Genomic DNA, 59325 nt, shown 5'->3' on the forward strand with positions numbered 1-59325 from the left:
TTGATAAAGGTGTTAAAAAACATGAGGGGGCTGGACAGAGTAGCTAGGGAGAAACTGTTCCCACTCATAAAAAGATCAAGAACGAGAGAGCATAGATTTAAAGTGATTTGCAAAAGAAGCAAATGTGATGTGAGAAAAAACTTTTTCACACAGGGAGTGGTTTGGGTCTGGAATGCACTGCCCGGAAGTGTGGTGGAGGCAGGTTCAATCAAGGCATTCAAGAGGGCATTTGATGATTATTTGAAAAGAAACAATATGCAGGGATACAGGGAAAATGCAGGAGAATGGCACTAGGTCATAATGCTCATTCGGAGGGCAAGTGCAGATATGATGGGCCGAATGGCCTCCTTCTGCACTGTAACAATTCTGTGATAGTGTGATTCTGGAATCTAGAATATGGGGTCATAGTCTCAGAATAAGGGTTCAGCCATTTAGGACTGAAATGAGAGATTACTCCACTCAGAGGGATGTGAATCTTTGGAATCCTTTACTCTAGTGGGCTGTGTACGTTCAGCCATTGAGTATATCCAAGAAAGAGATTGATCTATTTTTGGGTACTAAGGGAGTTGAGGGATATGAGGATAGAAGATGGAGTTGAGATAGAAGATTGGCCATGATCGTATTAAATGGCAGAGCAGACTTGGAGGGCCAACTCCTATTTCTTATGTTCCTAGTACTTGGGGTAAGTTCTGGGGTTCAGCTTAGGATTTGTGAGTTAGGTTTTGGGGTTAGATTTAATGTTTGGGATTTGCATTTGGATTCAAGTTAGGGTTGCAATTGGTGAGAGAAGTTTAGGGCTAGTTAGGTTTTAGGGTTAGTATTAGTGTTCAGGGTTAGGATTGGGTTATCACAACTCCTACTCTCGCAGTTTTATTACAGCTCCCACTCTGTTAATTGTATTTAATTGTATGCAGGTGGTGGAAATTAACTGGACATTCACTCGACCCCCTACAGATGGAACAGGAAGTCTGTGTTACACATCTTTCAAATTAAGTGGTTGCAGCTCTGATAATCTGAAGAGAGATACTCCTCAATTTCTGGCTGAACTTCAATCACACACTCCTCCTTACCCAATGCAGAGGGGAGCAGACAGATTGGAGGATTTTCTCGTGGAACTGCTCCTGGGCCTAGCCAAGGTGGCCTTAACAAGTCCATGCAGTGAGAGTTGAAAAGGTCATTCAGCCCTACTTCCTGACTCATCTGTCCACACCCATGTGCCCCTGGTTAGGGTGCAAGCGGTGTCTGCCAGTACTATTGACCATAGTGGCACCCCAGAAATCTCACCTTAATTTGATTGGCTAAGTCTCCTTTACAGTTTCTGGCTTTTTTGTAACAGTATATTAGTGGTGCCCCTTTCAAAGGGCACTTAGTTCCTCTTTATTGGCAACCCTCTGGTTGGATCAAAAGAGGTATAAATAGGCTCAGACTAAAACTGTAGTTGTTGGGTTCGGAGATGTGTGCTTGTAATGCATTCCTCCTGGAACAAATGGGACATTTCATGGTGACACAAATTATAGAGGATTCAATGATTGTCAGATTTCAAAATGGTCCAGTTACTGGATGCATGCATCAGTACATTGGAAATGTTAAAGACAAGCAAAATGAGGATGAAAGCACCTCTAGCAGATCTGGCTATTACGGCAGAAGGCAGAATTGGAGCTGCAAAAATAGGGAAATGAATCCCAGGAATACCCAAGGAACAGTTAATAGGTGCCTCAGATGTAATTCAAAGTATAATTGTGTAATGAACTGCCCAAAGCGGAGAGACAGGGTCTTCAAAATGACGCATGACACAGAGAATTCTGAGGAATAAGATGAAGATAGTGATGAATCCAAACAGGTTATACTGGTCACAAAGAGTTTTAGTTCTGTGATGAATGTGTTAGTCATGAACTTGCTTAGCTGTGCAGTTCTAGACAGTACTTGCACTTCAATAGTATGCGGAACAGATTGGTTAAAATTTTACCTTGATTTGCTAAATAGTGAGGACAGACACATTCACCTGAGCTTCCTATAAATAGACATAGAGTAACACTGTGGCATTTGGGATTAATAAATGTGTGCTTTTAATGTGTAAATGTATAAATAAACATAAAGTGTGTAAAGATTGGCTCCAGTTCTATCCTTCACCAGCTGGCTTATTGGAATTCAAAGAGCCCCTGTTGCTTCATCCCATCCCGATCTTGTTACTTCAGAATCCAAAGTGCCCAATGCGTTTTAGTGTTGTCAACTGAGGGGTTAATATTAGCCAGAAGACAGCAGCCTCAGTTTTTCTGTATATTTACCAAAGACTTAGCTGAATGAATAGAGAATCGTATATCACAGTTTTCTGGTAACACTAGATTTGAAATCAAGGATGTTTTAAAAATCGAGGCATTGCTTAAACAAAGCAGGTTAGTAAGGTCAGGGTGATGGTGATGGGGACTTGGTGAGAGTTAGGACACAAGCAGCAGAGCTTTGGATGTGCTTGAGTTTAAGGCAGCCAGACCATGGGAGGCCAGCCAGGAGTGTATGCAATAGTCATCTGGAGGTAACTAAAGTATGGATAAGGGTTTCAATAGCAGATGAGGAGTTAGGTGACACTATGGCAATAGAATGAGATGGTTTTAGTAATGACACAAATACGTAGTTGAAAACTCATCTGGTGGGAAATATAACACCAAAGTTGTGAACCCAGATTACCTTTTCAGTGAAGGTAATGACCCTTTAAATATTACAATACTACAGATCTGAGCCATAACCGAGTTTTCATTCATTCTATTTGTAGGATTATTAGTGATTAATGGGAGTCAGCTGGACTGGATGTGATCTGCCCATTTTTCATTCGATCAGAAGCTTTGTCAATTAAGAGGAACTAAGTTCCCCTTTTGAAAAGGGCGTTACAGACTGAAGAGAATTTAGGTCTCAAATTAAAATGACATTCTTGGAGGGAAGCTTGATGATCATTTACAGCCTTGCTTCCACCCTCCCAATTGCCTTGCAAGGTGTAAGTCGAGCTGCTAAAGTGAAATGATGGTTAATGAGTTCTACTTATTGCTCGAGGCCCGGTGTGGGAAGAGTCGCTGAGCAGAATGCTGTACACCAGTGGTGTGACCCTGGCGCTGTTTTTCTCTGCAGTCGCGTTAAAAGGAGTCCAGGAACCTAGAGGTAAATAGTTACCGTCTGGATACTGCCAACGACTCCGGTCAAACTCATTGATTCAATGGCTACTTTCTCCGAACTGTGGATTGGTTTCTTGTGCAACGTTAGAATTCCTGTAAAAGCAGAGATTTTAGTGTGAAATGGCCCTGAGAGGTCCTACCTGTTTTTTTGTCTCTTCCCATTCTGGACAAATTGCCAGTACAATCACACAATGTGTATGGCAGACACTGTGTTAGCCCCCCAAGCGGTGCCTCTTGAACGGTCACGGAGTTCAGTGTGCGCCTGCAGCCTCAATTAAATTAACTACTTTCGGTTTCGGGTTTTCACCTTCTGGATTTTGTGGTTATACTTAAACGCGACTGAGGGCAGCAATTTCCCAGAAATGAAGCTGAGATTTCAGATCGGCAAACGGAATCGGTTTAAACAGGAGAATTTACATTTGCATCGTCCGAGGGCCGAACTTGTGACTTTTTTCCCCCCTTTCGTTGCCTCTGAAATATTTTTAAATCCTAAATTTACCCCGAATCTTCTATTGGTTACACAACCAAGTAATACCAACAAGTTATCTCACACCTTTTGTATGGCTAACTCAACAAGGAATGATCACCTATCAGAATCCAATGAATGAGTCAAAACAACACACATGAATTGAATGAATGTTCACACCTTTGCAAGTATATTCTTGTCGGAATGGGAGGAACTCCCTCTGACGGAGTATTGTGAAACTGCTGAATTTTATGTTGGAAGCTCTTTAAATGACTTAAGTTTATTTAAAAATGACTCTCCCAGGTTTCACTGCTGTCCCGTTTTTAAGGTAAACACCACCATTTCGGACCAGTATCTTTATTTCCCAGTTTTCCCCCTTCTCTCTTTCTCACCACCCACCCCCCCCGGCCCCATGAGAACACTCTCCGATTCAACAACCCCCTGTGTAAAGAAAGAAATTTTCCTAATATATCCTTGCTCCTATTACTGATGATTTGAAATTGATAACTGTTGTTGAGCCCAGAATAAAAGTAGGAAACTGGGGGGAAAACTATGAAAATCTTTCATGGTTTAAAATAATCTATTAAATCTCATCATAGAAAATTACAGCATAACAGGAGGCCGTTCAGCCCATCGAGCCTGCACCTGCTATTTTGAAGTGCAACCCAGTTAGTCTCCGCTTTTTTTTTGCATAACACTGCAATTATTTTTTTCTTAAGTATTTATCTGATTCCTTTTTGAAAGCTACTATTGAATATGTATCCTTCACCCTGCCAGGCAGTGCAGTTAAAATCCTAACCATGCCTTAATTATATAAAAAAAATGTTGTTCCTGGTAGAATAGTCCCTGTGCCTTGATGGTCTCCTCATACCCTGTTTTTTCATCTCATAGTCACTGGATTTATGCTACATATTCTGGATGGCCTCTGCACTCTTGGGATGCCATACACTGGACATAGGTTCTCTCTAGTTATGGCAAAACTATCGCCTTCTACAAGTTTATCATAATTTCTATGCTCCTGTTTATAGAACCCCAAAATACTATTGGCTGTATATATACCTACACATATGCACTTCCAAGTAAATATGCTGGCACCCTGGGATTCTCTGTACTCCACACTACTTGCTATCTTTCCATTAAGTTTATACTCCCAAATCCTTGCTTTCTGCCCAACATATATTTCCCCCCTCCATCTCTACCCTCTACCACCACCACCCCTCAATGCTTGTTCAATTTTAAAAATGCAATTTAATATTATTGAGGTGTGGATGTCATTGGCAAGGCCAGCATTTATTGCCTGTCCTTAATTACCCTTGAACCGAGTAGCTTGTTCGGCCATTCCAGAGGGTAGTTAAGAGTCAACCACATTGCTGTGTCTGGAGTCACATGTAGGCCAGACCAGGTAAGGATGGCAGATTTCCTTTCCTAATTATTAATGAACTAGATAGGTTTGTAACACCAATTGATGATAGTTGTCATGGTTACCATAACTAGCTTTCAATTCCAGATTTTATTAACTGAATTTACATTCCACTTGCTGCCATTGGTGGGATTTGTACCCATGTCCCCAGGGCAATTGTACTGGGCCTCTAGATTATTAGTCCAGTGACATTACCACTACACCATCTTCCCCCTCTGCCACCTGTTTGCCCATTCCACCAACTCATCTCTTTCTGAAGTATTTTACAGCCCTCCCTCTGTTCGCCAAGCCTCCTACTTTTATGGCTACTTTTTTGGTATTGTGCTCTCCTTACTCAACTTCAAATGTCGTATCTGTGTACAGAACAAATAGATCCAGCAGTGACTCCTGGAGTGTACCACTTCCAATCCTTCTGCAATTTGTGTGCCACCTATTTCCCCTAACCCTTTGGGATGCAGTCTTCAGCTTGAGTGTGGGTGTAAAATGGGTGGTAGTGGATCTGTTACATGCCCTGTGATTTTTGTTGCTGACATGGGTTGAGAGTGTATGCCAGATGCCTGACATGCTCTCCCCTGTTTTGCATCTCCCTGAAGTTGAAAGCTCTAGTATTTGTTTCTTATCCAATCTGTTACATTTCCTCTTGGACCATGTGCCTGCCTTGCATTCGTGTAGGTGCCTTTTATCAAGAAGAAATCTGGCGGAGCTTCACAGATAAGAAAATAAGCCTCCTTTCAGGAACTTTATCAAATGTCTTGCATTCTAGAGCTGAGAATGGTAACTGTTGTAATGATGATGGTTACAGAACATGTCTTAAGGAAGTCTTCATAATCTTCTATATGTTAACAGCAAGTCTTTATTACTTGTACTACTTGCAACTATGTACACATACACAGTAAAGGATACAGGTAAGGAGCTATCTCCATGTCTCAGCCTTAACATGTCTCTGCTCAACACAACACTGACCCTAGGTCTGGGTCATGTGCCGCCTTATATTGATGTGTGGGCAGTACTGTACCCAGTCCCACATTAACCCTGTGTATACCAGACCCGATACTACAGTAATTGTTACTGTAGTAACTTTTTGAAGTAACTGCCTTTTCAAACACACAAACTGAGAAAACCTATCTTCAATGTTTTATTTGTTGGATGCTGCAAAATAAATGCCCTTTTATAAAAGTACTTTTTTTGTCTTTTTTAAAGGGACCGAATCAGAAACCTGTGGTGTTATCTCACTTTGCTGGGAAATTACATCAAATGTAACGTCTGAGAGGTAAATATATCAGAGGATGATCTACATCAGTAGATTGAAACAGATGGAGACCTCCAGGAATCAAGTGTCCATGAAACTGCATGGCAGCAACAATTAGGTTATCAAGTCATCAGATGATTCAGAAGATGTAATGTGCCAATTTATTCTAAAGATCTTTACTAAAAGAATGATTGTAATGTGTATTAGACCTAATTTAATTACCATGCGAACTCTGGCTAGCCCAATGAGGTTCAAACTTTATTCCTATTTCTGACTTGGTACTATTTCACCATTTATCACTGTTTCTCCACTGTCGTGGGTCAAACTCCTGGAACTCCCCTCCTAACAGCACTGTGGGAGCAACTTCAGGGGACGTCAGCGGTTCATGGAGGGTCACCACCACCTTCTCAGGGGGTGGGGGGGGCAATAAATGCTGGCTTTGCTGATATCCCAACTTTTCCCCAGAAATTCAGTAATTGTTTTGACCAACTGGTGTTGCTCTTGTTGTTTGGTAAAAATGTTTCTTTGCTTTGTGGTTCCAGTAGAAAGCTTTATTTAAACAGCAACAACGTTCTTGAGGCTGAAAGAGTAAGAAAATCTGGCTCTTGGTTTCTGGAGCCGAGGACACAGCACACCCTCCGGTATTCACAAGGGAACAAGTCGTCTACTTGGAGGATCTACACCATGTGTATGTGAATATTGATAATGCTGCTTTCTTCAAAGTTTTCCCTGCTCTGAACAGCCTGTGCTTTGCTAATAAATAATGGCTTGCTTTGCCTGTGCCTTGGGGTCACTTGCGTATGGGTGCATAGAGGAAAATCATGCAAAGCGTATTGTGGTCCAGTAACCGTGCCTGTCGAATCTTCCATCCATTTACAATGAATGGATGGGACATTGGATAGCTGCCATCACTGGGCTGCAATCCTCCCTGCCCAGTTTTCTTCCAGACGGCCAACAGCACCCAAGACCATAAACAGGAAATTTTTCCCCATGATTTTGGTTGACAACAACAACTTGCATTTGTATAGCACTATACTGTAGTAGCACATCCCAAGGTTCTTCACAGGAGTGTTATCAAGCCTCCTGAGCTATTGGGATGGGTGATCAAAATGTTGGAGAAAGAGGTAGGTTTAAAGAAGCACCTTAAAGGAAGAGACGGAGGGAGGAGAGAGAGACGAAGTTTAGGGTGAGAGCTCCAAGCTTGCATGGGGCCTTGATAACTGGAGGCACGGCTGCCAATGGTGGGGTAATGATGCACAGGAGGCCAGAATTAGAGGAGTGCAGAGATTTCTTAAGTGTTTAAGGGCTGGGGGAAATTAGAGGTGAAAGCCAGAGATCATGGGAGGGATTTGAAAGCCAAGGTGAGAAGTTTAAGTGGAGCATTGCTGGACCTGGAAGCAATGTAGATCAGCAGATGCATGGATGATAGGTGATTGGGACTTGGTGTGAGTTAGGAGTTGGACAGCAACATTTTTTGAGCCCAAGTTTACAGCAGCCAATTGCATGTACAGTGCCACCTTTCTATCATTGAGATTTGTACAGTCCTGAGGTCCTTCATCTGATTTGCTGTTTTGTGGAACTTTTTCTGGGCATTGGCTGCTGTGTTTGACAATGTTGGTAAAGTCCCACCACTGACGAGCTGTGGGTATCACAGGTAATTACCTACATTGGACAAACTGAGCTAACCATTTATCATAGGAGTCACTTTTTAGCAAAGCATCGCTTCTAAGTATTTGGTGCATTGACTGTTTCAAGCAGTTCACTAAGTATTTCGCCCATAATTTTTAAAATGTTCTACTGATTTCGAGCAAAGATCAGACCTTTGAGCAGTTTCAACCAGCTCGTTAAAGTGTAATTACCTCAGTGACAAGATTCTGGGTGTCACCGTCAACAATTAGGCAGTTGCTAAGCGGAGCTTTCCTGTTTTTAATTAAAGATGTCGGCTATTTTGCTCTTTTGGGTTTACTACCCACAGCAGTGTCATGGGAAAATTGTGTTAACCCCATCATTCCTGCTTTAAATGGCTGGGGTGTACTTTAAAACTGGCTGTGAATCCTTCTGGGACATCCTGAAGTTGGGATGAGGCAATCTCTAAATGATTAGAAGACACTTTCTTGAGCCTGTATCCATTTCCTGGCATGAACTGAAGGAAAATAATTTGGTTCTTTCCTGAAACATGGTGGATAATTTTAAGGAATGGGATTGTATAGAATCTACAGCACAGAAATGGGCCATTCAGCCCAACTGCTCTATGCTGGTCTTTATGATCCACATGAGCCTTCCTTGTATCACGCTCTCACAACCACTTCATCCAATTCAGGGTTGCGGGGAGTCGGAGCCTAGCCTAACAGGCAATGGGTGCTAGGCAGGGTGCACCCAGGATTGGACCCCAATCAATCACAGGGTGCACACAGTGGGACACTTTACTGTAGCTAATCCACCTAACGTGTACATCTTTGAATGGTGGGAGGAAACCGAAGCACCTGGTGGAAACTCTCTCAGACACTGGGAGGACATGCAAACTCCACAAAGACAGACCACCAGAGGTCAGGATTGAACCTGGGTCCCTGGAGCTGTGAGGCGGCAGCGCTAACCACTGCGCCACCGTGCTGCTGCCTTGTATCACTCTATCAACATAATCTAAGTGCAAAAATGATTAGACATAGCCATGTCAAAGCTGCAGTTTCTTTTAATAAAAATTTTGCAAATAAATGTATTTTTTTCCTTTTTTGTAATGACATTGAGGTCCTCCACACCTACAAGTGGCGTCCTTAAATGGAAGTGGTGCAGAAATGGCCCTCATGCATACAGCTAACTTGGTAAGTGGTAAGCTTTTGAATGTATTGGGAGTTGGATCGTATGAGATGGGTTTCTCACTTTAATCCAGGCTTTAATGACTTGCGATCAATGCTGCCTTTCTTTTCTTTCTAGAAAATGGAAGACACTAAACTAAGTTTCCAGTTCCAAAAGAACGTTAGACTGGGCTGTCAGGGAGAACTGCTTTACTTCTCCGAGGCAGATGGTGTAGCTCTGGCATTAGGTGCGGTATATACTTTTCCTTAAAATCTTTAAAAGCTGAAAAGAGAGACATGTTGTCAAAGTTTTTCATCTTGCACTCATCAGGACAAATGCAAGAATGCCAAATTTCAAAAGATCACAACTTATACTACAGGGGAAGAGGCTGCTGATTGGTTGGCAATTTGACTCTGATTGGCAAGGTGTTTCCATAGAGAAAGTGACGGGGGCTCTATAGGCTCCCCAAGCTCCCAATTCAAAAAAGGTGCAGGGCTTGAACATATTCCTCCTGTTTGCAGAGAAGGGATCCCTGGGTATGGATGTATGTCACTTCTAGCAAGCCTAAATGAGCCACATTACGAGCTTGACTGATCGTTTGAAACTTGGCATTCTTGCATTTGTCCGGATGAGTGCACAAGATTAAAAGCTTCAGCAACATGTCTCTCTTCTCAGCAAGATTCACATTCTGTACTACCCAAGCGACTCTTTTTAAAAGAAAAACATTGTGGATGCTGGAAATGTAAAATAAGTACAGAAAATACTTGAAAGCCTTCAGGTCAGCAGCATGTGTGGAGAGAGAAACAGTTAATGTTTTAGCTTAATGAACTTTTTATCAAAACCTTTTTGAAATATATAAATATGTTTGCGATTTAAATCTGACGTTCCAGCATCTGTCAAATTTGTTTATGGCTGTTTCAAGGAGAAAATGTCCTGTAGTTTGTTTTTTTGCTGACCATTAAAACTAACCATTAAAATTGATTCAATCTTAACAGTTCTTGCCAATCAATTCCCCTTGAAGATCAGTACAGTTAACACTTCTCTGAGTCTCTCCTGGGATTTCAGAGACTGTTTCCTGAAGGATTCTCTTTGCACCCTTCTATTGTCTGATGAGGATGGCAACAACTTATCTCAGGTGATTGTTCAAGACCAGAACCATGAAACCACAGGCCTAATGCCATGTAAACGCTACATGGCATGTTTGAATATTGCAGGACAACATGATATCTGTGCTGCGACCAAAACAGGTAGTGTACTCGTTCTTGATGAACTTTCCAGTTATCTACATGTTTAAAAAATCTTGCACTTCTTGCCCACAAACCTGTTGTGTCACTACGGTACCATTTTAAAGTTAGGTCAACAATTTTACCATGTCAACTGTCACACTTTGTTTCAGGCTCTAGCCACTGGGTGGTCCTGTGGAGCAAAGTTTCTGAAACTTCCCTCCCAACTTTGCCACCATCCATAAACATGCATTCAGACAAACCATGGGCAACATCATGCACAATTTTAGAGTTTAGTCTAATAACTTGGCAAACAAAGTTTACTTAATTGCATGAGTGACGTTTGTACCAAACTAGATAGAAGAGAATTAGACTGAGTGATTAAACCTTCAGAATATAATATTTCAGACAGATTGATAGATGGTAATATTTGTCATACTTTATTAGGATTTATTCAGATTAAGGGTGTGAAGTGACTAAGTTCTCTAGCGATTTTATCAGAAATGAGAATCTCCAGAGACCTGTGTATCTGTGAACCCTAGATGTCCACCCTAGTGTTGTGAGACCCAGTTTCCCTCTGCGTGGCCCACATGGCTTGTAGAATTCCAAAATCCACTGCCTTGTTTTGTCTGCAGCTCCCAAATTGGCCAGTTACTCATGGTAGACTATGCTAACCCTGAACTCAGGATTTCCATGTTGTCTGATCATGGTATTGGAATCACAGCTGGGACAGATGTCTTCTCCCATCTAGACAGAAACATCCCTCCATTTAATTGTTCTGCACAAACAGACAAAGATTTTTAATCCATTCCTGGTATATGGTATCTACATTCTAAGCATCAGTGAAGCGATCCTTCAGTACCGATTATCTTCCAGACTTCCTCCTTTTCGGTGAAATTGAATATTATTCCAGTCAAATCAGTAACTTTTTAAGCAGGCTCATTAATGTATTTTCTAATATTGATTTCAACTGAAAATAAGTAGATGACTAGCTGCAACACTGGTGGTGAACAAAAGGTCATCGCTCTACCAGACACAAATTTCTGAAAAATTATCTCTACAAATTGACAGATTCTCAGTGGCACAGGATTAGAAACTAGCAGCTGGACATCAAGAAGCAAAGTATCTATTTTGTGGTCTTTCCCAACAATGTACCATCCAGAGGCATGGGGGAAGAGAATGGGATTAGTGTCTGCTCTAGAAAAGGGTTGACAGACTGTAATTGTGGTGTTCAATTGCTTTGTGTTTAATTATGAGAGTCTGTTTACTATTAATGCTCACTGCGCTTGATTGGTTAAGCATGGGTGTGGACCCAGAGAAAAGTAAACGAAGCATGGAGCAGACATTTTAAAAGCACTGTGAACAAAACCTGTTGCACACTTGAAACTGTGCAACGATGACACTAGTTTCTGAGAGATAAAATATGCAATAGCAATGGGCTGAATGGCCTATTTTGTGCCATGAACATCCACGGTTTGATTTATACCAAAGCTCAGAATCTTCCACTGTACTAGTATAAATTTTTTTATATCTCACCAATGACCTGAGCACATTTTTTTCACCTCTGGCCAATTTGCAGCTACTTCCATGCCGTGATATTGTGATAACCAGGCATTGAATTTCAACTGGTTACATGTTATTTACATAGGAGTTACAGCCGATTCAGAGAAGATGTGATCCTAACATGCCAATCAGAACCCAAATTTCAGATGTCATGAACACTTTAATTATAGAAAATGTTAATCTTCAAGGACTAAGAACATTCTGGAAGAGTTTGTTTTTAACACTCTGTTCTTTAAAGGGTTAATGCAAGAACTCTATCTTCCAAGAAATGCATCCATTTACAAGAAAAGGTAATTAAGCAGTTTTAAAGAAGCTGGGAACCTCTTGACCCTGGTGGACTGTGTACAAAAGGGATCTCATGGTAGCTTATGGCTCTGAATGCCTGGAACTGTGTTTCAAAAGTGGGTTTTTGTTGCTCTTTGAGAAGGAGGACAAACTGCTTGAGAAGGAAGATGGCAGCCTTTTTGCAGTCCAGAGTCAGTCCACAGCCAGAAGTGAATATAAGCTTCTTCTAAGTTGCTCTATGTGCTGGAATTTGAGTACCTGAGGTGATCCTTGAGTCTGCCTGAAAAGCAATGTAGCAGTCATTGATTGTTTCGCAGATCAGCACTGGGAGACCAACCACGTAACCCAGATGTTATTTCAAGGAACGCACGCCTGATCAAAGCAAAGAATCGACCCAGATTCGCCACAAATGTTTTGGCAAAATGTTGCATTTTTTGAATTTGGCATGCAAGGTTTCCAGTCCAATAAAAGTCCCTCTCATCTTCCATGTTTTGTTGGAGTTTGCTTTCCATTGGAGTGTAATTGTTGCCTGAAGAGTTGAATGAAACAAGATTTAAATGCTGACCTTATGACCACATTAACTCCCTCAGCAGCAGCAGTGTGTCCACCATCTACAAGATGCACTGCAGAAATACACACAGTAGCAGCAGTGTGTGTACCATCTACAAGATGCACTGCAGAAATACACACAGTAGCAGCAGTGTGTGTATCATCTACAAGATGCATTGCAGAAATTCACCAAGGCTCCTTCGACAGCACCTTCCAAATCCACAACCACTACCACCTAGAAGGACAAGGGCAGCAGATAGATGGGAACACCACCACCTGCAAGTTCCCCTCCACGTCACTCACCATTCTGACTTGGAAATATATCGCCGTTCCTTCACTGTCGCTGGGTCAAAATCCTGGAACTTCCTAACAGCACTGTGGGTGTACCTACACCACATGGACTGCAGCAGTTCAAGAAGGCAGCTCAGGATGGACAATAAATACTGGCCCAGCCAGCAAAGCCCACATCCCGTGAATGAATAAAAAAAAAAAAAAAATTCTGATCTAAACCTAATGCAACTCCAAATGCAATATTGAATGCCCCAAATCGATGCTTTGCATTAATGTTTTAATGAAATTTCTTTCTCGTGTAGATCCCATGCCGCCTAGCAACCTGACCATAATAACTTCGAGTGCTAATAGTGTTACTGTTTACTGGGACAAGCCAGCCTTGGGAAGCTTAGACTGGTTCCAACTAGATGTCCACTTGCTTGGGCAGAAGGGAGAAGTCATCAATCCATTACTTCAGTCTTACAGTTTGATACAAAGTAGGACGTCATTTCTTATTGATGGGTTGCCATCTTGCCAGAAGGTGAATATTTCTCTCGTGACTGTGTGTGAAGCAGCTGAGGTGAAGAAAAGTGCGGAGATCTTTGTGGTGGCCAATACAGGTAAGCTGATCAGTGGTGTACCTTGAAAATGTGGGTCGAGTCAAAAGCTATAGATCTCGACCTCTGTCTCTCCTCTTTTGCCTCATTTTAGCCTGCGTATGTCCACCTGTACCAACACAACTAACAACCACGCATTTGCAACGGTTGACTAATGGGAAGAGTGTTCCTGGTTCCACCACAACAAATTGAGCCAATCAGCTTTGCACCCTAGGCACGCCTTCTAACTGCTAACTATGACTTGTAACTTTTTGACGGAAGGTCCTGGAACACCTGATGCTCTGACCACCTTCCCCTTCCTGTCCATAACTTAAGTTTACATCTCACAATTCGGCATTTAAGAGATGTCAATTTAAGAACATTTCCCAAAATTCATGAATCATCCCAATAATACATTCAAATTATGACTGTTCATCTACAGTACAATTTGATAATTCAAGCCTTCCTGATTACACAAATGTTGCCAACAAGGTGAGGTGTAACAAAGTTAATGGGTAAAGATTAAATGTAACATGCTTGCGTCTTCATTTGAACAAATAACTTTGGGGATTTTTTTTTAATATAATGTTGGCCACTATATATAATTTGCCTAATTCCTGTCATTTTATTCAGAACCCCCCTCAATAATTCTCATTAATTCAGCTCATTTTTTATAATGAGAATTATTGAGGGGGGGTTCTGAATAAAATGACAGGAATTAGGCAAATTATATATAGTGACCAACATAATAAACAACAGCTGAATTAATGATAATTATTGAAAGGAGTTCTGAATAAAATGACAGGAATTAGGCAAATTATATATAAAGGCCAACATTATAAAAAACAGTTGAATTAATGAGAATTATTATGTTGGCCACTATATATAATTTGCCTAATTCCTGTCATTTTATTCAGAACTCCCCTCAATAATTCTCATTAATCCAGCTGTTTTGATTTTATGTCCAATATGTGTAAATGAGATTGAACTAACCAACACTGAGGTGCGGTTCAAAACAAACAATGGGATGTTTTGATGCAAAGTTTCACTTGTCACACTTGGAATAATTTCCTCGTGGAATTAACGGCTTCCTGGTGCATTAAATACTGATCATGGAGCATTCACAGGATAATCGCACCAATTCCTCTTTAGGCAAGGAAAAGAGATGAATTGAGGAAAAGCATTTATAATTTTTTAAAAACCTATAGATTGGCTTTGAAGCAGGACATGGATAGACTGAACAACCTTTATTATATTTTTGTGCTCTAGAAACCTGTAGCTCAGTGGGTATCACTTGCAAAATTTTGGGTTCAAACTCCACTCGGAGATTTGAGCACAAAAATCTTGGTCGACGCACCTGCTGCAGCACTGAGGGAGTGCTGCGCTGTTGAAGATGCTATCTTTTAGATGAGGCATTTACCCGAGGCCCATTTGGCCTTTCGGGTGAATATAAAAGATTCCACAAAACTGTTTGCGGATGAGGAGGGCCATTTGGCCTTGGGTCCTGACCAATATTTATTCCTCAACCAACAGCAGTTAAAGGGATTATCTATTACCACATTGCTCATCATTGGATCTTGCTGTGCACAATTTCCCTGCACTGTTTCCCTATGTTACAGTAAGGACTACACTTTGAGAATGCTTCATTGACTGTAAATCACTTTGGGGAAAAGTGAGATTGTGAAAGGCATTCCATAATTACAAGTTTCTCTCTCCTTTTCAACACAAGTGCTTGGTGCTGAGTTTTAATCTCACACAACTCCTGCATCAATACTTTAACTTTTTTTTCTTTTAATAATTCCATCACTCACTGCACGCAGCTCCAGTGAAGTTTGTCAAAGTTACTCAGACAGCTGGTTCCACTGATGGCTACACTGTGTCCTGGTCAGTGACGGGCGATCCAGCAAAAATCCTCTTCTACATCTACAAAAATGGAACCCTGCATCGTGCCCAGAAACAGACAGAGTACGTTTCAACTGGCCTCAAACCTTGTACCCTGGAGACATTAACACTGAAGGCGGTTTGTGGGACTGGTGCAGTGGCAGACATGAGAACAATCACCGTGGCAACAGGTGGGTGCCTTGTTTTTTTATATTTGTTCAAGAACACACCAGTTCATCACTTCTGCTGTGTTTTTCATGTTGGACTCTTGTCATTAGCACTACAGTAAAGTAAACGTGCATTGACATAGTGCCTTTTATGACCTCAGGATGTCCTGAAGCACACTCTACAGTCAGTGAAGTACCTTTTTCAAAGTGTGAGACTCTCAAAAGCGTGTAGGAAAACTTGGGGTGCAGCCCAGGCTAATCTCATCCTTTGCTGCACCCTGACAGAAATGGTCCTGGTGCTGGCAGTTGTCAGCCCTACATTTACGTACAACTTATTGAGGGCAGCAGTTTGTTTTGGGTTGATACGTGACTGGCTGGAATACGCAGCCATACTGAGTGCAGTGGAACTGAACGTTGGAAACAGTGCGCAACAGGCCGGCAATCTAATGACATCTTATTTATGCAACACCGCCTGAGACGATTTGTGTCTGTGAACCTGCAGCATAGACGAGTCCAGGATTTGTGCTTGTTCTCTCAGCCACAGAGACACTGGACACCATAGGTTGGATTTTGTGGGGGAACAGATTATCTAACTTCATACCACACCCCCACCCCAAGCCAAAAGATAAGTCCATTGGCACTGTGCTGTCTAGAAACCCGGCTGTCCTGCAGTGATGATACGCTAGAAGCAGCCTTAATTATTTGAGTGAATTGTTTCCACACTCATCTGGGAGGAAGTCTGACTTTAGAGAGCTGCCGGCCAATCTGATTGGCTGACAGCTCTGTCATCCCAGCAACACCAGATGGCCACGGCTGGGCCTCCAGCCAGACCCCGAGGAAATGTCATGGATCTTGAACTTCAGGTAAGTCTGGGGATTTTGGATGGGCCTGCCTGGCACACCCCAGTGAGGGGAGTGGGGGGGTCTGTGTTTTAGTTGCCGAGGGGAGGGTTAAAGGTGGGGTATGATCTCGTCGAGGTTGGGGTGTGCCTCTGGGCACAGAGGACCCCAAAATGAGGTATACTCCCTTCCTGCCCATCGGCAGCCCTTGCAGTGGACGCTGCCGGACTGCCCCATCCTGCCTCCGCCTTTTCCCCACTTTGGATAGAATAGGGCAGAGGCAGAATGAGTCCCTTAAGTAGCGGTTTATTGGCCACCTGAGGGCCTCAATAGGCCCAAGGGTATGTGAGGGTGGATTCCTGGTCACTGGGGAATTGCGTTGGACCCTCCGTCCAATGAGTGAGTTGGGTTCAACCCAGATAATGCTGGTGAATGTTAATTCTTGGGATGGAAACAGTTGTATGTTCAGCTAGATGCATTTGGAATTAGAATTGCACGAGCAATTATTAAACATGGATCCTTTATTCACTCTCTTCCTAACCGACTCCCTCTGCTGGTAAATGTGTGTATGGCAGCCTCAAATGGACAAAAATGCACAATGCAATTTTCAATACACTATAGTAGAGGAATAGTGTTACTTCTGTCAAGTAGAGAGAATTAATTCAGGATAAATGGGTTATTGGTCTTCTAGAACTTGACTATATTATGGGACTTTGATTGATTTAATTGTTTCTGCCTTGCCAGCGCCAGAGGTAATCACTAACCTGTCCTACCAGCACACTGTTGACGGAGGCTTTTTCTCCTGGAATTCCCCACCAGTATTTCATGGGATTCATATCCGTATCGACAACAGAGTAATGGCTTTCACCAGGAAGAATTATTACCGAGCGTTGGGTTTGAACACCTGCACTAAATATCGATACGTGTTTGAAGCAGCCTGTGGACGCTGGAGGAGTAAAGCTGTCACCAGGGCGGAGTTCACAGGTATTCTAACACAACTGCAAAACTTCAAATCCATGGTGTGGAAATCACTTTAACTGGTATCTGGAAGGAAAAAATGCACTCCTAGAATTATGGAATCAAAGAATAGTGCAGCACTGAATGAGGCCATTCAACCCATCCGTTCTGTACCAGCTCTCTCAAGGACAATCCAGTTAGTGCCCCTCCTTCTCTCCTTATCCCTGAAATGTTCTTTCCAAGTATTTTATCCAATTTCCTTCAGGGAGGACTATTTAATCTGCTTCCACAATCCTCTTGAGCAGAGTATTCCAAAACATAACCACTTGCTACATAAATAAATTTCTCCACATCATCCTCTGCCAATCACCACCTTTAAATCTCCGCCTTCTGGTGATCGACCCTTCAGCCAATGATAACGAGCTTCTCTTCATTTACCCTGTCTAAACCCTTCACTATTTTAAACGCCTCTATCAAAACTCCTCCTCTGGCCTTCTCCTACTCCTTGAGAACAACCCCAGCTTCTCCAGTCTATCCAAATAACTGCAAATCCCTCATCCCCGGAACCATTTATATTACCTCAGGACATCCCAACGTGCTTTACAGCCAATGAATTACTTTTTTTTTGAAGTGCTATCCCTGTTGTTATGTAAGAAAAAGCAGCCAATTTGAGCACAGCAAGATCCCACAAATGGCTCTTTCCTACCCACCTAACAGACTTCTTGACATGTATAGCTTTGCCGCAAGAGGATGCCACAAGGACAGCACTGGTTTGGTCTGTGATGGTTCCTATAATTCAATAGCCTACTAATACATTGGGGGAGGCGATAGCACAGTGGTATTGTCGCTGGACTAGACCCAGGGTAATCCTCTGGGGAAGCTGAGTTCGAATCCCACCACAGCAGATAGTGGAATTTGAATTCAATAAAAATCTGGAATTAAAAGTATAATGATCATGAAACCATTGCTGTGAAAACCCATCTGGTTCACTAATGTTCTTTAGGGAAGGGAATCTGCTATCCTTATCTAGTCAGGCCTAAATGTGACTCCTGACTCTTAAATGCCCTCTGAACTATGGGGCAACTAGGGATGGGTAATAAATGCTGGCCAGCAAATCCCACATCCCATGAACGAATTAAAGAAAACAGCTTTTTTTCTGTGCAAATATTTCCCAGACTAAGAGACACAGATTTAAAGTTTTGGGCAAGAGATGCAAGGGGTGAGGAGGTAATGATCGGGAACTCGCTGCCCATGAGGGGGTGTGGAAGTGGACACCATGAATGATTTCAAGAGGAAACTGGATGGACATATGAAAGAAATATACTTGCATGGCTACAGGGATAGAGCAGGGCGAATGGGACTGACTGGATTGCTCTACAGAGAGCCGGCATGGACTCAAATGGGCTGATTGACCTCTTTCTGTGCTATAATGATTCTGTTATCACCTGACATAGGGTCAGGAGATGGAAAGAAATTAAAATTCTTGAGCAAACTAGCACAAATGTGCTGGGTTGGATTGTCTGCATTTTAACAAATTAGTAAGTTTTGGCTCCTTTTTGAATTCTTTAGGTTGTCCTATAGAACGTCCACCCCCTGATCATAGGCACGTTATAGCGCTGCCAGAAAAATTACACATACCCATTTACCTTCCGTGGAAGTTTTCCGATTATATGAGTGATCCAACTTCAAGAGCATATATAAAACTGGCATCCATCGCCAAATCCAAGGTAAGATTTAAATGAGCACTAAACATGGCGAGACCTTGGAGCGGGAGCAAAATAGATTTACTAGGATGAATGAGGGGCTTTAGTTATGTGGTGAGATGAGATTGAAGAAATTGGGTATGGTCCCCTTGGAGCAGAGAAGGGAGGATTCAATAGACCCTCAAAATTATATGAAGGGTTGTGATAGTCAATATGGAGAATCTGCTCCCAGTGGCAGAAAGGTCAGAGGGCACAGATTTAAGGTGATTGACAAAAGAACCAGAAGGGTGGAGATGAAGGAAAACTTTTTTTTGAAAGGGCGGTGGAAGCAGATTCAATAGTAACTTTCAAAAGGGAATTGAATAAATACTTGAAAAATAAAAACTTGCTGGGAGAAGAAGAGTGGGGCGATGAGGGGAATGGGTCCATAATTTGAATAGTTCTTTTAAAAAGCTGGCACAGTTACAATGGATTGTATGGCTTCCCTTTTTTTATTGTGTTGTTCTATAACCAGTCTTTTGAAGAGAGTTATTTGTATCTGGAGAATGAATTAGAACCTGACCATTCCCTTCTATGTTTCAAGGAGCTTGGAAAGATTTTATTGAGATATATATACATTATACAAATTTTAAATTTAGGGCGAGGGTGTAGAAAATGAACGGAGACATTGAAAGGTACAGATTGCTGCTTTAAGTGTGAGGTACACGTGAAGCACTCTGACCCATCCATCTCCTCCCATTGAAGGGTTCTCAAAATTCCCACATTTTTCATATCATCAACAAGGATATGATTTTTGGACTTTTAGAACTGCTGAGTTAAGTGTAAAACCCTGCAGACAGGAGGCTAGGCTCATGAAGGCCTGGAACTGGACATGCCCGGGCTTGTTGAGTGCAGTGTTTTTTTTTTGCCTGAAACCAGACGAGAGGAGACAATACGCATTCTTCCCTTTAAAACAATCAACACGAAACTAAAGCCCATCAAAATCTTGCATAAATAATTGCTACTAACTTCTAAGGCAGGAAGTCACAATCAATGCAATTATGCGAACCCATCAATACTCCACACATACAATGGCTTTCAGTTCAAACCTAGTTACGGGGGCAGGAAGACAATGATGAACATCATGCGAGCCCATTAAAAACGAGCAACAATCACCGGGCGAAGCCCACCAAAATCAAACCAAGAACTAACCTTGATTTGGATTCCGATAAGAAATTTGAAAGACAGTATAACCGGCCAGTCAGTTACGAAGGAGAGAGAGCTAAACCAGCTAGCAGGAGGGTGGCCAGTTTTGAAACGGTTGAAACAGAGTTTAAGCAAGGAGATCTGGAGGTTTGCAGGCGCGCAGGCAACATCACGGCAAGGGGCACGGGGTGGCAGGCTCAACTGAAGACGACAAGGCCGCAACCATAGCCCTCCACGAAGATCGACCACCCACAACCGCGTCCTCCACTCAACTGAAGAACCTTCGTAGATTCCACAGACCAGGACCGCGTGGGGACGGCAGGCCCCAGAGGACACAAAGAGCGTACCCCAAAACTGCAACCGGCTCACCTGGCTGGATTTCAAACTGTTAAAGAACCCTGGGTTGGTGAGCATGATCCCTGACCTCTCCTAGTTCAATTTAGTTAGGTTTTGGGGGTGGGACAAGGGTAAGGGGATTAGTAGCGTGATTTTCCCTCGTTATGCCGTGTGATCCCCATTCTTAACTAAGGGTACCTTGTAAGTCTGTATAATCTGTGTAATCCTAATGTTATAAGTTCACTTGTGACTTCAATAAACTCAGTTTTTTTTTCTTGCACCAAAACCAGTTGTCTGCTGCACTTTGTCACAACCCCCAAATAAGTCCAAGGTCTAGAACCCAGGGAGTGGGAGCGATTTGAACCGCTCAGAAGTCAGAGGTGAAACTGACACACACACCCTACACCATGTACAATTTGAATTTGTAATACACACGTTTGTGTGTTAACCTTGCAGATTCTACAGTTCCTGCATTCTGGACAATTCTCTGGTGCGGAAGTAGAGATGTTGTATCTGATGAAAAGCAACAACATGGTTGAGATGAATGTAGCAGTAGATGCCCAACTCAGTAATAAAACTTTCTCAAGTCTCATACACCTTCAGACTGACTTGAATGATTCTAACGTGTCAACCATGGGCAATGCATTCTTCTGGAATGGTGAGGAGACAATTCCTTCTCATTTTTAAAAACCTCTAACTCTTTAACCAGGCTTTTAATCACCCATCCAAATAACAGTATCTCCTCCTTTGGCTTGGTGTCTGATTTTACATTTTAGAATATCTTCCTACGTTAAAGATGTCAATTCAAATTTATCGTAAACACATTTGGCTGCATTCTTGATCTGTGATGGATTGTCCCAGCCCTGTTTGGATTCCTCTGTCACATTCACATTATAATCATTAACTGGATCTTAAATTTTAAAACCACAGTATCAATGTGTTGCAGATGAGGATGAATGTGCAAATGTTACTATTAATGACTGCCCAGTGGAATCAGACTGCATCAATACTTTTGATTCATTCACGTGCATCTGTCACCAAGGATACTTTGAAACCAGTGATCCAGGGAGAGCTTGTAGAGGTATGTTCCCTCATTTTGTCAATGTGAAATTGAAACCCTAAAGTAGATGACTTTCCATTTTAGTTTGAACACTATAGAATTCACTAAAATCTCAAATCAGAAGTTACATTCGTGCCAGGCAATGACTATCTCCAACAAGAGAGAATCTAACCTTTGCCCTTTGATGTTCAATAGCATTACCATCACTGAATCTCCCACGATCAACATCCTGGGGGTTACCATTGACCAGAAACTGAACTAGCCATATAAATACTGTGGCTACAAGAGCAGGTCAGAGGCTAGGAATCCTGTGGCAAATAACTCACTTCCTGACTCCCCAACGTCTGTCCACCATCCACAAGGCACAAGTCAGGAGTGTATTGGAAGATTCCCCACTTGCCTGGATGAGTGCAGCTCCAACAACACTCAAAGCTTGACACCATCAGGACAAAGCAGTCCATTTGGCATCCCATCCACCACCTTCAACATTCACTCTCTCCACCACCAACGCACAGTAGCAGTGTGTACCATCTGCATTGCAGCAACTCACCAAGGCTCATTAGACAGCACCTTCCAAACCCATGACCACTACCACCTAGAAGGACAAGGGCAGCAGATAGATAGGAACACCACCACCTGGAAGTTACCCTCCAAGCCACTCACCATCCTGAATTGGAAATATATCGGCCGTTTCTTCACTGTCACTGGGACAAAATCCTGTAACTTCCTTCCTAACAGCACTGTGGGTGTACCTACACCACATGGATTGCAGTGGTTCAAAAAGGCGGCTCACACCACCTACTTGAGAGCAATTAGGGATGGGTAATAAATGCTGGCCTAACCAATAACACCCACATCCCATGAATGAATAAAAATTAATAGAAAGTCATGTACAGCTTTGGACAACCTGCCATTAATAATTGATGCATTGGAGAAGAGATGGTGATTTTTTTTTTTGCTCTTTGGGGTGGGGTGGTGGAGGGGCCTGGTGGTTAAGTTGAGATAGTCAACTTTTTACCCCCATCTGTTTTGTTTTCTTCAAGATGTCAACTTGTTCTGGTGTATAATTTTGTGTGGAAAGTCTCTGGATATCTTACCCAAATGGTCACTCCTCATATGCAAAACCAGAGAATGCGATAAAAACAGAAAATGCTGGAAATATTCAGCAGGTCAGGCAATGTCAGCTCTAACCTTCTATCAAAACTGAGGAAAGTTAGAAATGCAAGTGGGAGGGGGAAGGAGAACAGAAAGGTGGAGGGCAAAGAGACTAAATGATGCAAAGGCCAAAGAGTGCTAATGGGACAAGTAAGATGTGTCTAGAGGACTTGTGAATGGCAGGATAATAACCACCTCAAAATAAAGGAATAAAGAAAGAAACCAGAAAAAAAAACTGATCCCACAAAAATACCAGAAAACAAAATTGGGTATGGACCAGATGGGCTGAATGGCCACCTTTGCTGTCGATTCAGTAAAATGTAACCCAGTGAAGTAACCAAAACTACTGGACGTTCTCGATGGTGCTGCAGCTGGATATGAAAATTGTAGGAAGGACAGTTTTCTTAGTCCATATGTGCAGTTTTGTAATGGGTGATGAGGGTGTGGCTGTGCGTGTTTTCTGCTCCAGGGGTTGGAATGTATTTTTTTTTTTGCCTTAGTAGATCATGGAGTGTTTGCCAGTTGTGAAACGGATTTAATGGAAATTAGCGTGTCAAAAGAATTTTTGGCACATCAGATGAAGTCACGACTGAATCTCGTCTTGAACGATGGCAGCTGTGCAGTCAGAGAAGGGCCAAAATACTACATGTTCACAATCGCTGAACGGCAGGCTTACTGTGGAGGGGAGCTCCTGGTAAGAAAGAAAGATCTTTATACCCTGTTCAAAAACTTCCAAGGCCATTTTGAGAGATACGTGATATGATTATCAAGACTGATTTGGTCAAGACTAATTGAATTTTGTAATAGCTTGAGCTGGTTTTTATTTGTTTATGGGATTTATTGCCCATCCTTAATTGCTCTTGTTCAGAGGGTATTTAAGAATGCTGGTGGACATGTAGACAGATTCCCTTCCCTAAGGGGCATTAGTTTTTGTGACAATCAGCAATGGTTTTGTGGGCATCATCAGACCTTTAATGAATTTAAATTTCACTATCTGCTGTGGTGGGATTCGAACCCTGGTACCCAGAGCAATACCCAGGTCTCTGGAACACTAGTCCAGTGACGATACCACTCTGCCACCGCCTGCCCCTGTGCAAAAAAAACCCAATTTTTTTTTTACTTCTATAAAAACTCTAGTAGAATTAAAATAGTAAAGTTTGAGTAAATATAAGTAAAATTAAAACTGGTAACAGTGAAGTCTCAACTTTATTTAAAACACCAACAGATTAAAATACTATTTTGTCACTTTCTCTAGATAAATGAGACACACAAAATATTTAAGCACGTCATCACTAATGAGTTCCGTTCTGATTCTTCCATAATCAGAGAAGAGCCACTAATATTTGAAGTGAACTGTGCCTATTTACGTAGCTCCTTAGTGAAAATGCCCCTGGAAGTACCCCCACTCATCAGGTAAATGTCATCTTTACTCTTTAAACTTGTAAGTCTGGTAAATGTAATGACAATCACCTATTGGTCGCCAAGAGTGCAGAGAGAAGAGAGAATGATGAGGTGGATGAAAACTATAAAGATAATTTTGTTTCTGTATTGTCTTATGTGGAGCAGACCACTCAATTGGTCTAGCAATCGATAAGCTTTTTTACCAAGGGAAGAGACTTTGGGAACTTTTATAACATGTATGTTTTAGCTATCATACAGAATGTAAAGTTAGTTTTAAATAGATTGGGGTTGCATTGCCTGCATGAGTTAGCTCTTCAACTACTTTTGTCTGGACTGATTTGGAGAACAGGAAGTCCAAGTTCGAATCATAGAATGATATAATACAGAAGAGGCCATTTGGCCCATTGTGCCAGTGCTGGCTGTTTCAGTGTTGGCCATAGATCAGTTGGTAGCACTCTCACCTGCTGAGTCAGTAGTTGTGGGTTCAAGGCCCACTCTAGAGACTTGAGTGCCAAAAATCAAGGCTGAAACCCCAGTGCCAATAGTGGTCCTGCACTGTCGGAGGGGTCATCTTTCAGATGAGAGGTTAAAATAATGTTTCATCTCCGGTGGCTGTAAAAGATTCCATGTTGACTATTTTGAAAAAGAGTAGGGGGGGTTCTCCCCAGTGCCCTGGCCTATATTTTTCCCACAATTAACATCACAAAAAACAGATTATTTGGCTATCATGCTGTGGTTTGTGGGAGCCTGCTGTGTGCAAATTGCCAGCTGCATTTCTTACATTACAACAGTAACTCTTTCGAGTTATCAACAGTCACAGATTGTAACTCTTTCGAGTACATTCACAGTTCTTGGTTTCCGGGAGTGGGACATGAACCCACAACCCTCTGATTCAAAGGCGAGGGTGCTATGAACTGAGCCACAGCTGACACCTCTTACATTACAACAGTAAGTGTACTTCATTGGCAGTAGAGCCAATGAGACATCCTTAAGTCATGAAAAGTGCCTTTATAGGTGCAAGCCTCTGCTTTTCTTTCCACATGAGCTGCCACCCACCCTACTTCATCTAGCTCTCAACACGTTCCTTTCTCCCTTGTCTTTATCCAGCTTCCCCTTAAATACATCTGCTCCCTGTGGACAGTGAGTTCCATATGCTAAACATTTTCTCTTGAATTCCCTATTGGATTTATTAGCGGCTGCCAAATATTTATGGCCCCAAAATTATTATTTGTGGTCTGTCTTAGAGAGAAATTACAAGTCCATAACCCTTCGCTACTGATGTTTTATTCTTCTTTTCTGAAGGATGTTTAAGCCCATAGTGCAGTACAATAAGGAGAACTTCCATCTCACCATGTCTCTGTACAAGAATGATACCTTCGCACCCGAGGCTGCTTATGGAGCAAGTCCAGCTATTTGGCTTAATGATGACCTCTATTTGGAGGTCAAAGCGCCTGGGAGCTTTGAGGCTGCATTTGTTCTGCAAGTAACTTCCTGCTGGGCTACAACAACCCCTGACGCTCAAGGGAAGCAAAAGTTTCACTTCCTCCAAGATGGGTGAGGAAAACATTCTCCGACTTTACTTGAAATTAAAAACGTCCGAGTTAAAACTGCTAGCCCCCAGATATTTCAAAGGTGTCCGATTTGCTCCCAGCTCCTTTGAAATGGTGAAAGGTTTTGACAAAGTAAAGGAGGAGGAGCTGCTTCCATTGGCGGGAAGGTCAGTTCCCAAAGAATACGGATTTTAGATAATTGACAAAATAACCAGAGGTGAGATGAATAGATTCATTCTTAATGCAGCAAATTTCAGTGATCTAGACTACATGCCTGTGGAAGCAGATTCAATAGATTCAGTAGTGACTTTAAAAGGGATTTGGGTAAATACTGGAAGGAGAGAGAATTAAGGGGGAGTGGCGGGGGGGGGGCAGTGTGGATAATTGGATAGCCCTTTCAAGGAGCTGGCACAGGGCATGATGGGCTGAATGTCCTCCTTCATTCTTGTGGGAGATATTTTATTGGAATATGTTGTAGGGGTGTCCAGTTCTGTACAGTCGCAGTTCTCCAGAATGTACCGGTTTAATTAGAACAGAAGGAACATTTTTTACCTCTATATTCTGTTTCTTGATTGGATCCTCCCCAGGTCAAAGGTCGTGAGAAACCAATTGGCGTGACAACCATTGCAACGACGCAGTGACGAGGCCACCATGTTTTTCTTCATGGCCATGATGTGAAGGCACATCTGGGCACATCATAAACTCTGTTTTCAGGGAACTTTTTTGAATCTGATTTTTGGTAATTCATTCTGATCTCCATATTGCAAGGACAATATTGAAGCACTGGAGAAGGCCTAAAAGAAAAAACCGGTTTGTACAAGGATGATATCAGAACTGAGGTGGTAGCTGTCAGGACTGAACAGGCTGGCACTCTTTTCTCTAGAAAAGAGAAGGGCATGGCCTAACTGTGGTGTCAGCTGTGACTCGGATGGTAACACACTCTCCTCTAGGTCAGAATGTTGTGGGCTCCAGTCACGCTCCAGAAACCAGAGTATAAAATCTAGGCTGAAACTCCGCTGCACTGAGGGAGTGCTTCAGTGTCTGAGCTGTTGCCTTTTGGATAGGATAGATTTCATGGCATGATTTCAATATGAGTGGGGAGAGTTCTCCCCAGTATCCTGAATGATGATTTTCCCTCAACATACATCGTTAAAACACATGATCTGGTCATTGTTAAATTTGTTTGTGGGATCTTGCTTTGCACAAATTTCTGCTGTGTTCCCTACATTACAACAGTGACTACACTTCAAAAGTATTTCACTGACTGTGAAGTGCTTTGGAAACAAAAACAGAATTACCTGGAAAAACTCAGCAGGTCTGGCAGCATCGGCGGAGAAGAAAAGAGTTGACGTTTCGAGTCCTCATGACCCTTCAGCAGAACTGAGTAAAGTTAGGAGGGGTGAAATATAAGCTGGTTTAAGGTGGGTGGGGGGGTGGGGGAGAGAAGTTGTCGGGGGGTGGTTGTAGGGACAAGCAAGCAGTGATAGGAGCAGATAATCAAAAAATGTCACAGACAAAAGGAACAAAGAGGTGTTGAAGGTGGTGATATTATCTAAGAAAATGTGCTAATTAAGAATGGATGGCAGGACACTCAAGGTACAGCTCTAGTGGGGGTGGGGTGGAAAGACTGACACGGTATTACAGATATAGATTTAAAAATAATGGAATTAGGTGGGAAAAGAAAAATCTATATAAATTATTGGAAAAAACAAAAGGGGGAAGAAACGGAAAGGGGGTGGGGATGGGGGAGGGGGAGTTTAAGTTCTAAAGTTGTTGAATTCAATGTTCAGCCCGGAAGGCTGTAAAGTGCCTAGTCAGAAGATGAGGTGCTGTTCCTCCAGTTTGCGTTAGGCTTCTTTGGAATGTCTTTGATACAGGCTTTCAAAGGTTTGCTAGGATAAAGGTAATGTGAGGGGGATGGGGCGAGTCCAAAACAAAGAGCCATCTACTTAAGATAGTGTAGTAATCTGAAATGTAATATACCTTTAAGACAAGCATTGTAATGTGAGGTCACATGACCTTAATATCCAATAGCCGAGTAGCACAGGCTATCTCTGTGGGAGAGTCTAGATTTAGTCACTGAAGAGTGAAGACAGAGTTTTCTGTTGTGAGCACACAAGTGTAGTTGTCGAGTTTAGTTTGTAAATAACTAAATAAACAGCGTGTGTTTGTTCTAACAACGATCTCCCGATGTTCTCTGCCTCTGTACCGACTCGGTCACCCTGAACAAAGTGTGCAAACCGGATCCTTTAGCCCCAGCAAACCAAGGGCACTGGACCCAACAGATAGTCACTCATAAATCTAATAGGTAATTCAGGAGAAACTTCTTTACCCAGACAGTGGCGAGGATGTGGAGCCCGCTACCACAGGGAGTGGCTGAGGTGGATAGATGCACACATAAGGCAGACAGGAATAGAAGGATACATTGATGGGGTGAGAGGAGGCTCGTGTGGAGCATAAACACCATGGAGAAGATGGGCTGAATGGCCTGTTTCTGTGCCGTGTGATCTGTTTTTTTTTCTTTTTGTTCCACAAACTGATAACTTGACCTCCACTCCATTCTCTGAGGGCCACGAATGAGGTCACTCTGATTCTCTTACTGCACACTGTAATCACACGGTCCAAATCCGGGAGCTCCCTCCCTAACAGCACTGTGTGGGTGTACCTACACCACAGGGACTGCAGCAGTTCAAGATGGCAGCTCATCACCACCTTCTCAAGGGCAACTAGGGATGGGCAATAAATGCTGGTCTAGCCAGAGACATTCACATCCCTTAATAGGGAATTTTTTAAAAAAATGAATTCTGGGAAAGAGTTTTAAAAAAAAAACTCTTCTCTTTTTCCTTTTTCCCACCAGCTGTCCTCATGATGAAACGTTCCGATGGCATTCTGTAAACGGTGCCTCCAGCAGTAGTCGATTTTCCATAAAAATGTTTCATTTTGTCGAACTGGCAAACCGTCGCATCTATCTCCATTGTCAGACCAAGATCTGCCATATTGGGACTGCTGATTGCTTAGCGGTAAGTTAACGATTTAAATATACCCCTACGGTAACCAGCTTGGGAACCTACCTGGGAATGCAGGGCTCAGGAGGAGGTATAGGGCCATTCGGCCCTTCGAACCTGCTCTGCCATTCAATGTGATCATGGCTGATCCCGGTTGTGATCTCAACTCCACTTTCCTGTCTGCTCCCCCCCCCACCCCTCCCCCATAACACTTGGCTCCCTTGTCTATTAAAAACCTGTCTAACTCTGCCTTGAATAAAGTCAATGACGTAACCTTCGCTGCTCTCTGGGGAAGAGAACGCATATTAACTACCCTCTGAGAGAAAAAAAATTCTCATTTCAGTCTTAAAAGGGAGACCTCCTATTCTTAAACTCTGTCCCCTAGTTCTAGCCTCCCCCACAAGAGGAAACATCCTCCCAGTATCTACTCTATCAGGTCCCCTCAGGTTCTTATATGTTTCAATAAGATCACTTCTCATTCTTCTAAACTCCAAATGGGTTTAGGCCCAACCTGTTCAACCTTTCTTCATAAGATAAGCCCCTCATCCCAGGAATGAGTCGAGTGAACCTTCTCTGAACTGCTTCTAAAACAGTTAAATCCTTTTTCAAATAAGGAGACTGAAACTGTACACAGTATTCCAGATGTGGCCTCACCAAGACCCTGTACAGCTGCAGCAAAATTGTGGTGTATTTAAAATCCCAAAGGGTTTCGAAAGAGTAAATGAAGAGAAACTGTTTCCAGTGGCTGAAGGGTCAGTAACCAGAGGGCACAGCTAAGGTAGTTAACCAAAGAACCAGAGGTGACATGTGAGGAAAACCTTTTGACACAGTGGTTTGGATTTGGCATGCCCTGCCTGATTGAGTGGCACAGGTTCAATAGCAGCCTTCACAAGTGAATTGGATAAATATTTGGAAGAGACACGATTGCTGGAATATTCCGAAAGAGCTCTGGGGGAAGTAAGACTAACGGGGTTGCTCTTCAAAAGAGCCAGCACAGACTTGATGGGCTGAATGGTCTCTGTGCTGTACTATTCCATCAGTTGTTAACTCTTCTGATCTGGGAAGCTTTTTTGTTTGTTTTTTTTGTGCATCAATAGTTGGAATATTCTTTTCCTCTCCCAAGGAATGTGCAGACGTCCAGATTCCCAAAAGGCTGGAACGGGATGTATTAGCAACAGCCTCCAAGCCTGTGAATGGGATTGTCTCTGTAGGACCTATAGACCTGTGGAGCGTGACTGAAGGTGTGCTGATTGATTTGGGACATGCAACAACAAACTGTAAGTACCAAGGAACAAACCCTGATTTTGGATCCATCAGTAAAGCTCCAGTTGTGCAAAACAAGTTTGATTGCAAGAAGTTCCCAAAACTGGATGTGGTATTAGGCTCTGTCATAGAAAGGGTTAATGTGGGACTGGGTACAGTACCACCTGACAGTGTGATTGTAAAGGAACAAATGAGCCTAGTCTAAGAGGACAGTCTTGTGCTGGACAGAGATGTGTTTAGAGGCAAGCATGGAGACCACTCCTTGTACTATGTGTAGGTGTGAACTCCCATGTCATAGGAAGGAGATTGAAACAATGGTGAGGGTACATCACCTAACTCACTAAGGTGCTGCCTGATATGAGAAAGCACAAATGCAAAGTGGAAAAGCTGTTTTTTACTGATGTAATGTAGGAGATTTAAGGGGTGATTTGATATTAAGTAATGAAGAGAGATCATAGAATTATCAAACCTTATGGCACAGAAGGAACTGACCATCTGGTCTATTCTGCCTGTGTAGAGCAGTGTTCCTATGGTCGCACACCCCGAATGTTTGTCAGTAACTATCATCGAATACCTATCCAACCTCCCTTCCATCCATTTATTTATGGAATCCGCTTCCACCACTTTTTCCGGGTAGAAAGTTCCGGATTCTGACGACACTCTTTCAGCTCTGACAACGTGGTTAGAGACGGTTTATTTCCAGTAGTGAAGCTGTGAGGAAACGAGGCTACAAGGTTTAAATGCAAGAGATTTTGAACAGTGAACCTGGAGAAACATGTTTTACAGACGGTTACGAGGTTGAGTACAATTTACAGTCTGTGATTGAAGCGAAGACTGTGACGGGATAGGTTCAGCAGCTGCTACAACAACAACTTGTATAGCGCCTTGAATGTAATAATATCACAAAGCGTTCTAGGGGAGCATTATAAAGCAAAATTGGACAGAGACAAGACAGCGCAGGTGGCCAAAAGCATGGTCAGAGGTAGGTTTTAAGGAATGTCTTAAAGGAATGAGCATAAAGGCAGGTTTATAAATTAAGTGTGTGTATTATGGTGGGAGGCTAAAAAAAATTAAATTTATATAAAATTTAATGGCCTTCATGATCTCAAAGCCCCAACACTTTACAGCCTTAATTGGCTTTTTGAAGCGTAGTCACCTGCTGTTGTAATGTAGGAAATGCAGCAGCCAATTTACACACAGCAAGCTCCCACAAACAGCAATGCGATAATGACCAGGTATTTTTTCACTGTTTAGGGGATAAATTCCGGCCAGGAATCCGTGGAGATCTTTCTCCTCCTCCTCCTGAAATGGTGCAATCGAATCTACCACGTGAGGGGGCAAATGGGTCTTTGTTTAACATCTCATCCGAAAAGCTCTGAGTGCGACACCCCTCAGTACTACACTGGAGTGTCAGTGTGGATCTTTGTGCTAAATCTACAATTGACACTTAACTTAGATCATAAGATTTTGGGTTTGTGACTCAGTGTAGCTCTCTCCTATGTTCTTAACAGCCAGGGAGGGAATGAAATGTAAAATGGCAGATAATTATCGGGGGAGATGAGCCAAAAAGCAGTTTTCTATCTATGAACTAATCTTGTGGATATTTTGTGTGTGACTGGAGCCAATATGTGTTTTTGTTTTGTTCTACAGGGGAAGACTTGAAAGTACTGCTCTGGGTAGCTGGTGGGATAATAGGAACAACACTGATGGTGGTGGTTGTGGTTGCTGTAAAGAAAAAGATTATGATTCACAACACACTGTCTCAGCACTCGAGTGAACAACAGGCAACTTCCGCCCTTTAAAAAAAGAAGTTTGCAGAACTTCACAGATTGAGATATGTACCCAGAGCCATGTGTATTATAATAAAGGAGAATTCATTGTGCTTTCCATACTGTTGTATATTTTCTAATTACTCTTCTATGAACCTGGATTTTATTACCACTGAAGGTAGAGTATTTCTGGTGGAGAGGTAGTAGAAATTAGTACCAAATTCTTTCACCTCCAGAACCAGTTCGAGATCTTTCATTTAAGCATGTCAGCCGGGGCTCAGTTGGTAGCGCACTCGTCTCTAAGACGTAAGGTTCTGGGTTTAAGTCCCACTGCATTTTACAGGGGGGTGGTGGATGGCTTGCTCGCCATCCCTTTTCTCCACCCCCCCCCCCCCCCCCCCCCCCCCACCACCACCCAGAAGGAAAGTTGGCTAGAAGCTGACTCGCTCCATGTAAGCCTGCCCCACAGCCATAACGTACTGCAGGGGGGCTAAATTGGCAGACGGTGAGACACGCCACCCACAACAACTGGGGAGAAAATCCTACCTTTTTGGAGCTGCTGGCCAATCTGATTGGAGAGATTTGGAGAGCAGGTGGGAAGAAGGGTGGGTACTGTCTGCAGGGGAGAGGGGGGTGCCCCCTGAAGTTAATACACCCCCCTTCGTCCCCTTTTGGTTTTAAAACCAGCCTGCCGTCCCACTCACTAAGTGTATTATAGCATAAGCAGCGTATTATCTGGGTCAAGGAAAAACCAGTTCAATCCCAGTAAAAAATCAATAATACAGGTACTGGTAACACGAGTTCCATTTTAAAGTATACAAGACCTGTTCAGACAAGTTTTACTGATACCTTTCACTTCCAAGTTGTTCAGGATTTGTTCTCCTTTTGCTAATAAGCTCAATTTACCCTCAAATTTATTTTTTAAAAAATGTGGGGTGGGTGGTGGGGGGGCAGCTGATTTCGGTGCCCACCCCATCTCCCCTGTTTATGGGGGTGAGCTCCAGGGTGGGTGGGAAGGTGGAGGGCTGCTGGGCACCTGCCCTATCTTATGTGCCCTCCTGCCAAAAACGCACCCGGTGGTAGGACACGTAAAATCCAGCCCCAGGGCTTGAGCACAAAAATCGAGGCTGACACAGTGCTGATACTCCATCAGTTACAGTTTGGAGGGTCTTTTCGAAGTCTTTGTTGTCATATGTAGATTTACTGTAATCTCTATTGACTCTTACAGTAAAGGGTATAAGCTAGGAACTGTCTTCATGCTGCTATACACAGCTCTGCCCAACGCTTGAGTGAGGGTGTGGGTCATGTGCTCTCTTACATCACTCTGGGTGGTACTGTCCCACATTAACCCTATATATGCCAGGCCCTTATACTACATACTTATCACAAGATCATGACCTACTAATATTCTAACTAATATTTCTTCCCCCAATCAAAATGGTGCAGATGGTGTCACACTGGTAATGTCACTGGACCAGAGGCTCAGACTAATGTTCTGGGGTCATTTGGGTTCAAACCCCACCGTGGCAGCTGGTGGAATTTGAATTCAATGAATAATATCTGGAATTATAAACTAGTCTGTGACTTATTATAGAAACCTGTTTGGTTCATGGCTGTCCCTTACCTACATGTGAGTCCAGAACCACAGAATTGTGACTCTTAACTGCCCTTTGGCTTGCTAGGCATTTTCATTCAGTTCAAGGGCAATTAGGGATGGGCAACAAATGCTGGTCTTGTCAGTGATGCCCACATCCCATGATGATAAAAGTTTTTTATAATTTATTCTATTTCTGGAATCTGGCAAATTGGCTGTGACTGTATACCTCTGTGCTGCCACTTTTGCTGGGTCTGTCCTGCCAGTGAGACAGGTCATAGCCAGGGATGGTGATAGTGGTGACTGGCACATTGAAAGGTATGATTCCGTATGTATGACTATGTTGCTTGACTCATCTGTGAGACATCTCTCTCCCAATTTTGGCACAAGCCCCCAGATGTTGGTACGGAGGATTTTGGATGGTTGACGGGGCTGAGATTGCTGTTGTTGTTTCCGGTGCCTAGGTCGATGTCAGGTGTTCCGTCTAGTTTCATTACTATTAGATTTTTTAGCGGTTTGATAAAACTGAGTGGCTTGCTAGGCCATTTAAGAGTCAACCACATCATTCTGGGTCTGAAGTCACTTGGCCAGACCAGGTAAGGACAGCGGATTTCCTTCCCTAAAGGACATTAGATGGGTTTTTACGACAATCAATAATGGTTTCATGGTCATCGTTAGACTTTTAATTCCAGATTTTTATTGAATTCAAATTCCACCATCTTCCGTGGTGGGATTCGAACCTCGGTCCCCAGGGCATTACCTTGGGTCTCTGGGTTACTAGCGTAGTAAGTTTGCAGACGACACTAAGGTTGGAGGAGTTGCAGATAGTTTAGAGGATTGTCAAAGGATACAACGGGATATAGATCGGTTGGAGACTTGGGTGGAGTAATGGCAGCTGGAGTTTAATCTGGACAAATGCGAGGTAATGCATTTTGGAAGGTCTAATACAGGCAGGAATTATACAGTAAATGGCAGAACCCTTAAGTGCATCGACGGGCAGAGGGATCTGGGTGTGCAGGTCCACAGGTGACTGAAAGTGACAACGCAGGTGGATAAGGTAGTCAGGAAGGCATATGGTATGCTTGCCTTCATTGGCAGGGGTATTGAGTATAAAAGCTGGGAAGTCATGCTGCAGCTGTATAGAACTTTGGTTAGGCCACACTTGGAATATTGTGTGCAATTCTGGTCGCCACATTACCAGAAGGATATGGAGGTGTTGGAGGGGGTGCAGAGGAGGTTTACGAGGATGCTGCCTGGTCTGGAGGTTATTAGCTATGAGAGATTGGAAAAACTCGGATTGTTCTCACTAGAGTGACGGAGATTGAGGGGCGACTTGATAGAAGTTTACAAAATTATGAGTGGCATGGACAGAGTAGATAGAAGCTTTTTCTCAGGGTGGAAGAGTCATTTACTAGGGGACATAGATTTAAGGTAAGAGGAGAAAACTATAGAGGAGATGTGCGGGGCAAGTTTTTTACGCAGAGGGTAGTGAGTGTCTGGAATTCGCTGCCAGAGGTGGTGGAAGCAGGTACGATAGTGGTGTTTAAGAGGCAGCTTGACAAATACATGAATAGGATGGGAATAGAGGGATACGGACCCCAGAGTTGCAAAATGTTTTAGTTGACGGGCAATATGATCGGCGCAGGCTTGGAGGGCCGAAGGGCCTGTTCCTGCGCTGTACTTTTCTTTGTTGTTCTTTGTTTGCTACTTAAACTTTTGGCTACACTTCAAAAAGTACTTCTCGCTTTAAAGAAGGTTGAGAGATTTGGGAGAGGTGCTCAAAATTATGAAGGGTCTAGACAAAGTACAGAGAGAGAGAATCTTACCATTTGGTGTGTAGCTCAAGAACCAGAATAAGGTGATTGACAAAAGAAGCAATGGTGACATTAGAGGGAAACCTTTTTTTTTTCTTTGTAACTTGCCAAGTGGTTAGGATCTGGAACGCGGTGGAGGCAGCTTCAATCGTGGGGTTTTCAGGGGGAATTGGACAATCTCCTGAGGAGAGAGGATTTACAGGGTGGCAATGGGGAAGGGGAAGGGGAACAGAACCATGGACTCGATGGGCCCCAATGGAATAACCTCCTCCTGCGCTGCAACCTTTATGATTTCATTTGCTTTGAGGGATGTCCTGAGATGGCGAATGGACCTTTTTTTTTTCATCTTTTCTTTTGTTGAGAACTCCCCTGATCTCCAGGTGGTGAGATCTTTAACATCTGAAAGCCAGCACCTCTGACAATGCAGCACTCCCACCCCCACCCTCAGTGCTGAACACAAGTGTCGGCCTAGATTTTGTGGACCTCCTGAAGACCCTTTGAAATTATCTTGATGACGGGATTCATGGGCGGGCGGGGGGGACAACCGCCTACTACAACCCGGACGGGGATGAGCCGCTGCGCCGGGGGAAGTGGTCGTGGGGAAGGAGTTAAGCGTTGCGCCGGCGGAAGTGGTCGTCGGGAAGGAGTTGAGCGTTGCGCTGGCGTCAGTGGTCGTGGGGAAGGAGTTGAGCGTTGCGCCGGCGGAAGTGGCCGTGGGGAAGGTGTTGAGCGTTGCGCCGGCGGAAGTGTTCATGGGGAAGGAGTTGAGCGTTGCGCCGGCATGGAGGAAGCTTCAGGGAGAAAGAAGCGCGGTAAAAGTGAAGGTAAAGGAGAGGGAGGAGGGAGGAGGGAGGAGGGAATCGGGCTCCAGGGAACGGGGGGGAATTGCTGAAGCCGGACCCGGCGCGGGGGAAGCGAGAACAGAAACAGAAATACCTGGAGAAACTCAGCAGGTCCGGCGGCAGCAGCGGCGGCGGCGGAGAGGAGCACAGGGTCATGAGGACTCGAAACGTCACCTGTGCTCCTCTCCAGCCGCCGCCGCTGCTGCTGCCGGACCTGCTGAGTTTCTCCAGGTGTTTCTGTTTCTGTTTCTGTTTCTGTTTTGGATTCCCAGCATCCGCAGTTTTTTGATTTTTATCTCTGTGGGGGAAGCGAGCCCGGATCTTTTCAGCGCGGATGGGGTAGAGCTGGAGCCAATCCCTTCACAAACACCTGGAGAGGAATAAGAGAGAAACAGACCAGAATCGTAAAGACTGTATCAAATTGTTGTTATAGTTTATTTTATACTCAAGTCGCTTCACAAATCTTTCTGAACACAACATGATAGAACAAGTAATGGAAGGGGTCATCAACTGTTCCGCCAGGGCCACTCAGCTCCTGACCTCGTTACAGCTTTGGTTCAAACATGGACAAAAGACCTGAACTCCCGAGGTGAGGTGAGAGTGACTGCCCTTAACATCAAGGCAGCATTTGACAGAGTGTGGCATCAAGGAGCCTAAGCAAAACTGCAGTCAATGGAATCGGGGAAACTCTCCGCTGGTTGGAGTCATACCTAGCACAAAGGAAGATGTTGGAGGTCAATCAACTCAGCTGCAGGACATCACTGCAGGAGTTCCTCAGGGTAGTGTCTTGGGCCCAACCATCTTCAGCTGCTTCATCAATGACCCTCCTTCCATCGCAAGGTCAGAAGTAGGGATGTTCGCTGATGATTCCACAATGTTCGCAACTCCTCAGATACTGAAGCAGCCCATGTCCAAATGCAGCAAGACCTGGACAATATCCAGGCTTGAGCTGACAAGTGGCAAGTAACATTCATGCCACATAAGTGCCAGGCAATGACCATCTCCAACATGAGAGAATCTAACCATCATCCCTTGATATTCAATGGCATTACCATCACTGAATCCCCCACTATCAACATCCTGGGTGTTACCATTGACCAAGAAACTGAACCGGACTAGCCACATAAATACTGTGGCTACAAGAGCAGGACAGAGGCTAGGAATCCTGCAACGAGTAACTCACCTCCTGACTCCCCAAAGCCTGTCCACCATCTACAAGGCACAAGTAAGGAGTGTGATGGAAATCTCTCCACTTGCCTGGATGAGTGCAGCTCCAACAACACTCAAGAAGCTTGACAACGTCCAGGACAAAGCAGCCTGCTTGATTGGCACCACATCCACAAACATTCACTCCCTCCACCATCGACGCACAGCAGCAGCAATGTGTACCATCTAAAGATGCACTGCAGGAATTCACCAAGGCTCGTTAAACAGCACCTTCCAAACCCACGACTGCTACCATATAGAAGGACAAGGGCAGCAGATACATGGGAACGCCACCACCTGGAAGTTCCCCTCCAAGCCACTCACCATCCTGACTTGGAAATATATCACCGTTCCTTCACTGTCACTGGGTCAAAATCCTGGAACCCCCTCCCTAACAGCATGTGGATGTACCTACACCACAAGGACTGTAGCAGTTCAATAAGGCAGCTCACAACCCCCTTCTGAAGGGCAATTAGGGATGGGCAATAAATGCTGGCCTAGCCAGCAATATCCACATCCATGAGTGAATAAACAAAAACACTGGCTCATTTTAAGAATCATCTCCATCGTTTCTAACAAAAAGCAATTTCCTCTCCAATCTGACCCTCTACATAAGAGCACACTATTTTCAGGTTGTGTGTCTGGCTTTTATAGGATGGCTACAGAAGGAGGCCATTCGGCCCATTATGGCCAGGCCGGCTCTCTGCAGTGGAGCTCAGCTTGTCCCACTCAACTGCCCTTTTCCCTGTAACACTGCAAACCTTTCTCTCTTCATCAGCTTATCCAGTTTCTTTTGAGAGCCACGACTGAATCTGCCTCCACAACACTCTCGGGTATGCATTCCAGATCCTAACCACCAGTTGCATAAAAACATCTTTTCCTCATCTCGCCATTTGTTCCTTTTCCAATTGCCTTAAACCTGTACTGTCTGCTTCTTGATCTTTCCACAGTTTCTCCCTATGTACTCGATTCAGGCCCTTCATGATTTTGAACACCTCTTCTCAACTTTCTCTCAGGAGAACAACCCCAGATTCGCCACTATCTACATAACTGAAGTCCCACATCCTTGGAACCATTATCAAATCTTTTCTGTGCCCTCTCTGAAGCCTCCACATCCTTTCTGAAGTGCAGTGCCCAGAATTAGACTCCAGTTGAAGCTGACCCAGAGTTTTATAAATGTTCAAAATAACTTCACAAAGATCACATCAACTAGCAGTAACAAGCCTTCCCATGATCTTTGCCTGTGAAGAACCTGCCATCATCATGATAACTTCCTTGTTTTTGTACTCTACGCCTCTACAAAGCCCAGGATCCAATGTGCCTTTTTATCTGTCTTAACCTGCCCTGCCATCTTCAACGAGTTGTGCACATATACTCCCAGCTCCTGCACTCCCTTTAGAATTGTACCCTTTATTTTATAATGTCTCTCATTCTTCCTACCAAAAGTTACACCATTTCACACATCGCTGCATTAAATTTAATCTGCTACTTGTCTGCCCATTCCACCAATCTGTCTTTGTCCTTTTGAAGTTTAATGCTATCTTCCATGCAGTTCACAATACGTTCAAGTTTTGTGTCACCCGCAGATTTTGACATTGTGTGCTGCACACCCAAGTCTAGGTTGTTAATAGAGATCAAGAAAAGCAGTGGTCCCAGTACTGACCCCTGGGGAACCCCTTCAGTCTGAAAAAGAACCATTCACCACCACACTTTATCCCCTGTCACTCAGTCCATTTTGTATCCATGCTGCCACTGAACCGTTTATTCCATGGCATTCAGCTTTGCTGCCAAGCCTGTTATGTAGCACTTTATCAGACACCTTTTGGAAGTCCATATATACCACATCAACCGCATTACTCTCTGTACCTCATCAAAAAACTGAGTTAAGCATCATTTGTCTTTAACAATCCTTGCTGGTTTTCCTTAACTAATCGACATTTGTCCAAGTGATTGTTAATGTTGTCCAGGATTATCATTTCTAAAAGCTTTCTCAACCCCTGATGTTAAACTGACTGACCTGTAGTTGCTGGGTTTATCCTACACCCTTTTTTGAACAAAATTGTAACATATGCAATTCTCCAGTCCTCTCACACTGCTCCTGTATTGAAGGAGTGGAAGATTATGGCCAGTGCCTCCTCAGTTTCCTCTCTTACTTCCTTCAGCATCCTCGGACAAATCCCATCTGGTCCTGGTGACTTATCAGCTTTAAGTACAGCCAGCCTTTCTAATATCACTTCTTTATCAATTTTTAGCCCATCCAGTGTCTCAACTACCTTCTGTTTCACCACAACTTTGGCAGCATCTTCTTCCTTGGTAAAGACCGATGCAAGTTTCTCACAGTACCTCAGCCCTCATGCACAGAACTCCTTTGTGATCCCTAATCAGCCCCACACTTCCTCTTCGTATCCTTTTCCTATCTATATGCCAAAGAAAACTTTTGGATTCCTTTTTATGTTGGTTGCCGGTCTCTTCTCATACTCTCCCTCTTCATTTTCCGTCTGAACTTTCTTTATTCAGCCTGATTTGCATTTGTATTATCAACTTGATATTTGTCATATGCAACCCTTCTTCTGCTTCACCTCACTGTCTGTTGTCATCCAGGGAGCTTCTTGCTTTGTTTGTCCTACCTTTCCCCCTTGTGGGAACGCACCTGACTGTACCTGAACTAATTTTACTGGATCAAATCTGTTCTTGCCCCATCTCCTTGGCCTTTTCCACGGCTAATTTAAACCTTTTGATATTATGATCACGGTTCCCTAAAAGTTCCCCGTCTGACACTTGACCCATCTCTTTCCCCCAGAACCAGACCCGACGATGCCTCTTTCCACATTGGGCTGGAAATTTTCTGTCAAGAATATTCTCCTGAATGGACTTCAGAAATTCTTCCCCCTCTCTGTCCTTTACACCATTACTATTCCAACCCAAATTAGGATAATTAAAATCCCCCATTATAATTACGCTACAGTTTCGGCACTTCTCTCATAATTTCTGTTAAAAACTGTAACTCTCCTACATGTTTTCTCCCCTCTATCTTTCCCACTAGTCAGTGGCCTGTAGAATGCACACTGTAGTGTAATGGCACCTCTGTTGTCACTTATCTCTAACCAAATAGATTCTGAACCTGACCCCTCCATGACATCCTCTCTCTCACACTGTAATATTCTCAGTAATGGTTACAGCCATGCCTCCTCCTTTCCTTCATTCCCTGTCTTTCCTGAACACCTTTTCTCCAGGAATAATTATTACCCAGTCCGCCCTTTTTGAGCCAGGTCTCCATTATTGTCACAACATCGTATTCCCAAGTGGCCATTTACCCCTGCAGTTCACCACCCTTATTTACCACACTCCACGCTTTTACGTACATGTACAGTAAACTTAATTTAGGTTTTACTGCATTACCTCTTAGCCTGACCTCCCCTAATAGCTTTCTGTTTCTTATGCTAATGTCATCTGTCTCTCCCAATCCTTTGTGCACTTTGTTTTTCTTTCTAATGCTACATCCTCATTCCTATCCCTCTGTCAAGTTATTTTAAATCTGCCTGAACAGCAGTAATAAACCGCCCCATGAGGAGATTTGGTCCTGGCTCTATTGTGGTGTAACCCGTCCAATCTTTATATGTGGCTTTATAGGTTTGATCTCCCTCAGAACCAATCCCAAGGATCTGAAGCCCTCCCTCCTGCACCATCTATCCTCCTATTTCTATACTCACTAGCACATGGCACAAGGAGTAAGCTGATTATTACCTGAGTTCCAGTTACAAGTCTCTTCCCAGCTCCCTAAAATCTGCCTGCAGCACCTCATCCCTCTTTCTACCAATGTCATTGGTGCCGGTATCAAGCACGACCTCTGGCTGTTCCTCCTCCCCCTTCTCAGAGTGCTCTGCAGGATGTTCCAGGTGCTGTTGTGCGGGTGGGGGGGGATAGGGCAGGAAGGTGGGGGGACAGTTTTAAAAATGCAGACAAATGATTTAAGTGAACACTATCCATTGAGTATTCCTTACCTATTGTAATTAAAGTGTGGTTTGTTTTGAAGCAAAAGTATGTGGCAGCTCCAATTTCTGCTGAATAGCCACTTGTAGCAGAGTATTACCTGTTTTCATTTCCTGTCCTTGCCTATGGTGTAATCTAGAGGCACTTTTGTGCAGTTGGTACATGTTCATGAGATATGGGCTGTTACTGTCAAACTCGCCAAGTAGGAACCTCACACCCACAATTTTATTCCATCATTCTGAGCCTGATTGGGACGCGTGTCCCAGAGCTGAAAGGACAGTGATCATAATATACTACAATTCGCAGTCCTTTTGCATATTTCTTTTCATTGGATTTAAATTATTCTTCATAAATATTGGCCTGTGTTCAGAAAAGTTAGGCAGGTGGCCTGCTTTAAAATGTTCTGTCCTGAACTGAGTGGGCTGTCTGACCTTTTCTCCTGATGGTGAAGTGCTGCCACTCACTTTGTGTCCATCGCAGTGTAGACCCTCATAAAATTTCTTAGGGTAAGATCAGCTGAACATCTGTCTGATACACAATACACTGGGGACTACTCTACTTCATAGATTTAACTTTGCGTGTAAAATGTTAGCAACAAATATTGCTTAAGATTTAACATTTTAAAAACTTTGTGTATTCAAGCAAGTTGTAATACATTTTTAAGTTACAAGAATGTTGAGCTGAATGCCAGTGTGGTTTCTGGGTGTAAACGTGAATGTTTTGTAATTTGCAGCTGCTAATTTGCGGGCTTGTGTTTTCTATAGTCAATGAAGCTGAGCTGCTGACAGTACCAGAAGGATGGAAGGAGGAACCATTCACAAAAGCAGACAACATTTATGGCCTGTTGGAGGAGAGCAGTTTTGCTACTCTCTTCCCCAAATACAGAGAGGCCTACCTGAAAGAATGTTGGCCTTTGGTGCAAAACGCTCTGAAAGAATATGTAAGCCCCTTCACATATTCCTTTTACTCTCCTCCACCTGTGTACATGATGTTACAATTCCTACTGCTGCAACAATCTGCGTTTATATAGCGCCTTTAACATGACAAAACTTCCCAAGACATTTCACGGGAGCAGCTATCAAGCAACATTTCACATCCAGCCACATATTAGGTCAGGTGACCAAAAACTTGGTCAAAGAGGTCGTTTTTAAGGGGCGTCTTCAAGGAGGAGAGGTTTAGAGAGGGAATTGCAGAGCTTGAGGGCTTAGGCAGCTGAGGACATGACTGCCAGTGGGTGGATATAATTACTTATATAGTATCTTAAAGTAGCAAAATGCCCCAAGGCACGACACAGGAGACTGGCAAGAGGAGGCGACTGGCCCCAGTGTCACTGTGCATTTTGTGTGGCAATATATTTGGATCTAAGTTTGTTTTAATCTCGTCTTCACACCATGTAACATTTTGAATTGACGGCATGACACTAGGAAGTTCTGAGGAACAAAGGGACCTGGCGTGTGTGTCCATAGATCTCTGAACGTGGAGGGGCATGTTAGTGGGGTGGTGAAAAAGGCATATGGGACACTTGCCTTTATCAATCAAGGCATAGATTACAATAGTAGGGAGGTCATGTTGGAGTTGTATAGAACCTTGGTGAGGCCACAGCTGGAGTACTGTGTGCAGTTCTGGTCGCCACATTATAGGAAGGATGTGATTGCGCTGGAGGGGGTGCAGAGGAGATTCACCAGGATGTTGTCTGAGATGAAACATTTAAGTTATGAAGAGAGGTTGGATAAGACTTGGGTTGTTTTTGTTGGAGCAGAGAAAACTGAGGGGCGACCTGATCGAGGTGTACAAGATTATGAGAGGCATGGACAGGGTGGATAGGGAACAGTTGTTCCCCTTAGTTGAAGGGTCAGTCACAAGGGGGCATAAGTTCAAGGTGAGGGGCAGGAGGTTTAGGGGGGATGTGAGGAAAAACTTTTTTACCCAGAGGGTGGTGATGGTGTGGAATGCAGTGCCTGGGAAGGTGGTGGAAGCGGGTTGCCTCACATCCTTTAAAAAATACCTGGATGAGCACTTGGCACATCATAACATTCATGGCTAAATGGGATTAGGTAGGTAGGTCAGGTGATTCTCACATGTTGGTGCAGACTTGATGGGCCGAAGGGCCTCTTCTGCACTGTGCACTGTGAGATTCTGTGACAGGTTATACTTGTATTTGAGAATTTTTAATATCCATAGTTCACAAATTATGTCCTACAGATGCTGGAAATCTGAAATAAACCTTGAAAATACTCAATGTTCAGCAGGTCAGGCAGCGTCTGTGGAGAGAGTAACAGAGTTGATGTTAACTCAGTTTCTCTCTCCATGCACGCTGCCTGACCTGAGTATTTCCAGCATTTTTTTGATTTTGATAAAGCTTAATCTGAAGTAAAATATTTATTCCAGTGAGCAAAATGTTTGTATTTGCTTGAATACATGATGATTGTAATTTCTCGTTTATTTAGTATGTTACAGCTACATTAGATTTGATTGAAGGTAGCATGACTGTTTCCACCACAAAGAAGACATTTGATCCGTATACCATCATTAAAGCCAGAGATATGATCAAACTTTTGGCAAGAAGTGTTCCTTTTGAGCAAGTGAGTAGCAAAATTATCATACAGTGCCTTTTACCAAATCATTGCTGACCTAACAGGAATTTCCTGTTGTAAAGGCTGGACGTGTGAGGTAAGGGTGACATTTCAAATGAAGATTCGCGGCGAGGAGCACACACCAGAAATTCAGGTGCATGTTCCCTGTGACTTTCTGTCATTTGTGGAGAGAGGGTCTGAATTCCTGGCGTGATCTCACAGCTTGAGTGCAAACTTGTAAAATGAACCCTGACTCCTCTGCTTAAAGTTGACAGAGAGAAATGTCCTGACCTGGATATTTGGTGTTTTGAATTGTAACTCTTATTGCTTCCTGTTCTAGGCTGTCCGTATTTTTCAGGATGATGTGGCATGTGACATAATTAAGATCGGCTCGTTAGTTAGGAACCGTGAACGGTTTGTGAAAAGAAGATTGAGACTTATTGGGCCAAACGGGTCAACGCTTAAGGTAACCATTAGTGCCAGTTCTTGAATCTTGAGAAAATGTATTCACCTGCTATTCAGCAATAGACCTCTCTTTCTTACAATATCTCCTACACAGTTAGGATGCAGGAAATATCTCCTAACCTCAAAGCATTGATTAAATTTTAAGCAAGCTTTGTAAGTTCCTTGATTACACTGGCTTTGTTTAAAAACATCAAAATATTCTGTTTGCAAACATGTAATGGGGATTATCAGCACAATAATTTAAAATTAGTGTTTGGATAGTAAAGTTGTCTGAAGTCCTCTTTGCAAATGACTATATTAAATGTATATGTGTAAAAAGGGTACATGACTGGCACCTCACCAACTTAAAAGAGAAAGCATCTCCATAATCAAATACAGTTGATGCAAATTAATAGTTTCAATCAAGAAAATATCCTAAAGACCAATTCAGGGAGCAAAGCAGACTGGAGTAACTTGAGACAGTTTGTTCATTTGTGCAAAGATGTTGGTGGTCAAAAGTTTTTAGGCTCTTGAACACTGGGTTTAATGTTTCTTTCAGCTTATGCTTGTGTTTCAGAAGGAGAAAGCTGCATGCTCTACATTTAAAATAAAGTTGCAAATCTTTGCAGTTCTCTACCCAAAAGAGTTGTGGATGCTTAGCCGTTGAGCATATTCAATAGGGAGGTCAATAGTTTCTTGGGTACTAAGGGAATCGAGGAACATAGCAATGATGGGGAGAGGCGGAGTTGATGCAGAAGACGAACCATGATATTGAATGGAAGAGCAAACTGAAGGGGACATATAGCCTACTCATTTTATTCCTTATGCTTGTAAATTGTTTGTATGATTGTGGAAAGACCCTTGAAAGTTTATTTTACAAATACTATAAACTCTTCTGCAGAATAATAAGCTGTGAAATTGGTTTTCATTTGAGTAAAGAAAGATCTTAAAAATGCTAACATTACAAAAAAAGTGATTAAAACAAGGGCAGCTGGAGGATGTAGCTCCAGAGGCCTGTTACACTGATCACAGAATTTTTAACAGCACAGAATCTTAAAGTTTCACTTCCTTCTTTATGAAGGTTTGGAATTGTTTAATTGAATTTTGTGTTAATAGACTGTTGTGGAAATTTGTTTTAAAAATATATTGGTGGATTTCTCTCGCCGTGGCTTACTGCTAGTTTGGGGCTTGAAGATCATTAATGATGTTTAGCTGCTTAACTCGACCTGTCTGCTTAAGGCTTCCTGTCGAAATTCAAACAATTGTAGCTGGATCTAAATTCCTCGGGTAAATTAGAAATTAGCAAATTGCTGCTGATTAAATCTCACGATGAAATAGTTTTTTTTTCAGCGTTCTGCAAAGCACCCTGACCAACATGACATGGTTGAAGGAGGGCAGGACTGGCTGCTCGGTATTCCGGGGTATAGAGTCTTCAGGCGAGATTTGGGGGCGGGGTGGGTGTAAAAGAGGAGGAGGTGTTGCAATATTGATCAAGGAGTCAATTACTGCAATAAGGAGAGATGATATCTTAGAAGGTTCCTCAAATGAGGCCATATGGGTAGAAGTTAAAAGCAAAAAGGGGGCAAGGACATTGCTGGGAGTGTACTATAGACCCACAAACAGCCAGGAAGAGATAGAAGAGCAGATATGTAGGCAAATTTCAGAGAAGTGTAAAATTAATAGGGTAATGATAGGGGATTTCAACTTCCCCAATATTAACTGGGATAGGCAAAGCGTGAAAGGCTTATAGAGGGCAGAATTCTTAAAATGTATCCAGGAGAACTTTTTAAACCAGCACGTAGACAGTCCTACAAGAGAGGGAGCGGTGTTGGACCTAGTTTTAGGGAATGAAGCCAGGCAAGTGGTAGAAGTGTCAGTGGGGGAACATTTCAGTGATAGTGACCATAACTCAGTAAGATTTAAGGTAGTTATGGAAACGGACAAAGATAAACCAGAAATAAAGGTTCTGAATTGGATGAAGGCCGATTTTAATATGATAAGACTGGATCTGGTTAAAGTGGACTGGGAGCAGCTACTTGTAGGAAAATCTACATCAGAGCAGGGGCAGTCATTCAAAAAGGAAGTAGTGAGAGTGCATGACCCAACATGTTCCTGTAAAGGTGAAGGGTGGGACCAACAAGTGCAGAGAACCCTGAATGTCGAGGAATGTACAGGATTGGCAAAGGAAAAAAAGGGAAGCTTATGGTAGATACAGAGGGCTCAGAACAGCAGAAGTCCTAAGGGGTTACTCAAAAAAGAAATTAGGAGAGCGATGAGGGGACATAAAAAAACACTGGCGGGTAAAATGAAGGAAAATTCAAAGGCGTTTTATAAGTATATTAGGGGCAAGAAGACAACCAGGGAAAGAGTAGGGCCCATTAGTGACCAAAGTGGCAATCTGTGAGGAGCCTGAAGACGTAGGTGAGGTTTTAAATGAGTACTTTGCGTCTGTATTCACTATAGAGAAGGACAATGTAGGTATAGAAATCAGGGAGGGGGACTCTGATATACTTGAACAAATTAGCATTGAGAGGGAGGAGGTATTAGTGGTTTTAGCAGGCTTAAAAATGGATAAATCCCCAGGCCCACATGAGATGTATCCCAGGCTGCTGTGGGTGGCAAGGGAGGAGATTGCAGGGGCCCTGACAATTTTCAAATCCTCTCTGGCCACAGCTAACGTGGCACCATTATTCAAGAAGGGTGGTAGGGATAAACCAGGGAACTTTAGGCCAGTGAGTTCAACATCAGTGGTAGGGAAACTTTTGGAAAAAATTCTGAGGGACAGAATTAATCTCCACTTGGAGAGGCAAGGATTAATCAGGGATAGTCAGCATGGCTTTGTCAGGGGAGAGATCATGTCTAACAAATTTGATTGATTTTTTTGGGGAGATGACTATGTGTGTAGATGAGGGTAGTCTACATGGACTTCAGTAAGGCTTTTGACTAGGTCTCGCATAGGAGACTGGTCAAGAAGGTAAGAACTCATGGGATCCAGGGAAATTTGACAAATTGGATCCAAAATTGGCTTAGTGGCGGGAGGCAAAGTGTGATGTTTGTTCAAAGTGTGGAGGTTGTTTTTGTGACAGGAAGCCCATGTCCAGTGGCATATCGCAGGGTTTGGTGCTAGGTCCCTTGCTGTTTGTAGTGTACATTAATGATCTAGACATGAATGTAGGAGGTATGATCAGTTAAGTTCTCATGACATGAAAATTGGTGGTGTAATAAATAACGAGGAGAAAAGCCTTAAACTACAGGATGATATAGACAGGTTGGTCAGATAAGCAGAACAGTGGCAAATGGAATTTAATCCTGAAAAGTGTGAGGTGATGCATTTTGGGAGGACTAACAAGGTAAGGGAGTGCACAATAAATGGTAGGACCCTAGGAAGAACAGAGGATCAGAGGGACCTTGTGTGCATGACCATAGATTCTTGAAGACAGCAGGACAGTTGGATAAGGTGGTTAAGAAGTCATATGGGATTCTTGCCTTTATTAGTCGAGGCATAGAATATAAGAGCAGGGAGGTTATGATGGAGCTGTATAAAACGTTAGTTAGGCCATATCTGGAGTACTGTGTGCAGTTCTGCTACAGGAAGGATGTGATTGCACTGGAGAGGGTGCAGAGGGGATTCACCGGGATGTTGCGTTTCAGCAATGAAGAGAAACTGGATAGGCTGGGGTTGTTTTCCTTTGAGCAGGGAAGGCTGAGGGAGGACCTGATACAGAATTATGAGGGGCATAGATAGGGTAGATAGTAATTTTTCCCCTTAGTGGAGGGGTCAATAACCAGGGGGCATAGATTTAAGGTAAGGGGCAGGAGATTGAGAGGGGATTTGAGAAAAAAAAATTCACCCAGAGGGTGGGGGGTTTCCGGAACTCAGTGCCTGAAAGGATGGTAGAGGCAAGAACCCTCACAACATTTAAGAAGTATTTAGAGGAACACTTGAAATGCCATAGTGTACAAGGCTACAGGCCAAGTGCTGGAAAATGGGATTAGAGTAGATAGGGGCTTGATGACCATTGTGGACACGATGGGCCAAAGGGCCTCTTTCCGTGCTGTAAAACTATGACTCTAAATAACAAGGAAACTAAGTCACCTGAACTTTAACAGTTAAATAATTAATTTAAGAACAGCCTGATATTGACAATTCCACTAGTTCTTTCAGGAAACCAGAACAATTATACCTTACAGCCTTAAAGTGCCAAATAGCTACACTTTAGCAGCAGAAGACATTGTAATACATGATGCAGTGTTCCTACCCTTGCAAAATAATGCCTTCTGAGTTATCAGTAGAGCCATGGGAAAGAGGTGGATGTGTGTGTGCAGCTATTGTCAAATTTCTGTTGTTAATGGATTATTTCTATTGTATCTCCTATCCATAGGCTTTGGAACTGTTGACCAACTGCTATATTATGGTGCAAGGAAATACTGTGTCTGCACTAGGACCGTACTCGGGACTGAAAGAGGTGAATAAATCAGATATGTAATGTTACAGCTGCTCATAGGAATTGCAGGCTTAACAATGTGCTCCGTAATCAGACCACAAACCAGATGCTTTTTGTACAATGAAAAATGCTGTTTATAATTTCCTTGCATTAATCTGCTTTTCCTAGAAAATATTGGGAGCTTTTAATTTTTTTAAGTGCAACCTTATCTGGCATGTTTGTGAATTAGTATTTAGCAATGACAATATTTTGTTATTTTGTTCATTCAAAAAAGAGCTAATGTCTGATTAGAACGATGTCCACTAAAGTCTGTAGTTAATGACATTTCCTAAAACTGTGCTTATCCTTTTCTCAGTCTTAGTTTTCTTCCACTGCTCATCACAGGTGAAGATTGGAGATAGCACTGTTGCAGAACAAAGGTTGATCTTTCTTTAGCAGAAGAAAAGCCAGTGCCTTGCTGTAATTCATGTCACAGCCTGAAAGCTGTGGATTTGCCATTGGTTTTATTGCTTGTGTGGAAGTGTAGTCTGTTGGAACAGTGTGTTAGATCTGAGTCCACTAGTGACTGCTGTGTCTGATTTAATAACTCCTGAGGCAGGTTTACAATCTCAATTAAAGACCATGTGTGACTTGCTTTCCTTCATTTGCTTGCTTGCTCTTCTAATACATGGCCTCTTATTTGTATGATGCACACTTGGTTGTCCTTCGTTTTGATTGCTTTTAGCTTACCTTGTGCACACTCCTCCGTTACTACTTAAATCCGCTTTGGGCATGTACACATGCTGTCCTGTCCTTCACTTCTATTGCATTGGGAGCATTCACTGCTGTTATGACTTTATTGTGCCGTGAGGAATCTGAGAGGTTGCTGGTTGATGATATTCCATATTATCTGCTCTCAAAGTAGGAATTTATTGAGCCAACACTTACCTTCTGCTCCCAGCAACTTTGTTCCCTTTTCTTTCCTGGTCCTACTCTGTGCAGTTAGAATCTGCCTCGGGAATCTGAATCAGGAATTCCAGATTGGTCATTATAATTTTTTTCCTCTGTTTCTCACTTGAAAAGGTCCTCTTCATGCCATGAAGGATTTGCTCTCCACAGCCTTTTTTGAACATTTATTGTAGGTGCAACAGTCTAATGGTGATGGGACTGGATAAGCAACTCAAGAAGTTGAGAGTTCAAATTCTATTATGGTTAGCTGCGAAAATGAATTCAATAAATCTGCTAATCAGTGGATTGACATCAGGGATGCAATGACTGTAGAAACCCAACTGCTTCACTCATGCTGTTTCAGGAAATGACCCTCCCCAGTCTGGCCCACGTTACTCTAGTTCACACTACACAGTCAACTCTCAACTCCTTGTGAAATGGCCTGCAAATCACTCAGTTAGAAGCACTCTCTGTGAATCACTGTTACATCCTGTTCAGGTGGAAAAAAGGCCTACCATCTTCTCAGGGCACTGGGGATGGACAATAAATGTGGCCTTGCCAATGTCACCCTTCTGAGAACAAATAAAAGTAATTCAGTCGTTTACCACTTATACTAGATTTACATGCGCATTAATATTTAATTGTATTTTAACTTTTCTAGGTCAGGAAAGTAGTAATTGATACCTTGAAGAACATCCATCCAATCTACAATATCAAGGTATTGTTAAAAAGAAAAATGTAATATTTCAAATGGTGGATATACAGTATGTTCATCAACATCTGTAATGTTAAATCCTGTGTATTCTCAGTGCTATCACCAACACTTCCAATGCTAAAATTTGAACATCCTCTTATAAATTTGAAAATACCTTCTCGGATCTCTTCAGAATTGAGGTAGTTCCAATGGAGAAGGAGACTCTTCAGCCCATTAGTTAATGCCAGCTCTTCCATCAGAACTATCTCCATGCATTTTTTAATATCTCTCTTCAAGCGTTTGTCCAGTTCCCTCTTAAATGACATGTAACACCTCACTGTGAGAGCATTTTTAACACCCTGTTATGCTACTGGCACTAATCCTGAGTTATATGTTCTCATTACCAATTTACCAACCAGTGGAAATAATATTTCAACTGTTTTCCCCACTTAAACCTTAATATTTTTGAAATTTCTATTCTGCTTCAGTAAGTGCAGTCCTAGTTTTCAGCTTTCCTAAGTATATCCTACTTATTGTGTTTATATTTTATCTAAAACTACACATAGGACTCCAGCTTTGCCCCAGCAAAATGTGATTTGACATTGCCTTGTGTTTTTTTTAAAATCATTGTCCCTATGTATAAAGTCCAGAATCTTGTTTTTGTTTTTAATGAACGTTTTCATTTTCGGGGGCCCTTGAACGCCATTTTCATTCACTTTGTTGAGAATGTTTCCATTGAAGGTTTATATCCATTTTCTTCCTTTCCCAAGAAGATATTCATTCACATTGAGCTCTATTTGGTTCATATCTGAAGTTGTTGCCCTGTATTCTCCCTCACAGTTTGCCATGTTCTTTCATTTGGTATTGCCAACACACTTTTATATCTCATCATCGTTTCTTAAGTCCAACAAAGCAGTAGTGTCCAGAGCACAACTGCTCTGGACGAAATCTAGTGGTATTAAATTATGAGTTTTTTTGATTGCAATGGAGCCTAAACTGGGGAAGGCTTGTTTTAACTAGGATAAAAACAGAAAATGCTGAAAATACTCAGAAAGTCTCTCAGCATTTGAGGAGAGAGAAATAGAGTTAGCATTTCAAGTTGATGCCCTTTCATCAATTCTGAAGAAAGATCTTTAAGCTGCAACGTTAACTCTGTTTCTCACTTAACTGCTGGGTACTTTTTAGCATTTTCTGTTTTTATTTCAGATTTCCAGCCTTCATAATATTTTGCTTTTGCTCTTTTTTAAATAGAGATGTCTTTTCTATAGATTTGTTTCTTCTACTATTAAGCGTTTCTGAGACTTTAAGGGTCGCACTATCGTGTTTAATCTGCATGATGCTCAGGTGGGAAAAATCTGTTCTTTTTAAAAGACTTTGATGATTAAACGAGAATTAGCAAAAGATGCAGAGCTTAGAACACAGAATTGGGAGCGGTTTCTGCCTAAGTTCAAGCACAAGAACCTAAACAAACGCAAAGAACCAAAGAAGAAGAGGGTAAAGAAAGAGTACACACCTTTCCCACCACCACAACCAGAAAGCAAGGTGGGTGCTGTTTGCTCCTAGTTTAATTTTTTTTCAATCTTAAAAACAAGACAGGCACAATGGGCTGAATACCTTCCAATGCTGTGTAATGCTATCATCCACTGACAGGTACTTTGCGGGTATATTCTCGGGGATCCTTGTCCTTCTGATGCCCAAAATTTTCCGAAATGTATTTCCAACGACTGAGGTTGTCCCTGCCACCAGCAAGTACACTAAAACCTAACTCCACAGAGTAACCTGTTAATGTACTATTGGATGTGGTGCTAGAGTTAATCACCAGAATCTACAATTGCTGTCTGAATATGTCTACTGAAAATTAAAAGCGCACATGTTGGGTTAAGAAGTGAATTGGCCTTCGCCATGGTTCTAAAGCCTGCCTGTCCCACATTAAATGGATGTTTGAATGAGGTACATTGAGGCTGTAGCTACCTGTACAATGCACCCATTGTAAGGAGCCTAACAGTTGGTCTGGTAAGTTTAAAATTCTTAAGGATTGGAACAGATAGAAACAGACAATCCAGTGATTGAAGGGGTAGGGCAATGGGACATGGCTATAAAATTAAATCCATGAGAATTACAACAGAACAAGATTTTTTTAAATATGGATTCAGTCACCTTTGAACCAAGAATAAATTGGCAAGCTATAGAACTTGATCCCTCAAAGTGTTGGTATGAATCCTGGAATCCTATGCAATGAAAACAAAATTTGACCTATTTGATCATTAGACCACTTAAAACAAAATCTGTGAGAATATGAAATGCACTACCAGAATTAGGGATTGACGCAGGGACCACGATAACATTTAGGTGGTTGAAGGAGTGGGGAATGGGTTTCCAGAATTCTTACCAGAACTTTGGTGAATCACATTCTACAACTCTAGTATTTTATGATTACTCAGTTTTTCTAAATTTCTCCCAATGTTGGGGGAATATTCTAGATTCACTTCTCTGTGAAATTCAGAAATTGGTGGATTTACCAATGAAGAAAGAAAATAATCAGTAGTTTGTGCAATTAGTGTTAGGTGTGATTATTCAGGCCTGCTGCCTTGAGACAGGTGAAAAAAGTCTTTTACATACAAGATTCTTTGCTAAAGAAATGGTTACATGGCACACAGTATTGAACCTGGCTTTAAATATTCTCACATTTCAATGCTGTAGCATGATTTTTATTGTGATTTTAAACATGTTTGAATAGAATTTAAGTACCTTTTTGAATATACCTGTGTTCAGCATAACTGAAACACACTTCCACTTCAAAACTTCTCACCCCCGTGTTGCCTTGATGGTCTCCCCACCACTACCTCGCCGCGCACCCCCCCTGCCTATCCATGTAAGCATATCCCAACTCTATATACCCCTGCCCCAACCCCCGCAACTGTCCAATCATTTGTGATCTCTTGAGCTTCTTCCCCATTGACAGCAGCGCTTTCAGCTTCCAGGGGATGCGGTTCAGAATACCTCTATCCCTCTCTGGTCCTTTGAGATCCTTCGTGTAAAGCTACCTCAGTGACCATGCTTTTGGTAGACTCACCTTATGTTTTCTCCTTTGACTCTGTGTTCGTTTTTCTGATTGTGCCTCTTGTGAAATGTTTCACTATGTTAAAGATATTTATGTAAATGCAACTTGCTGTAGCTTTGTGGACAAGTTCATTTAAAATTGATGTTTAATGGATCATTTATTTTAAAACCTATTAATGTACTAAGGGAAAAACAATATGTTCCCCTGGTTTGCTGAGTATGGCTGTGCTGCAGGGATTGTTCTTAATTGTTTGTCAAATTTATTGTCTAGGTGGATCAGGAACTGGCCACTGGTGAATACTTCCTCAGAGAGAAAGACAGGAAGAAAAAGAAATTACATGAAACAAAGGTGGGCCTTGAATGCTTAATTTTTACAGATGGAAAAAGTGAAAGCCTATAAAATCTGTGTTGGATGTCAGCTTTGGCTCAGTTAGTAGCATTCTTGCCAGAGTCAGGTTGTGGATTCAAGTCCCACTCCAGAGATTTTAGCACAAAATTCAAGTGCAGTACTGAGGGAGTTGTTGCACTGTTAGAAGTGCTATCTTTCAGATGAAAGTCCTCTCAGGTGGACTTAAAAGATCCCTTGACACAATTTCAAAAGAACATGGGAGATCTCGTCAGTGTCCTGGCTGATATTTATCCCTCAGTCAACATCACAAAAACAGTTTGCAGTATTCAAATTGGCTGCCACATATCCTGCAATATTGCTTACACTTCATAAAGCACTTCATTGTCTGTAAACTACTTTGAGACATCTGGTGGTCATGAAAGGGGCTATATAAATACAAATCTTATTTTTATTAGTTTTTATTGACTACTTATCTCAGTTTAGTAACCAAAGAGTGTTGCAAAGCTTTTACACCAGATGATTCTTTACAAATGCAACAAAAACAAAAATTGCTGGAAAAACTCAGCAAGTCTGACAGCATCTGTGGAGAGGAAGACAGAGTTAACGTTTCGCATCTGAATGACTCTTCATCAGAATAGTCATTCGGACTCGAAACGTTAACTCTGTTTTCCTTTCCACAGATGCTGTCAGACCTGCTGAGTTTTTTCAGCAATTTTTGTTTTTGTTTCAGATTTCCAGCATCCACAGTATTTTGCTTTTATCTTTATGAGTGCGTACTGTTTTCTTTACATATCCCTAGGTAAAAGAAACAGAGGCAGCAGCTAGGCGGAAGGAAGAAAGAAATAAAGCGTTTATTCCTCCTAAAGAAAAACCTGTGGTTAAAGTGAAAAAAGGTAACGGATTTCCATATTTGTTTCCTACAATCACAGAAGTTAACAAAATCCTGCTGCTCCCATTTAATATAACAATCCACTTTTGACTCATTAAGGGAGAATCTTGATTTCATTGTATTGAAGCTTGATTGGAATGTAGTCTTTTTCCAATGTAGTTCACATTTGTTCTGTGAGCGATGCCTAGGTGAGGACAGAAATCTGCAAATGAATATAGCTCTTATTCAACCTGTGAATGGTTCCACTCTCTGGAATTTCTTCTCAAATGCACTCCACCTCTTCACTTCCTCTTTGAGTTTTTCTCACCTTTCCTAATCTCTTTCGATTAGCACTCCATTTTCTTAATTCTTCTGTGGGATGTTTTTGTAATCATAAAAGGACAATATAAATGAATGTTGTTCTTGTGTGTGTGTCAATGTGTTTCGTTAAATTAGTAAAATGTATCAGTCTGTTATACCAAATGGTATATTCTGGTCTTCTATGTAATCCTTTGCTGTTAAAAACATTGGGATGGAGTAGCTAAATACATATAGTAATAGGTACCATGAATAAAACTCAGAGGTTTGCTGGTTTGCTTTAGAAAGGAACTTGGCAAATAGTTTTTGTTGAAATTTCTCAAGTTACTTCTTTCTGTCTTAGCCAAGCCCCAGTAGTTCAAAGCGGCCACCAGACCTTCGGGCACTGGCAGTAAAATGTTGCCTTGCCAGCTTGGCCACAACTTGAGAACAAATAAATAAGAGTTAGCCATCACCCTTAGGAAAGATAGTACGTGGGATTGCTGTGTCCACTGTGAGGGAGCGTGTAAATGAGCCTAATGGCCTTCCCTTTGTTGGTTCTTTACTACCATATGACAATTTGGACCATTTTTCAATTTGAGGTAGAATATAACACAAGCAAGTTAAGAATCGAATCTGTGGCTGAACATTGTTACATCACAATTTAACGTGTTTTGAAGATTTTTTTGGTGGCATATGGAAAAAATAATTAGGATTTTAGTAGTCACATGCATGATATAAGCTGTGACGCACAGAAGTCTTGATGGAGAGGCAAGGTTTGATCAGGGATAGTCAGCATAGCTTTGACAAAGGGAGGTCATGCCTAACAAATTTGATTGAATTTTTTGAGGTGGTGACCAGGTGTGTAGATGAGGATAGCACAGTTGATGTAGTTTATATGGATTTCAGCAAAGCCTTTGACAAGGTCCCACATGGGAGACTTATAAAGAAGGCAAATGCACATGGGATACAGGGTAATTTGATGAGGTGGATTCAAATTGGCTTAATTGTAGGAGACAGAGGGTGATGACAGAAGGATGCTTTAGTGACTGGAAGCCAGTGGCATACCACAGGGATCTGTGCTGGGTCCCCTATTATTCGTCATTTATATAAACGACATAGATGACTATGTGGGGGGGTGGATTAGTAAGTTTGCAGATGACACAAAGATTGGCCGGGTGGTTAAGTGAGGCTGAGTGTCTTGGGCTACAGGAAGATATGGGCGGGATGGTCAAATGGGCAGATAAGTGGCAGATGGAATTCAACCCTGAAAAGTGTGAGGTGATACACTTTGGAAGGAGTAATTTAACAAGGAAGTATTCAATGAACGACAGGACACTAGGAAGTTCTGAGGAACAAAGGGACCTTGGCGTGTGTGTCCATAGATCTCTGAAGGCGGAGGGGCATGTTAGTGGGGTGGTGAAAAAGGCATATGGGACACTTGCCTTTATCAATCAAGGCATAGATTACAAAAGTAGGGAGGTCATGTTGGAGTTGTATAGAACCTTGGTGAGGCCAAGCTGGAGTCCTGTGTGCAGTTCTGGTCATCACATTATAGGAAGGATGTGATTGCACTGGAGGGGGTGCAGAGGAGATTCACCAGGATGTTGCCTGGGATGAAACATTTAAGTTATGAAGAGAGGTTGGATAGACTTGTTGTTTTCGTTAGAGCAGAGAAGACTGAGGGGTGACCTGATCGAGGTACAAGATTATGAGGGGCATGGACAGGGTGGATAGGGAGCAGCTGTTCCCCTTAGTTGAAGGGTCAGTCACGAGGGGACATAAGTTCAAGGTGAGGGGCAGGAAGTTTAGGGGGGATGTGAGGAAAAACCTTTTTACCCAGAGGGTGGTGACAGTCTGGAATGCGCTGCCTGAGAGGGTGGTGGAGGCGGGTTGCCTCACATCCTTTAAAAAGTACCTGGATGAGCACTTGGCACGTCATAACATTCAAGGCTATGAGCCAAGTGCTGGTAAATGGGATTAGGTAGATAGGTAGGTCAGGTGTTTCTCACGTGTCGGTGCAGACTCAATGGGCCAAAGGGCCTCTTCTGCACTGTGATTCTGTGATTTTGAAATACTGTCTTGTTTTGACCAGTGTTTTAATTTGGTCAGTAAAGTTTACACTAGACAAAATTTCCCATCCTTTGCTTAAAAAAAATTCTGTTTCCTTTTAGCTGTAGAAACAAAAATTAACGTTCAAGCTCTTAAAGAGAAAGTGAAAACGGCCAAGAAAAAGAAGCTGGGAGCCCCAGCAGCAGAGGAAATTGCTCAGAAAATAGCTCAAAAGGAGAAGAAAAAGAAGAAATAAATTGACTTATTCTCCAGCTCTTCCGCCATGCTTTTGACAAGCATGGTTAGGCTATTGGAATTATCCAATTTGCAATGCCTAAAAACAAAGTTATTCTCGTTGAGGCTGTTGGTTTATTTTTCACAACATTAAATTCCTCATTTCTCTGGTCTGCTAATGCCAAGGGAGGCAACAGAGCAAAGCCATTGATAGTTAAGGAAGGAGCTGGCTCTTGTGGACTTAGACCAGTACCGTTCATAATTTCTCGGCCATTTCCTAGTTCCATAGGGCTCTTATCAATAGGAGCAAGGCCTGTTAGGAGTTGCTCTTAACTGAGCTCCAAGTGCTTCTCTGTCTACTCGATGGAATTCTGAACTGGTTCATGAAAAGGGACACCATGCTCTTTTTTTAATCAGACTTGATGACAATGTAGTTGAAAAAGATCCACTTCAAACATTGCACAACACTAGCAGCTTTCAACTAATAGTTGCAATGAGTAAAATCTTCTGCAAGTACACTCAAGTTTTTTGGACTGTGTCACTTGCCTTTAAACCTTAACGATTGGGTACACTGCTATCAGAAACTTGCATATGAATTGTCTGAAATGCACTGTGTTGTGAAATTGCCCAAATTCCAACCTTAGAAAATTTGTGTTCCATACTTTTCATCTCATTTATTTCCACAGAAATGGGATACAATCTAATGTCAATCTGTCAAGATGAAAACATCTTTCTCCTTAATTCATTGGCATTAGAAACAAAACCTTTTATAGATTTCAAGACTGTGAAAAGTGTGTTTCAGGGTTGAACTGTTCAGTTTGTGTTATTTACAGAACCATGTAGAGTAATGCTCTGAGATATTTCTATTATGCTATTTCATACACAGGCCTGTGTTGTATAATATCTAAAATTATATCTTTGATTTATTTTGTGTCTGTTTGTTAAATGTGTTTATAAAGTGCAAGTAATGTCATGGAGTTTTAGGGTACATAGTTTGCAATTGCTTATAACTTCCTCCCCTTGGTTATGCCAGTAGAGTGAATTTGCTACGCAAGAGAAAGGAAGCTCAAGATTGCATTATCCTACCGAACACTAAAACATGGGTTCAAGCATTGCGGGGAAGAGCTCAAAAGGTTGTTCTTAAACATCAGACGTCTGAGCAAATATGGGAGAAGCTAGGGGTCTTGGGTTTGATGGAGCTATCTTATTTTTAAACAAACAAATGATTTTATAGGGCTACATTTTATGGTTAAGCATATGGGAAAAAATTAAACTGCATGAATAATACAATGGGACACCGATTCAAACTAATGAAAGGTAATCTTAAAACTAACAATGAAATTTCCAGGGCTCCCAGATAAGAGTAGAGGATGTGAAAATCTTGTAATCTTTTAAGAGCTGAATGCAAGCTGCAATATAGCTACTTTGGGCTGTTTCGTTATCAGTTATGATTCCATGTTAATACATATAACTATTAAATTAATAATTGTGAGTATTGAAGAAAAATAGACATGCTGTCGAAGCTTTTCGTCTTGCACTCATCAGGACAGACACAAGAATGCCAAATTTCAGGGGAGCAACAATTTATACTGCATAAGAAAATGGTGCTGATTGGTTGGCAAGTCGACTGGTCGAGGCATTGCCATGGAGAAAGCACCAGAGAACTATTGCCCTCCACGCTTTTAATTCAAAAAGCTGCAATGCCTGGACATGTTCCATTTGGCTGCAGATGAAAAGTCCCTGTGTATGAATACATGTAGCTTCTAGCAAGTGTATTGTGAGCCAGAATGATAATCTTAAATTGGTTTTTAGTGTAATTCTTGGCATGCAAATTAATATTTGCATTGACTGGGTAAATATTGCTGCCTGACCTTTGCCACAGAACAGGGCTAAGAAATTGACCTCCATGCACAATTAGGTAAGCCTTCCTTCCATTTGGAAATCACTTTTGAGGACGCTATTCATGCCCAGCATTGGTGGTCAAGGTGTAACACGGTCTGCAAGGTTGGCCTTTGGAATAGCACCAAACCTTCATGCTCAAGCAAGTTCCTGTAGAATCTGTCAGAGTAGAAAATTGATGATCAGGCAAT

General features: G+C 42.4%; 2 protein-coding genes across 5 annotated transcripts; both read left to right on the forward strand.

Annotated features, from left to right (window-relative positions):
* Positions 1-2977: 2977 nt before the first annotated feature.
* LOC144696433 (uncharacterized) lies at positions 2978-31964 on the forward strand. Of its 3 annotated transcripts, XM_078567712.1 has the most exons (17): positions 2978-3147; positions 6248-6317; positions 6839-6984; positions 9042-9115; positions 9228-9336; positions 10085-10336; positions 13303-13599; positions 15396-15647; positions 17207-17446; positions 21100-21301; positions 21590-21724; positions 23359-23552; positions 24114-24271; positions 25562-25813; positions 28667-28829; positions 29938-30091; positions 31728-31964. In XM_078567712.1, exons 1-10 carry the CDS (start codon positions 3072-3074, stop codon positions 21180-21182), a joined length of 1599 nt encoding a protein of 532 aa, XP_078423838.1. In that variant the 5' UTR covers positions 2978-3071; the 3' UTR covers positions 21183-21301; positions 21590-21724; positions 23359-23552; positions 24114-24271; positions 25562-25813; positions 28667-28829; positions 29938-30091; positions 31728-31964. The 3 variants fall into 3 exon arrangements, with proteins under 3 accessions (XP_078423838.1, XP_078423836.1, XP_078423837.1); XM_078567710.1 differs by lacking the exons at positions 21100-21301; positions 21590-21724; positions 23359-23552; ... (3 more) ...; positions 29938-30091; positions 31728-31964 and adding an exon at positions 18989-19483; XM_078567711.1 differs by lacking the exons at positions 21100-21301; positions 21590-21724; positions 23359-23552; ... (3 more) ...; positions 29938-30091; positions 31728-31964 and adding an exon at positions 18989-19483 and having other exon boundaries at positions 6842-6984.
* A 3959-nt stretch (positions 31965-35923) lies between these two features.
* Positions 35924-58160, forward strand: krr1 (KRR1 small subunit processome component homolog). 2 transcript variants are annotated; one of them, XM_078567719.1, is made up of 10 exons: positions 35924-36078; positions 42057-42232; positions 43740-43874; positions 44206-44331; positions 48692-48775; positions 50343-50399; positions 51747-51917; positions 53707-53784; positions 54584-54677; positions 57124-58160. In XM_078567719.1, the coding sequence occupies exons 1-10, from the start codon at positions 36036-36038 to the stop codon at positions 57255-57257; spliced, it is 1098 nt and encodes a 365-aa protein (XP_078423845.1). In that variant the 5' UTR covers positions 35924-36035; the 3' UTR covers positions 57258-58160. The 2 variants fall into 2 exon arrangements, with proteins under 2 accessions (XP_078423845.1, XP_078423846.1); XM_078567720.1 differs by lacking the exon at positions 51747-51917.
* Positions 58161-59325: the final 1165 nt, after the last annotated feature.

The sequence above is a fragment of the Cetorhinus maximus genome, chromosome 22 (assembly GCF_964194155.1).
Source record: "Cetorhinus maximus chromosome 22, sCetMax3.hap1.1, whole genome shotgun sequence".
Classification (NCBI taxonomy): domain Eukaryota; kingdom Metazoa; phylum Chordata; class Chondrichthyes; order Lamniformes; family Cetorhinidae; genus Cetorhinus; species Cetorhinus maximus.

What these genes read in the sequence shown, in the direction of transcription:
- LOC144696433 (XM_078567710.1), top strand. Translation starts at nt 3,072, where the DNA reads ATGCTGTACACCAGTGGTGTGACCCTGGCGCTGTTTTTCTCTGCAGTC. An exon ending in TTGGAGGATCTACACCATGT is followed by an intron (nt 6,985 to 9,041) that starts GTATGTGAATAT and finishes AATGACATTGAG; the next exon opens with GTCCTCCACACCTACAAGTG. An exon ending in AACAATCACCGTGGCAACAG is followed by an intron (nt 15,648 to 17,206) that starts GTGGGTGCCTTG and finishes CTGCCTTGCCAG; the next exon opens with CGCCAGAGGTAATCACTAAC.
- krr1 (XM_078567719.1), top strand. Translation starts at nt 36,036, where the DNA reads ATGGAGGAAGCTTCAGGGAGAAAGAAGCGCGGTAAAAGTGAAG. An exon ending in AAAACGCTCTGAAAGAATAT is followed by an intron (nt 42,233 to 43,739) that starts GTAAGCCCCTTC and finishes TCGTTTATTTAG; the next exon opens with TATGTTACAGCTACATTAGA. An exon ending in ATCCAATCTACAATATCAAG is followed by an intron (nt 50,400 to 51,746) that starts GTATTGTTAAAA and finishes TCTTTTTAAAAG; the next exon opens with ACTTTGATGATTAAACGAGA.